The sequence below is a fragment of the Glycine soja genome, chromosome 15 (genome assembly GCF_004193775.1).
Source record: "Glycine soja cultivar W05 chromosome 15, ASM419377v2, whole genome shotgun sequence".
NCBI classification, from domain to species: domain Eukaryota; kingdom Viridiplantae; phylum Streptophyta; class Magnoliopsida; order Fabales; family Fabaceae; genus Glycine; species Glycine soja.
This window is the reverse complement of record NC_041016.1, coordinates 46,595,903-46,667,991: the sequence shown is the minus strand read 5'-3', so window position 1 is coordinate 46,667,991 and position 72,089 is coordinate 46,595,903. Positions and strand designations below refer to the sequence as shown.

At 35.0% G+C, this 72,089-nt stretch overlaps 2 protein-coding genes across 3 annotated transcripts; both read left to right on the top strand.

The window, feature by feature from the left end:
- Positions 1-18,175: 18,175 nt before the first annotated feature.
- On the top strand, positions 18,176-18,568 carry LOC114386218 (peptidyl-prolyl cis-trans isomerase 1-like). The gene has a single exon (XM_028346191.1). The coding sequence runs from the start codon at positions 18,176-18,178 to the stop codon at positions 18,566-18,568; it is 393 nt and encodes a 130-aa protein (XP_028201992.1).
- A 23,026-nt stretch (positions 18,569-41,594) lies between these two features.
- On the top strand, positions 41,595-43,760 carry LOC114387600 (F-box/FBD/LRR-repeat protein At3g14710-like). 2 transcript variants are annotated; one of them, XM_028347802.1, is made up of 4 exons: positions 41,595-41,915; positions 42,417-42,763; positions 43,148-43,291; positions 43,412-43,760. In XM_028347802.1, exons 1-4 carry the CDS (start codon positions 41,822-41,824, stop codon positions 43,685-43,687), a joined length of 861 nt encoding a protein of 286 aa, XP_028203603.1. In that variant the 5' UTR covers positions 41,595-41,821; the 3' UTR covers positions 43,688-43,760. The 2 variants fall into 2 exon arrangements, with proteins under 2 accessions (XP_028203603.1, XP_028203602.1); XM_028347801.1 differs by having other exon boundaries at positions 41,595-42,763.
- The last annotated feature ends 28,329 nt before the right edge of the window (positions 43,761-72,089 follow it).

Sequence of the window (72,089 nt, the reverse complement as noted above, 5' to 3'; positions counted from 1 at the left end):
TTTTCTGGTTTTCTAAACCTTGAAAACAAAACTGTGTTATTCATCTTTTTCATTCCCTTCTCCCTTTGCCAAAAAGAATTCGCCAAGGACTAACCGCCTGAATTCTTTTTGTGTCTCTCTTCTCCCTTTACCAAAAGAACGAAGGACTAACCGCCGGAATTCTTTTGTGTCTCCCTTCTCCCTTGTCAAAGAATTCAAAACGACACAGTCTGAGAATTCTTTTGATTCTTCCCTTTCCCATAAACAAAAGATTTCAAAGGACTAACCGCCTGAGAATTCTTTTGTTTCCCCATTCACAAAGTTTCAAAGTACTAACCGCCTGAGAACTTTGTCTTAACACATTGGAGGTACATCTTTTGTGGTACAAGTAGAGGGTACATCTACTTGGGTTGTTGTGTCTGAGAACAAGAGATGGTACATCTCTTGTGGATCAGTTCTAGTGGAGGGTACATCCACTTGGTTGTTCAAAGAGAATAAGGGAGGGCACATCCCTTGTGGACCTTTGCTTGTAAAGGACTTTACAAGGTTGAAAAGAAATCTCAAGGACCGCAGGTCGCTTGGGGACTGAATGTAGGCACGGGTTGTTGCCGAACCAGTATAAAACTCTTGTGTTTGTCTTTTTCTTCTCTACACTCTTTAATTTCCGCTGTTCACTTTAATTATCGCTTTTACTTTTGGTTAAGTTTCTATTTCTGGTCTTTACTTTCTTAACATTATAGTAAAAGCCTAATTGAATTTAGTAACATTAAGAAGGATAGATTTTTAATTTGTAAAGGTTCATTAATAATTAATTCAACCCCCCTTCTTAATTATTCCGAGGCCTCTTGATCCAACATTTACATGTCTCATGACACCTAAGCAAACTTAGTGGAGAATCTTGGAATTGATCTTGGATTAGTGGGCTGAACCATAACTAAAATTCACTAATCATAGTTAGTGAAATTTTGGCTCCACAAATTCAAGTGAAATTTGAATTTCAATTCAAATTTCCCTCCAATTTTGTGTGACACTTAGGCTATAAATAGAGGTCATGTGTGTGCATTTTTTGGAACTTTGATCATTTGAAAATTAAACTTCAGATTTCAGAGCTCTCTTAGAACACAAAATTTCGTGCTCTTCTCTTCCTCTCCCTTCATTCATCTCCTTCTTCCTCCAAGTTCTTATCCATGGCCTCCTATGGTGGTGAGCTTCTTTTAGACTCATCTTCTCCTTGAAGTGGCGTCTCCTCTCTCTCTTCCTTCTCCATTCCACTGCCATTCATCTTCCAAGAAGTAAAGGAATCCATAGATGAAGAAGATCCTAGGCCTACAAGCTCCAATGGATGTCATCGATAATCTTTTTTTTTGTACAATAAGTTTTAACCGATCATTAGTGCCGCAAGTGATCTTTAAAAAAAAGATTGAAGGTTAATTAACGAAAACCAAAATAAAACCAACTCATAACTATTTTCTTTTTATCAAATATCACTTGAGATTGTTTCAAGGTCCAACGCCTTAACGATTCTCTCCACTTTTCATCAAACATCACTTGAGGTCGTTTCAAGGTCCAACGCCTTAAACGAGTTTTGTTCATAATTAAAATCAACCTTTCAAAAAATATATAAAAATAATTTTACACATAAACTTTCAGACTTAAAACTGTGTAGGTCTGAATTCCTCATTGCACCTGAGGATACGTAGGAGCAAGGGCCACGCTCTTGTCGACCCCAGAAAAACAAAAAATATAAAAAGGGAAAATACATAAAAAAATATAAAAAAGGGAAATACACAATTTTGAACTCATGTTTTGCACACTCGATTAAATGTTGTCATCCCTTGTGACGAACGTGTGGGGTGCTAATACCTTTCCCACACGTAAATAACTTCCGAACCCTCATTTTCAAAATCTGTATACCTTCATCTTTTTGGTTTTTCTAACATTTTCCTCGAATAAACGTTGGTGGTGACTCCGCGGGTTTTCTTCATGAGAAGACACACTTTTGGCTTTTCGCCTCGCTCCCTCGTCGAAGGGTAGGTTGCGATAGTGACAATGATGGTGGTGATGATGATTGGTTAATTAACATATTTTAGGAAGTGATAATTGAGATCTTTATAAATTTATTTGTTGCTTGGTTAATTTTTTTAGAGATTTGATTATTGATTGAAGATTTGAATATTGTGAGGTTTTACAATGCCAAACATGTTTAATAGATATGACATTTGTATTGGTTGTTTTAGACTAGACATTTGTGGTTGATATTAGCTTAGACTAGTTTATCCATGCTCATAAAGAGTATCAAGTATATTAAATATTGGTAGATCCATAAGTTTCTTAAAGCAACATGAGTTTTGTTGAGTCAAAAACCCTAGGTCTTTTAATTTTGACAAACCTTCTGAACACAAATTATAAGTCTTTCGAGTTTATGCTTACTGATGAGTTTGCTTAAGTGTATTCAGAAAAGACAAGTTTTGTAAAGAACAACAATTGAAGTAAACTGAGGGTTGTCATGAGTCACTCAAAAAGGATGATAAGCTTGAATGTTCAAAATAATACTCAAATTTTCCTTGACTGTGTACTACAATTAAGAAGTCAATATGCTTACTAGATGAAGAGAAAAAATCAATTTTGTATGTTGCAGACATGAAGATCCACCCAATGAACATGACATGAAGAACAATTTTTCTACAAACACTCAAAATGAAATTTCGTCAACAAGATGAGTTCATTCTGGACATTGTATATGGAGTTCAAAAATGCAATTGAGCTATTCTTGATGGATATAGAAAGCTTGAATAACGATCTTCAACTTTCATAAACAAGTTGTGGTCTGGTACAACCTGTATCGTGGACAAAATTGAGCCTAAAGTTATAGACGTTGATTTGCCTAGATAACTTGATATGAATGTAGCAATTTGAATACTTTTGAGCTACACAAGTTCATTTAAGATGATCTCAGTGTCTATGGAAATCTAAAAGAAAGATCTATATCTTTAATGAAGAAGTCATGAGCTAATATGACTTTTATCTTTGAGGAAATTCATGATTAAGATAAAGATGTCATTTTGTCCTCACAATATAACACAACTACAGTGTTGTAAAGATTTCTTATATTATGTAGTGGTCTAAATGACATGAGACTAGTGCCCAAATGTCAAGGATAGAATTGTCTACAACTTTCATGAAGACATCAAAAGCCATTTTGGCCATTTAAAGGGTCAAAGAAATAATAAAAAATAAGTAGCAAACATAACATGCTACAACAAGCTCACACTAGAATGTTTGGAATACAAGTCTATCATGCTATAAGAAGAACATCCAGTGGCTTTCCATCTACATAAGAGAACTATCTCAAAACATAACATTATATGCAAGAAAGCTATGCAAGATCTACGAATGGCAATGAAGGATATAAAAAGGGCATAACATAGCAAGCGTTTTGATAGCAAGCTTAGAATGGATGTATAAACTATGCTTTCAAGTGAGAAGCTTTAGAAGATTTTGAAATAAGCCCATTTGTTAATGAAGTTAGTGTTTCCCTCTAAAGATCTCAACCTTACTAAGTTGCAAAGACATCAAGAAAGCCTTACATAGGATATTTATCAAAGGCTACAATGAACATAGAACATTAGAATGAAGTTGTACTAGAGTCAACATCAGAATGATGTTATTAAGGATTTTAAGAATATGAACCTTAGAATGATATTCTATAAATAGAACATAATCAAGACAAGATAGATTCTGAGATGACTACATCATAATGATGTATTGAAGTCAAGATCACGCAGTATCTATGCATTAGAATGAAGTTGCATCAAGGTCTACATCATAATAATGAAGATCTTTACTCTGAAGATTGAACTTTAGAATGAAGTTCCTAATGATTCATACTACACCTCAAAGACAACTTCATGTTTTCTATATGCTACCACACATACAAAGGCCACATCAAAATACTAAGGTTCACAACATCTCACTTTCCATATGTTGCGTACGCACTGAGGACACATTAGAAAGTGAATGCTAATAGCATTAAAAAGGCACAAATTGAAAGCTAAAAATGTCACTGAGAAGATTTTGGGTGCAACATCAGAAAGAAGAATGAAGAGACTTTATGAAGTATAAACCAAATGTAGATGCAAATGCCTTTGGTGTTTTGATGATGATCATGATGATATGATGCAATTGATGCAAATGGGCTTTTCAACATTAAATTCAAGACAATGCTTCAAGATTACAAGTCACAACATCAAGATGATCACTAGTAAATTAGGAAGGGAATTCCTAATTGAATTAGCAAAAGGTTTGGCCAAGTAATTTTAATTAAAAAGTGTTTTTCAAAGGTTTTACTCTCTGGTAATCGATTACCAGAGGATGTAATCGATTACCAGTGGCCAAATATATTTTATAACAGCTACTGAAATTTGAATTCAAAATTTTAGACTGTGTAATCGATTGCACAATTTTGGTAATCGATTACCAGCAGTTAATAAACGTTTTAATTCAAATTTTAAAAGCTGTAATCGATTACACAATTCCTGTAATCGATTACCAGACAGGATTTTCAGAAAAATAATTCTAAGAGTCACAACTTTTCAAAGGCTTTATTCTTGACCACCAATGGTCTATATATATGTGACTTAAACACGAATTTGCTCAGAGATTTTCAGAACAACAAGTGTTTATCCTCTCAAAGAGAAAAATCATTTTATCCTCTTAAGAATTCCTTGGCCAATTCAATTGCAATTCATTAAGGAATTATTTTAGTGCTCAATCTGTAAAATCCATCTCTTTCTAGAGAGATTTATTCTTCTTCTTCTCCTCATTTTCTAAGGGATTAAGAGACCGTGAGTCTCTTGTTGTAAAGGAACTCTAAACACAAGGGAAGGATTGTCCTTGTGTGTTTAGAACTTGTAAAAGGAATTTACAAGATAGTGGAACTCTCAAGCGGGTTGCTTGGGGACTGGACGTAGGCACAAGGGTGTGGCCGAACCAGTATAAATCTGAGTTTGCACTTTCTCTTCCCTTAATCTCCTTTATTTGTTATTGCTTTATATTCATATTCAAATTGTTTTATTTGAATCAATATTTAAGAAGATTGTCATTAAGGGAATTCATAACTTGAATAAAAAGTGAAATAGATTTTTAATTGGGGAAGTAGTTTGGAATATCTTAATTCAACCCCCCCTTCTTAAGATATCTGAGGCCACTTGTCTAACAAGTGGTATCAGAGCTTCATTCTTGTATAAAGTTTAGAAGCTTCAAGAAAAAGATGGCCTCAGCAAATTCCTTATTTCCAGAAGGGAATTCTATCAATAGACCTACAATCTTTAATGGAGAGGGTTACCACTACTGGAAAACCCGAATGCAAATTTTTATTGAGGCAATAGATCTAAATATCTGGGAAGCCATAGAAATAGGGCCTTATAAACCCACCACAGTAGAAAGAGTTTCAATAGATGGTAGTTCATCAAGTGAAAGCATAGCCATAGAAAAACCTAGAGATAGATGGTCTGAAGAGGATAGAAAACGAGTACAATACAACTTAAAAGCCAAAAACATAATAACATCTGCCCTGGGAATGGATGAATATTTCAGGGTTTCAAATTGTAAGAGTGCTAAGGAAATGTGGGACACTCTTCGATTAACACATGAAGGAACTACAGATGTTAAAAGATCTAGGATAAATGCACTAACTCATGAGTATGAATTATTTAGAATGAATGCAAATGAAAATATTCAAAGCATGCAAAAGAGATTTACACATATAGTAAATCATCTAGCAGCCTTAGGCAAAGAATTTCAAAATGAGGATCTCATAAACAAGGTGTTAAGATGTTTAAGTAGAGAATGGCAACCCAAAGTAACGGCCATTACTGAGTCAAGAGATTTGTCTAATATGTCTCTTGCCACTTTGTTTGGAAAGTTGCAGGAACACGAGATGGAACTATTGAGATTACATCAACATGAAGAAAATGACAAGAAAAAGAAAGGAATTGCTCTTAAAGCATCATCCTCAATTCAAGAAGAAAGTGATCAGGATAATGATCCAGATGATGATGATGATCTAAGTCTTTTTGTAAAAAGGTTCAACAAATTTCTTAAAGTAAGAGGAAATCAGAGGCGACCCAATTTTAAATCAAAGAGAAGGACAGAAACTTCACCCTCTACTTTAAAATGCTTTGAATGTAATCAACCTGGACATCTGAGGATTGATTGTCCCATCTTCAAGAAAAAGATGGAAAAATCTGAAAAGAAAAATCATAGTGAAAAGAAACTGAAGAAAGCATACATCACATGGGATGAAAATGATATGGAATCTTCTAAAGATTCTGAAAATGAAGAGATAAATCTCTGCCTTATGGCTAAAAGTTACGAAAGTGATGAAGAGGTAACATCTTCAAATAACCTATCTATTTCTTTTGATGAATTGCAAGATGCATTTGCTGATCTGCATAAAGAGTCAATTAAACTTGCAAAATTAGTTTCATCTTCAAAGAAAACAATTTCAAATTTAGAAAATGAAATTTCGAAATTAAACAAAGAATTAGATCTTCTTAGAAATGAAGTCTCAATTTCTAAAACAAATGAAAAGGTTAATATCTCCACTATTTCTGACAAGAAAATATCAGATTCTTGTAGTTGTTGTGATAAATATGTAAAAGAAATTAAAGAGTTGAAAAATTCACTTGCAAAATTTTCATATAGTAAAAATAATTTAGATGTTATATTAAGTAAACAAAGATATGTGTCTAATAAAAATGGACTAGGGTATAAATCTGATAAACAACAAAAGTTTCATAAAAACTTTTCCACTTCCACACAAAAATGTAATTCTAATTCTATCACTTGTTTTTACTGTGGAAGAAGAGGACATGGCATATCAACTTGCTACTTCAAGAAAAATTACAGTAACATTAAAATGATATGGGTCCCAAAAGGATCCTCAGTTTATACTAACATGCAAGGACCCAATAAAATTTGGGTACCTAAGTCAAAAACTTGATTATACAGGTATCTTTGAGAAAGAAGTGGTACATAGATAGCGGATGCTCAAAACATATGACTGGAGATGCATCAAATTTTACACATATCTCTCCAAAGAAAAGCGGGCATGTAACATATGGTGACAACAACAAAGGTAGAATCCTTGGAGTGGGTAAAATAGGTACAAATTCTTCAAACTCCATTGAAAATGTTCTACTTGTTGAAGGACTTAAGCATAGCCTGCTTAGTGTTAGTCAACTATGCGACAAAGGCTATCTAGTATCATTTGATTCTCAGAAATGTCTTATAGAACATAAGCATGACATTAATATAAAGCATGTAGGACATAGAGTCAATAATGTTTACATGATAGACTTAAGCATAAAACAAGAAAACAATCATTGCTTTCTTAGTAAAGATGATGATCCATGGTTATGGCATAAAAGAATTGCTCACATAAACATGGATCACTTAAATAAATTAATTTCAAAAGATTTAGTAATTGGTTTGCCTAAATTGAAATTTGAAAAAGATAAACTATACGATGCATGTCAAAAGGGCAAACAAACAAGAGTCTCATTCAAACCTAAAAATGTTGTTTGAACCACTCAACCCTTACAGTTATTGCATATGGATTTATTTGGTCCATCTAGAACCATGAGTTTTGGAGGAAATTACTATGCTCTAGTTATAGTTGATGATTTCTCTAGATATACTTGGACATTATTTATTACACATAAAAGTGATTCATTCCAAGCATTTAGAAAACTAGCTAAAGTCATACAAAACAAGAAAAATCTTAAGATTGCATCCATTAGAAGTGATCATGGGGGTCAATTTGAAAACAAATATTTTGAATTATTCTGTGATGAACATGGTATTGAACACAATTTTTCTGCACCTAGAACCCCTCAAAAAAATGGAGTTGTTGAGAGGAAAAATAGGTCATTGGAAGAAATTGCTAGAACTTTATTAAATGATACTTCTCTTCCAAAGTATTTTTGGGCTGAAGCGGTCAATACTGCATGTTACATCATGAATAGAGCCTTAATAAGACCTATTTTAAAGAAAACCCCATATGAGTTATTTAATGGTAGAAAACCTAATATTTCTCATCTACATGTTTTTGGTTGCAAATGCTTTGTGCTTAATAATGGTAAAGATAATCTAGGAAAATTTGATGCAAAATCTGATGAAGGTATTTTTCTTGGATATTCATTACAAAGCAAAGCATATAGGATATATAATAAAAGAACTATGAATATCAAGGAATCCATTCATGTTACCTTTGATGAATCTAATGCTATCTTGTCAAGAAAGAATATGCTATATGATATTGCAGATTCTTTAGAACATATGAATATTCATGAACAAGATTCCAAAGGAAATGATAAAGGAAACAATGAAGATCCTCCAGAAGAAGTCAAATCCAATGATGAACTTCCAAGAGAATGGAAAGCTTCAAGAGATCATCCTCTCGACAACGTTATTGGTGATATCTCAAAAGGGGTAACAACTAGACATTCTCTTAAAGATTTATGCAATAATATGGCTTTTGTATCTATGATTGAACCTAAAAATATAAAAGAAGCCATAGTAGATGATAACTGGATCATTGCCATGCAAGAAGAACTAAACCAATTTGAAAGAAACAATGTGTGGAAATTAGTAGAAAAACCTGAAAATTATCCTATCATAGGAACAAAATGGGTTTTTAGAAATAAATTAGATGAACATGGTATAATTATTAGAAATAAAGTCAGGTTAGTAGCAAAAGGGTATAATCAAGAAGAAGGAATAGACTATGAAGAAACATATGCTCCTGTTGCAAGATTAGAAGCCATTAGAATGCTTTTGGCATATGCATCCATAATGGATTTTAAACTTTATCAAATGGATGTTAAGAGTGCCTTTCTAAATGGCTTAATTCAAGAAGAGGTATATGTTGAACAACCCCCTGGTTTTGAAATTCCTGATAAACCAAACCATGTTTATAAATTACAAAAGGCTCTTTATGGTTTGAAACAAGCCCCTAGGGCGTGGTATGAACGCTTAAGCAATTTTCTTCTAGAAAAAGAATTCTCTAGAGGTAAAGTGGATACCACATTGTTCATAAAGAGAAAGCATAATGATATTTTGTTGGTTCAAATATATGTTGATGATATAATTTTTGGATCCACTAATGATTCATTGTGCAAGGAGTTTTCCCTTGATATGCAAAGTGAATTTGAAATGTCAATGATGGGAGAACTAAAGTACTTTCTGGGATTACAAATCAAGCAAACTCAAGAAGGTATATTCATCAATCAATCCAAGTACTGCAAGGAATTGATCAAAAGATTTGGGATGGATAGTGCAAAACACATGTCCACACCTATGAGCACTAGTTGTTACTTAGATAAAGATGAATCTGGTCAGTCTATAGACATAAAACAATATCGAGGTATGATCGGATCTCTTCTTTATTTATCTGCTAGTAGACCTGATATTATGTTTAGTGTATGCATGTGTGCTAGGTTTCAATCCAACCCCAAACAATCACATTTAAGTGCAGTAAAGAGAATCATGAGATATCTATTAGGAACAATCAATTTAGGATTATGGTATCCTAAGAATTCAACATGTAACTTAATAGGATATTCTGATTCTGATTTTGCCGGATCTAAAACTGATAGAAAAAGTACAAGTGGAACTTGTCAATTTATTGGATCGGCTCTTGTCTCATGGCATAGTAAGAAACAAAACAGTGTTGCTTTATCTACTGCTGAAGCGGAGTATATCTCTGCCGGTAGTTGTTGTGCACAGATTTTATGGATGAAGCAAGAATTACCTGACTATGGCATCATTCTTGATCGCATACCTATTAAGTGTGATAATACTAGTGCCATAAATCTATCCAAAAACCCAGTTCAACACTCTAGAACTAAACATATAGAGATTAGACACCACTTTCTTAGAGATCATGTCCTAAAGGGAGATTGTGTATTAGAGTTTGTTGATACTAAGAATCAACTTGCTGATATTTTCACCAAACCTCTCCCCAAGGAAGTGTTCTTCTCTATTAGAAGAGAATTAGGTCTCTTAGATGTAAGAGATTTAGAAAAATAGGGATTGATTGGTTGATTGATTGATTGATTGATTTAATCTTATTTATTGTGTGTAGATTATTTTGTTTGGTTGATCTTGTTTGAATTCTCGTTTTTATGATAGAATTTATGATTTCTTGTGTATATAATAATTGAATGATTGAATTTAGTGTATTAGTAGTGAAAATTAATCATATAGGATGTATTTTAGCATAAACATAGATATTCTCTTAAGAAACTAGCCTAGGATAGGCTCTGGTAATCGATTACCATCCAGTGTAATCGATTACACATGAACAGGCAGCCTGTAATCGATTACAACATCCTGTAATTGATTACCAGTAGGCTTATTGGTCCTGTAATCGATTACCAATACTTGTAATCGATTACAATACGTCATCTTCTATAAATACTCACGAAATCAGAGCTGCTGTGCAGCCAAAACCTCCTCCACGTTTTCCTCCATACATAAAACTTCAAATCTTCGATTCTCACTCAATTCTTCACCAAATCACGTCCCGTAAAGCCAAATCTTCCTCTTTTTCACTCCTCTTTCACTTCCACCGATCAAAATCCACAAAAACTTCATCAAATGGCAGAGCCATCGAAGAAGAGAAAGGGATTATCTTCCACCGCTGCTGCTGTTGCCCATCGCCGCCACGACCCATCCGGAGCACCCACAGCACCTATTCCTCCTTCTTTGTCATCTCCAAGATCATCAACATTGTTTTCATCCGATGATCAGCGTCTACGGTACCTTTCTCAGTTTTCTTCTAGAATAATCTTAGACCCTAAGTACCTAGACGTAGAATTCTTTAATGATGAAACGTTTGATTGCTATCAAGTGTTTCAAAATTCTGGTCTTGTTGATTTCATGTCATTAAAATTGTCATATTATCCTGAACTTGTAAAGGTCTTCTACTGCAATTTAAAAATTCAGGATGGTATTATTATGTCTGAGGTGCATGGTATTTCTATGGTCATTGATCAGTCACTATTCTTTTCTTTGACTCATTTACCCAGTCAAGGTGCACCTTTTGAGGGCACCATTGTTGATGACTGGAAATTCGATTATTCGAGTCATGATGCTCGTCGCATGGTCTGCAATGATCAAGCTGAAATGACCGGTAGATTGCTGGCCGGGTCATTAACATTTGATAATCGCATCATGCATTATATCATTGTTAGAATTTTGCTTCCTCGGTCTTCAAATTTAGCACAAGCCTCTGAGGAGGATTTGATTCTTATGTGGGCTTTTCTTACCGGTCGTCAGATCGACTGGGCCCATTTGGTTCGGTACTGAATGCATAAGGCATTACGGGCCAATGCACCTCTTCCTTATCCACATTTGATTACTCTGTTTTTGCGTCACTTTCAAATTCCGCTTGATGATGAACCCTTTGTTCAAGTCAAGCGTTCCTTTGCAATTGGTGCTGGTGCAGTGACCTCCTTTGGGTACCGTAAAGATCGGAATGGTCAATGGCTAAAGAAGGATGCACTCCCTCCTCAAGATGAACGTACTCCTTCACCTCCTCCTCAACGCGAAGATTCCGCACTCATGAATGAAGTCCTCTCCGAATTACGGGGTCTTCGTTGACCGCTTCGACTCGTTAGATTCACGCTTTGCCGGTATGGACATTCGCCTCACACAGCTTGAAGAGGATGTCGGATACATTCGTCAGAGTTTCGATCTTCCACCACCACCTCCCTCTTCTTAGATTTTAGTTTCTGATTATATGTCTTTTATAAGCCATGTATTTTGGCTATTTAGTCTCTTAGGGTTTAAATTATTATGTTAAGTACTTTGCTTATTTATCTTGTGGTATTTAAATTTCAGCCTTGTTTTTTTCTGCTTTGACATTATGTGGTTGTTGACATTTTGAGTTATTTGGATTTTGGTTTGATTATTTCTTGTTTGTGAGTTTGGATGGTTATGTTTTATACTCTGATATTTATATCTTTCTACTCCATTATTATATCTGTGTTGATTCCCGAGTTCTTTGGCTTTTTGATGTTGCCAAAGGGGGAGAAAAGGTTGTAGAAAAAGCTTAAGAAAAATCTTAACAAACTTAGAAATCAAGTGGTCATAAATTCCGAAATATAGGGGGAGTAAACGCACATTTTATCTATATACAATTGTTTGTTGCTTGCTTGAATCTTGATTTCAGGTATTGTATTGTCATCATCAAAAAGGGGGAGATTGTAGATGCAAATGCCTTTGGTGTTTTGATGATGATCATGATGATATGATGCAATTGATGCAAATGGGCTTTTCAACATTAAATTCAAGACAATGCTTCAAGATTACAAGTCACAACATCAAGATGATCACTAGTAAATTAGGAAGGGAATTCCTAATTGAATTAGCAAAAGGTTTGGCCAAGTAATTTTAATTAAAAAAGTGTTTTTCAAAGGTTTTTCTCTCTGGTAATCGATTACCAGAGGATGTAATCGATTACCAGTGGCCAAATATATTTTATAACAGCTACTGAAATTTGAATTCGAAATTTTAGACTGTGTAATCGATTACACAATTTTGGTAATCGATTACCAGCAGTTAATAAACGTTTTAATTCAATTTTTAAAAGTTGTAATCGATTACACAATTCCTGTAATCGATTACCAGACAGGATTTTCAGAAAAATAATTCTAAGAGTCACAACTTTTCAAAGGCTTTATTCTTGACCACCAATGGTCTATATATATGTGACTTAAACACGAATTTGCTCAGAGATTTTCAGAACAACAAGTGTTTATCCTCTCAAAGAGCAAAATCATTTTATCCTCTTAAGAATTCCTTGGCCAATTCAATTGCAATTCATTAAGGAATTATTTTAGTGCTCAATCTGTAAAATCCATCTCTTTCTAGAGAGATTTATTCTTCTTCTTCTCCTCATTTTCTAAGGGATTAAGAGACTGTGAGTCTCTTGTTGTAAAGGAACTCTAAACACAAGGGAAGGATTGTCCTTGTGTGTTTAGAACTTGTAAAAGGAATTTACAAGATAGTGGAACTCTCAAGAGGGTTGCTTGGGGACTGGACGTAGGCACAAGGGTGTGGCCGAACCAGTATAAATCTGAGTTTGCACTTTCTCTTCCCTTAATCTCCTTTATTTATTATTGCTTTATATTCATATTCAAATTGTTTTATTTGAATCAATATTTAAGAAGATTGTCATTAAGGGAATTCATAACTTGAATAAAAAGTGAAATAGATTTTTAATTGGGGAAGTAGTTTGGAATATCTTAATTCAACCCCCCCTTCTTAAGATATCTGAGGCCACTTGTCTAACACCAAAGATAGAAAACTAACATGACAACAACAACAACCTTCACAAGTTACCTATGCTAAAGTATGCTACTTTAGAATGATATGCGTTGTGACGAAGTGTTTGGATTAATGGATTTGAAATATCTACAATGTCATATCATGTTATCTTCATTAGAAGGAACCTACATCAGAATATGTCCTTTCTCAACAACATCAAAATATAATCCTGATATACCATTAGAAAGTTGCTCAAAATTTGACAATTAGAATGAAAACAATATAATGGATTGATAGAAAAGGAGTTGAGAACTGTAAAGTTAAAAGTAATCTGTCTACTTAGAAAAGAAGTCACCCAACTGTCATAATGACTAGTTTGACATGTGGGGCTTAAAAAAGGACCAATGATTGCTACAAAACATGAGAGAGAAGGTTGAAGACAACCTACACTATGCAGAAGCTAGATTCATCTTCTCTCCCCACTCTAGATGTGTTATAAGCTTATAATGGTTGTAACAAGAGTGCATACAACTTAAAGTTTTAGAGAAGATTCATTCCAATGAGTGTTGTAAAGTTGTAAAACCCCCTCAAACACATTCTTCTAATTTATAATCTATATGTATCCCAAATTAACCATACAAACTAAGTTTGGTTGTGAGAGAAGTGATAGGGAGAACCCATGGAATATGGGTAGCTTAGAGATAGTCTTTAAGATGATAGCCTAAAATGGCTAAAGTGAAATAATACTTGGGTAGCTTGAAGAAGTGCGAGAAATACTTCTATTGTCTCTCCCATAACCAAGTGTGTGTCGTTGTTGAGTGAGTTTTGATTCCAAAGAGTAATGAGAATCATTTTGTGGGTTAAGCCCACCTGAAAAGGTGAAGAATACTTTGATTGTCTCTCCCATAGTTTTGTGGTTGACACAAGTTATCTCCAAGCCAGGACCAAGTGTGGTGTTGTGGTGAGGGAGACGTTGTGAAGTCCAAAAAGTGGTTGATAGTTGTAAAAATCAAGCATGTGTTTGGTTTTGTTAATGGAAATCTCATTAGTTTGGGTGAGGAATGAATGTAGCCAAAGGTTGAGGTGAACCAATATAAGAATCCCAATGTTAAATCCCATTTTCTCTTCCTCTGTACATTATGTTATATGTTGTTATATATATTGTATTTGCATCAGAACATTCTGAGCATCATAATGCATACATAAGAAGATTTTCATAACAAGCCTAATAGTTTTGTAAAATGACATATTTGAACTAAATCATATTTGTGATAACAAGATTTGCCTTAAACCAGTTCAATCATATGTATCAAGGTATTAAAGCTTTCATAAAACATAAAAATGGTTTTGTGCATGAAAAGCTTGAAGCATCATTCTGAATAATAGATTTCTAAGCACAACATTCTGAGTGCTACATCTACATAACAAACCGAGTTTTTCATAGTAACAATATTTTGATAAATGCTTTTATTTAAGTAATGAACTTATGTACATAAACAAATGTGCATTGATATTAGCTTCTCATAATCATATCAAATATTTCATAATGAGTGTTGGGACTAACCACGTAGAGAGCTTAGTTATCTAAGGACTTGAACCTCTATGTGCAGAGTTTATGAACACCAAGGTAATCTTGAGCAAAAGTCCAGAAAGGACAAAGTTTCAGGAAAAGTTGGTAAAGTTACAATTCAACTCACCTTCATGTGACATTCTGATCACTTCAAGTTCAACATAAATTAATCAATTAAAAATTTATGTAATCAATTATAGTATGTTAGAACAAGCACTAGAACTAACTTCTATTGAAATTTGGATAAGAACATTGGGATAATTGATTACAGAATTCTCGTAATAAATTACAATGCCTATTTCAAGAGAATGAAGACTCTATGTTTTGAGATAATCAATTACCATTTTTCATAATCGATTACATTACATTTGAAAAACTTAAGGAATTCTTTGGAAATAGAAATAATTGATTACGATATATTATAATTGATTATGACTACTTCTAAGGAGCTTTTTTGTTTGGTCTCTATTGATCGAGATAATCGATTACCATATGTCGTAATTGATTACTGTGATTCTATAAATGCATGACAAAGTGTATTTGATCAAAATAATCAATTACAAGGTTTCTGTAATCAATTATAGCAGTTTTATTAGTTAAAATCTATATCAACCCTCACGTGTTATATCTCTCTAGTGAAATAATTCTAAACATATTCTAAGAGTCAACAAAAGAGGTTCTTGTGCATTCCTTTCAAGAGATCAACATAGCACAGATCTTGGAATCTCCATCATTGGTTGATATCTTTGTTATATTTTAATTTAAAATTTTGAAGTGTTACCTAAATTGATTTAAGGACAAAAAACAAAACAAACATAGTTTGCACATACTAAATTGAAAATTTTTATTGGTGAGGAAAAGAAACAAAAAATGTTAAATTGCAAGAACTAAAAAGATATTTAAGCCTAATGATGCGTAAAATATGAATGGAAAAGCACAAGTGTACGCTCACGCAATAGTATTGAGTACTAAAGTCTAGATATCAAACCCAAAGGACTAATCGTGTTCCCAAAATAATATATTTTGTAACTAAGTAATTGAAGAAAGAACTTGAAATTAAGATATGATTAATGAGCAATTATCTAATACAAAATTGAATCTAAACAATAAAGATAATGTGAAAGATCGAATGAGATGAATAGCCAAGGATTATTAGTTCACACAACCAATTCCCCTAATCCTAATTCTAACAAGATTCTTACGATTCCCAGTCAATTATTAGCCATTGAGAGTGGTCTAATGATACATACTCTTTGCCTTAAATAATACTCAATTGATGGTTGGCATATTAAATAATTCAAAGGATTAAGATTGATGACCAGGGTGATTAATCAATTTCTTGATTAACCTACCAAATATTATCCAACCAGTTTGACAATATAGTTTGGTATAAAACACTTTATTCCTAATCCTACCAAATACATACAAATAATCACTACTATGCAATCAATTATGTATTAGAATGATTGTTTCCAAATAGAAATTCAAAGTAAGGAATAGAATCAATTAACTGAATAACATCAACAATCTCATTAATAAAATCAAGAAAGAAGTTCAAGGTAGGTTACATCATAATACCCGAACTAGGGAGACTTGAGACTCATAGCCATGAATACACTAGATATCCTAAGAAGAAGCACAAACATACCAAGAGATTTGATATCCGAGCGAGGAATCTTCCTAATCGTAATCTTCGTGCTTTTGGGTCTAAGGACTCTTACATAGTTCTCTTGCTCTTTCAAAACTCAAAATTTTTTGCTAGAGTAAAAACTACTCAACCTACAGTCTAAAAGAGACTATTTATAACAAAAGATTTAAGTGACAACCAACGTGAATTAATCACGACCTTAATGAATTGATTAGGGTTGTGATGGTTTTTCGAATGCAAATCTATGTTTAGTCGTGATCAATCTATCAAGGCCTTGATGAATGTTCATGACCTTAATGAAGTGATCTGAGCCTTGATGAATTGATCACAACCTTGATGAAATGATTAGAGCATTGACAAATTTCTGACGTTGAGCCCTAATGCAATTAACATAGCCTTGATTATGCTAAAGTTGATCACAACCTTGATGATTAATCAAGGTCGTGATGAATGGTCACAGTCCAACTTTATCATATTTTCACTGGTTTTTTTAGTTTTTTTTTCTTCAAATACTCCTTAATAGCCTGTCTAACAAAACTAAGCATATATCATGAGTTATGCCCACAAATTGTATCATAAATGCACACAATAGACCTAGAACTATACATAAAAGACAATCAAAATCTAGTGTATCACCTACAAAATAGTATATTACAAGAACCAATGGACTTGGTTCTTGACATATGATTTGAGGTTTTTAATTTATTTTTTGCTTTAATTATTTTTGTTATGAGATTTGTTGTTGATTTGAGATCTATTGCTTTTTTTTTTGCTTTAATTAATTTGTTTTGAGGCTCAAAACTTCACTCTTTTTTGTTTTTAATTTCATATCTATATTTTTTTATCATCCAAGCAAAAGCAATATATTAAAACAGCCACAAGGGACATAAAACACATCTTAACCTAAGAGACTAAGCACCTCTCCTCTTAAACGACCCAATAGATCCACTAAGGGCCTTCTCTTATTCTTTACACTTCTACACAAAAACAAATAGATATAATTGATAGCTCTTACTAGATCCCTTCAACATTGCATCTATTACGAGCAAAGGCTTTTGTCTTGTATTCGAGAACAAGGTAACCTCTTTGTATCTACGCTATTCTAAGTAAAAGATAAAAAACTTAGTGATAATTTTCCATGCTTGCTGTTATTTCATATATCATGGTACTTATAATTGCATCTACATAGGATATTGGTACTAAAGGCCTCAATAGAGGAGACTAGATAATAATAGAATGGAAATATCCTAATAATAAAATTGTGGAAATATCCTAAGTGGTTGTAACGACTTACCGATAGGATAAGAGCAAAGAATATGTTGTTTATGAATCAAGCATAGTCACGAAGGTAAGCTGGTATCTGTACCCTTTTGAGCCTACTCTCCCTTTGGGTTGTATTTCTATCACTACCCACTGTTGGAAAACCAACCTTGTCCTTAAGGTTGGGCAACGAAAACAAAACTAAAACAAGAGTGGGTTTAGAAAAAAACATGATGGAAGTTGCTTTGTTGGTGGGGTTGTTTGGGCCTTGACAATGTTGGAAAGCAAAGGGCAAAAATGGTGTCGTGTGGGAATGCAAAACCCAATCCCTCTTTTTCTTTCTCAATAGTGTTATTTTTTTTATTTTCTTCTTTGCAGCAACTATGCCTAACCCTAAGGTCTTCTTCTACATGACCATTGGTGGGCAGCTTGTTGGTCGCATCATGATGGAGCTCTATGCCAACATGACTCCTCGCACTGCCGGGAACTTCTACGCGCTCTGCACCGACGAAAAAGGCGTAAGGCAGAGTTGTAAGCCCCTTCATTACAAGGGCTCATCCTTCCACCGCGTGATCTTGAGCTTCATGTGTCAGGGTGGCCACTTCACCTCCGAAAAAGGAAGTGGCAGCAAGTTGATCTATGGTGCCAAGTTCGCTGTGAAGAAACACACTGGTCCCAATATCTGCTCTATGGAAAACGCCAGTCCCATAACCAATAGATCACAGTTCTTTATTTGCGCAGAGAAGACAAAATGGCTTGATGAAATTGGGAGGTGATGGATGATATTGAATGTTGGCACAAAGGTTTTCAAAAGGAGAATGGCTTTGGTGAAGGAGGGGAAAACTTGGAAGATAGGAGCAGGATCACACAAGCCATGGTGGTGGAGGAGGCGGTGGTTTGTGCATCACCATTCATGTCGCTAACCTTGTTGATGGCTCTGCTGCACCAACGAAGGTGGGAGTAAACAATGATGTTTAGTGCTTGGAGACGGAGGATGTTGGAAGGGGCGATATCGAAGGCGATGAGCGTTGAGGTAGTTGCGGAGCGCGATTTGGCGAAAGATGAAGGCATGTACTGTGGTGGGAGTGTGGGCAATTGGCTCTTCTGATTGGCTCTTCTGCACTCTTGTGAAGAAGTGTGCTGGCAGGGAGGCTTAGTGACTGTTGATGTTGTCTTGACTATTGCATTTGTCAGGTCGTGTTTACATGTAGTAGTGTTAACTTGTGAACGAAATGGTGGATATGGTGGTGGGGTGGTGGTGGCAAATACGATGACTGTGGAAGGGAGACATTTATACTCTCAAGAGGCAAGTAGGACATTTTATGGTTTCGGTAGTCGTCGTGAAAGTGGAAGATGAAGGTTAAAGAGTTTCCACGATACCACATAAGGTACCTAATTCAACTCAAATTAATTTAACACATAATATAGTGTCCAAACATAAATAACCTCGTGAGAGGAAAGTTATAACATGCAACTTTCAACTAATGATAATGAGGAATTATAAATAAATTTCTTAAAAATTAATTTCTTTTATGTTACTTTAAGAGTCACTTACTATAACTAATTTTAAATGTTTTGTTTTAAATTTTAAAAATTTAAATAGTAAAATCAAATTTTAAATGTTTTTATCAATTCTAAAATTTTATAAGAAAAATCTTATTTTAAATAATAAAAAATCAATTCTTTAATTTTATAACTTTCTTTATAAAATTTATATAATAAAATCATTATTTTTAAGTTGGTCTTTATACTGAATATTTAAATGATGTTGAAAAATTATTTTTATATTTTTCTAAAATTTATATAATAAATATTTCTTTTCTTTTAGGCTATTAATCGATGTCCACAAATTAACAAGATCTTAAAACATCTTGCGAATAACTTGATTTACATATGGCGAACAAAATCATGCTTGTTTAGAAAAATTAAGAAAAATAAAAGATAAAGGCGTAATAGCATACGTCAGTACGACGTCAATTTTATAGTTTTTATTTGTTCTTTCGTCAATTTTTTAGTATAAAACAATTATGTCTTCTCTCTTGACCGGTCAACACTGACTTCCTATGACCAAAACCGATCGGTCATTTCCAAATTTTCCCTATTCCGAAGGTGGAGGCAAGTTTCTATGATACTGGCAAAGAGACTTTTATATAAAAAAATATTAATAAAACAACATAATTTTTATTATTCTCCTTTTCTCACTTTATATTATACAATGATCAATTTATCTTCTCTTTTCATCTTTGCCTGACGCTTAGTTCGGTAAAAACAATGTTATGAGAATGAAAATGAAAAAAGTTGAAAGGAAATAAAGAGTAAAATTACATGTGTTTGTTACATGTGAAAGTGGATAACAGATTCAAATTTTGTGTGACACCTAAAAGTATGAACATTGAAATTAATATTTTTAAGATATTGATGGAAGAATTAAAAATATATTTATTGTGAAGATAGTAGAAATACATAAAAAAAAATCATGAATCATAAAATTTTGTACTTCTTAAAAAAATTATTTTAATTTCTTAATCAATATTCTAATAACATATGTTATTGTTTGAAATATTTTTTTAAGAATATTTTATGAAAAGAAACCAGTACATTAAAAGTAAGAGAGAGAGGGAGACACCATCTGACTTTTTGCATTCTGCATAATGCCATAGTCGATGATGCATTTCTATATATAATCGGAAATGCTCCTCCTCCTTTTTTTAAGACACTTTCCCACTTATTAATAATAATAATAATAATAATAATAATAATAATAATAATAATAGTAATATATTTTTATTTAATTTTTTTTTCTCTTTTTAGTCATTTAGTTATTATAATTCAAATATTTTTTCACTTTTTTCATTTTAATCAAACAACCTTATTTTTTATCTGCTATCTATTTTTTTATTTCTTTTTATTCTTCAGACTCTCATTCATTTTCATTTTATTTTGTCGAACATATTATAAGTATAGTTATCCCTTAAGTGTTTGAATTGTGTTTGGTAGAGTAGAAAGAAAAAAAATAAAAGAGAATGAAAAAAATAAGATTATTTGATTTAAATGAAAAAGTGTATAAAAGAGAAAAATATCATTGAGTCAAACATATATTTATGTCTTAAAAGACAAATCAAGGTCCTTAATTATTTTAATTAGATATAAACAAATAAAAAGGTTAAGAGTTGTGTGTTAAAACCTCATTTAATACTTTGTGTCTGAGATCTTCTTTGTAGAAACATTCTTTAAAGATTTATCGAATCCTATGAAGAATAAAAGAAATCAACATCAGAAATTCCTCAATCACCATAAAAAAGAAAAAGCTTTGCTATGCAGGACCTATTCTAACACAAAGAAGTGACTTCCTGTCGTAGTTTGCTAACATGCGAATGTTGAAGAAAGGGGTTTCTACATGAGAAAATGACGTGCATTTAATGCTCTCAATGACCATTTTCATTAGACGAAGATCAAGTGAGATATCTACTCGTTGTGAGATAACGGATACTTGAAAATGTTGTCTATATAAACTAGAAGCTTTGAAGATTGAATACAAGAATCTTGCAAAAAAAAATTCATTATTCTTTTTGCAAAAAACCTTCAGTAAATCATTGTAAAGTTAGAAAAAACTCTCAAAATACCTTAAATATATTGAGATAAAAAGACTAAGCATTGTGTTCATTTTTCCATATGGTTCCTTTTTCTCCAATTTTTAACAAATATATTCAAGGGAAATGAAATACCGGAAAGCGCACCGGGTCATCAAGTATTTAAAATTAAAACGGAATGGTCTGAGTATCGAACTCAGGAAACTTGCTTATTAGACAGAGTTTTATTCAGATGTAAGGCATTGTTGGAATAAACACTGATAATTGATGGTTAAAAACAAAAATAAACTAATTCTATGGTAAAAACAATAAATGTAAGTAAGTAAAAGTTGACAACAATAGGTAAAAAGCGTTGGGTCTTTCTAGCAAACAAGTTGATGCATATGAGGATATTTCTCTAATTAATCATGTTCTCGTGTTCTATGTTGTAGCCTAAAGTACTAAATCTCGATCCCTCGTAAGTTTAGACTAATTTAACCTAAGCTTCACCGCAGATCCCTCTTGTAAGACTAGGCTTAACTTAAACAGCATTATCATCACAGCATATTTAGAAAACCAAAACCCCACAATCCATCTCTGGTAATGTAGTTATTTAGTCCTGCTTCTATCAAGTTCTAAGGCAATAGTACATTTCCCAATGCTAAAGTCACCTAACAGTACACACAAATGGGTGATCAGGCTAAGAGCATGCAATAATTAAGCATTGAAAGAAGCATTGAACACAAAAAACATAGTTAATTAGATATTAAAGATAATGATGCAATCCTCCCTAGGAAGGGACCAATCACTAGAACCATGAGCAAGAGGCTCCAAGAAGATTGGGCTAGAGCTGCTGAAGAAGGCCCTAGGGTTCTCATGAACCTTAGGGTAGATTTCTGAGCCCATGGGCCAAGGTTGGGTCCAATTATCTTTGTACATATTAGACTAGGATGTCATTATATTTGGTCCTTGTATATAGGGCTCTATATTGTAGTTAGGGTACCCTAGAAATATAGGATTTTTCAGCCCTTGTATTTTTGGGCACCTAGACTAGTTTTTGTATTAGGGGTAGTTTTGTAATTTCACATGCACTAAGTGGATATTTGATGTGTGTGGCTGGAAATAAATTTAATTGAATTGGTAGAAGCCCAATCCAATTAAATTTTAGAGGGGGAGGTGAGCATTTGCTTACTACACCCCATTGCCACATCATATAGTCACACTTTGTGCATGTCCTTCATGCTTTTCATGCCTCATGACACCTAAGCACACTTAGTGGAGAATCTTGGAATTGATCTTGGATTAGTGGGCTGAACCATAACTAAAATTCACTAATCATAATTAGTGAAATTTTGGCTCCAAAGTTTGGCTCCACAAATTCAATTTCAAATTCAAGTGAAATTTGAATTTCCCTCCAATTTTGTGTGACACTTAGGCTATAAATAGAGGTCATGTGTGTGTATTTTTTTTGAACTTTGATCATTTGAATATTAACTTCAGATTTCAGAGCTCCTTTTGAGCACAAAATTTCGTGCTCTTCTCTCCCTCTCCCTTCATTCATCTCCTTCTTCCTCCAAGCTCTTATCCATGGCCTCCTATGGTGGTGAGCTTCTTCTAGACTCATCTTCTCCTTGAAGTGGCGTCTCCTCTCTCTCTTCCTTCTCCATTCCGCTGCCATTTATCTTCCAAGAAGCAAAGGAATCCATTGATGAAGAAGATCCTAGGCCTACAAGCTCCAATGGAGCTTACATCATGTGGTATCAAGAGCATCTTCATCTAGGTGATGTTCTTTTGCTTCCTCTATCTTTTTGTTCGGTGAATTCTCTTTAATTCCTTGTTCTTCATCTTATTCTCCATGTATATCCTCCATTGTCTTGTGGTTTGGTGCTGTTTAGAGTAGATTCAAAAAAAAATAAACCGATTAAATCTTAGATCTACACTTGTTCTTGCATTTCTATGGTTCAAATTTTGTAGATCTACTCTTGAATCTTGTTTTTGTGTTGATTTTAGGTTCTATCATTTTTCATTCATAATATTCTTGTGCTGAACCTTAGATCTAAATTTTCTTCCAAAATATTGATTAAAAAAAAAAACACAAAAATCTAAGTGTAAATCACTTAATCCATGTTGTCTTAGAGTCATGTTTAGTCATAGTAATTGTCACATTATGTTCTAAGTTTGTGTTGAATTTTATTTTGTTGATTGAATTCTAGATACATTTGTTCATGTATTCTTGTCATTCTTAGCCTATCTTTTGAATTTTGAGTCTAATTCATGCATGTTATTTAGTTCATAACATGTTCTAAATCAATTCCTAGAAGTAGTCTTGTTCTTGAACTCTTTTTTGTTTTCTAAGATTCCTACATGATGCCTATGATGAAGTTGAGTTGTGGTGCTGAGTTGTGGCTGGATTTGTGAATCAAATAAGTCTTAAGCTCTCTTGAATTGTGTTATTCAAGATAATTGAGCTTAAGCAAACACAAATTGTAACTATCCAAGCCTTAAGCAACATAAACACTACTCTTGATTTCTAGGTTGAAATCGCTGGTGCAGGCAGCTTGAACATACAAAAGTGTATAAATTACTGGGAATTGGTCACTACGTTTTTTGAGCTGAAACTTTTACTGAATTTTTTAGACATCTGGACCAAAATTATAAAAAAAGAACCAAGCGATTTGCATTAAAGGAAAAATAAAGAAAAATCTCACAAGTTGGCAGAAAAATCAGTGTCCAGGAAAAAAAAAAAAAGGTGAAAGGAAAGTGTGCTTGTTGTTTTGGCTCAAAATTTGTTCTATAATTGGTGCCTATTTTATACCAATCCTAGTTCTGAAATTTCAATTGAAAATTATTGTGAAAACAAGTGCCAAAACTAGAGGTTTCTTGAGTCGTTTTTGTTTTTTTTTTTTTAGTTTTTCTACTCTACTCTAGAGCCATTCTAGGTTTCTCTTTGAGTCCTAGCTTGCTTTTTTGTGCTTTCCATTGCTTTAATTGTTGAATAATCCTTGGAAATTTGTCTTGTTAAAACTCTATTGGTTTAGCTTTCATTTCATTTTTTTTTGTCTTTGGTTATTGTTTGTCTCTTTGTTTCCTTGCTTGTGAGTTGCCATATAGGGAATTGGAAAGGAGGATTGGTGCCATATCTTGAAGAATTTGAGTCAAGAAGCAAGGGGCCAACCACCTTAAGAGCTATTGGACTAAGAAGCACTCCAAATTGAGTGAAACACTAAAGAGAGAATAGCCACCACAATTGAGGACTTTTTTCTTTGTAATTTTGTAATTGGCAATTTGCTTTGCTTTCAAATTTTGTAACAAAAAGGCCTTCCATTGGAAGTAAGTTGGGAGCCTCCGCTAGGTCACCCTACTTCCATTTGTGTGTAATAATTTTAGGCAATTTTCCCTTAGGATAGTGAGTGTTTTGTTGGGAACCTTAAATGAGGTCATCCAAACACTCTTAGGATCCGCCTAGTTTGCATTTCTTGCACTTTAATTTCTTGCTTACTTTCATAGCTTATTTCCTTTACCCTCCATTGTCAAACCGCCTAGATAGCTTTCCTTTTACCAATTAGTTTTTACCTTATCTTTCACACCTTTTTTAGTGTTTATTTTGGCTAGTTTCAACCATAGTTTCTTTTACCTTTTGTTTTCAAACCCCCAACAAGAAAGAACCATAACTTAGGAACCAACATGAGTCTTCATTCTTCATCTAGTGTTAATGGTGAGGGTTCTACTCCTAAGGACCCCTTGTATAAGATATTAGATGAGTTGAGATCCCTTAAGTTGTGGAAAGAAAAACAAGAGAGAAAAGAAAAAGGTAAAAAAAGAGTGGACAAAATAAGTCAAGATGAAAGAGAGAAAATAAGAGAGGAAGAAAGAAGAAAAATAATGAAAGAAATGAAAAGAGAAAAACATGCCTCCTATAGTAGTCATGACTCTTGCAAAAGTTTAAGTGAAGAACTTAGCGACTATTATAGAGGGCGTCATAGTTCACATACTAAACATCACTCCCAAAGAAGAGAAAAGGATAGAAGGCCTCAAGAGGTTAACATTAGCCTCCCATATTTCCACGGAAAAGATAATGTTGAGGCCTACTTAGATTGGGAAATGAAGGTTGAACAACTCTTTGCTTGCCATCATATTAGCGAAGAGAGAAAAGTTCCATTGGCTACCCTTAGCTTTCAAGGGTATGCCCTCTATTGGTGGACTTCCCTTGTTAAAGAACGAAGGATTCATGAGGATCCTCCAGTAGAGTATTGGAATGATCTTAAGAGTGCCCTTAGGAAGAGGCACATTCCCTCCTACTATGAAAGGGAGCTTATGGACAAGCTCCAAAGGCTTAGACAAGGGAGTATGAGTGTTGAAGAATATAGACAACAAATGGAACTACTCCTTTTAAGAGCTGGACTTAGGGAGGAGGAAAGAACAAGCATAGCTAGGTTCCTTAGTGGGCTCAATATGGAAGTGAGGGACAAGGTTGAACTCCTTCCATATAGGGACCTAGATGAGCTAGTCCAACTTTGTATAAGAGTGGAGCAACAACTTAAAAGAAAGCCTTCTTAAAAATCTTATGGCTCTCACTCTTATCCAAGGAAGGACCAAGCCCATGGAATTTTAGGGGCTGCACCTTCAAAACCCAAGGAAGATAAGGGTAAGACCATAGAGAAATACACCCCTAAGACTAGTTCTCAAGAAAGGACTAGCAACATTAAATGCTTCAAATGTCTTGGGAGAGGTCACATTGCCTCTCAATGCCCCACAAAGAAAACCATGATCATGAGGGGTCAAGACATTTATAGTAGTCAAGAGGAGATTACTTCTTGCCCTTCCTCTAGTGGAAGTGAAGATGAAGTAAGGGGTGAAGAGTCTAGTGAGGAAGTCTACCCTCATGAAGAAGGTGACCTCTTAATGGTTAGAAGGCTCCTTGGAGGTCAATCTTGTGATTTATCTCAATCCCAAAGAGAGAACATCTTTCATACAAGATGCAAAATTTTAGATAAAACTTGTTCTCTCATTGTGGATAGTGGATCTTGTTGCAATTGTTGTAGCACAAGATTAGTTTCCAAGTTGAACCTCACTATCATTCCCCACCCAAAACCTTATAAACTTCAATGGCTCAATGAGCAAGGGGAAATGATAGTTAACCAACAAGTGAAGGTACCTTTCTCCATTGGGACATATAAGGATGAAGTTAATTGTGATATAGTTCCCATGGAGGCAGGACATATTCTTTTAGGAAGGCCGTGGCAATTTGATAGGAAGATCATTTATAATGGCCTAACTAATGAGATTAGCCTCACCCATCTTGGCACTAAATTTGTGTTGCATCCTCAAACACCTTCACAGGTGGCCAAAGATCAACTAACTATGAAAGATAAGAGGGATGAGGAAGAAAAATTAGAAAAACAAAAGAAAAAGAAGGATAGTAAGGTCTTGTCTTCAAAGGCCAGGGGGAAGGAAAAAGAGGGAAAGGATTCCTCCAAGAAGATTGTTAAGAAGGAAAATCATTTTGCAACAAAAGGTGATATTGAAAGAGCACTCCTTCTTAAACAATATTTCTACCTTCTCCTATCAAGGGAAACATCCCTTAGCACTGCCACAATTCCTACATTTGAGACCTTACCCCCAAAGGTCCAAGAACTCTTACATGAATTTGGTGATATATTTCCCAAAGAGATACCCCCTGGGCTACCTCCTTTAAGGGGAATAGAACACCAAATAGATTTAGTCCCAGGAGCAAGCCTTCCTAATAGGCCAGCCTATAGGACTAACCCTCAGGAGACTAAGGAGATAGAGTCTCAGGTTAAAGAATTGTTGGAGAAGGGCTGGGTCCAAGAGAGCCTAAGCCCATGTGCTGTGCCAGTGTTGTTGGTGCCCAAAAAGGATGGTACGTGGAGAATGTGTACAGATTGAGGGCCATCAACAACATCACTGTAAAGTATAGGCACCCCATTCCTAGACTTGATGATCTGCTTGATGAGTTGCATGGTGCCAATATCTTTTCAAAAATTGATCTTAAAAGTGGTTATCACCAAATCAGGATGAAAAAGGGTGATGAGTGGAAAACTGCTTTCAAGACCAAGTTTGGTTTGTATGAATGGCTAGTGATGCCTTTTGGGCTCACTAATGCACCAAGCACCTTTATGAGGCTTATGCATCATGTCTTAAGGGATTTCATAGGTAGATTTGTAGTTGTTTATTTTGATGATATTTTAGTGTATAGTAGGAGCCTAGATGATCACTTAGGACATCTCAGACAAGTTCTTTCAGTCCTTAGGAAAAACACCCTCTATGCAAATATAGAGAAGTGTACCTTTTGTGTAGATAATATAGTTTTCTTAGGTTTTGTAGTTGGTAGAAATGGGGTCCAAGTGGACCCTGAGAAAATCAAGGCCATCCAAGAATGGCCCACCCCAAAAAGTGTGGGAGATATTAGGAGCTTCCATGGGTTAGCAAGCTTCTATAGAAGGTTCGTTCCTAATTTCTCTACAATTGCATCACCTCTCAATGAGCTGGTGAAGAAGAATGTGGCATTTACCTGGGGTGAAAAACAAGAGCAAGCCTTTGCTTTGCTCAAAGAAAAGCTTACTAAGGCACCTGTTCTAGCTCTTCCTGACTTTTCTAAAACTTTTGAGCTAGAATGTGATGCCTCTGGAGTGGGAGTTGGAGCTGTATTGTTACAAGGTGGGCACCCTATTGCTTATTTTAGTGAAAAACTTCATAGTGCCACCCTCAACTACCCCACCTATGATAAAGAGCTTTATGCCTTAATAAGAGCCCTCCAAACTTGGGAACATTACCTTGTTTCCAAGGAATTTGTCATTCATAGTGATCATCAATCACTTAAGTACATTAGAGGGCAAAGCAAGTTAAACAAGAGGCATGCAAAATGGGTAGAGTACCTAGAGCAATTTCCATATGTTATCAAATACAAAAAGGGAAAAACAAATGTGGTAGCTGATGCCCTCTCTAGGAGACACACATTGTTTTGCTCCCTAGGAGCTCAAATTTTAGGATTTGATAATATTAGGGACTTGTATGCTTTAGATGAACATTTCTCTCCCATTTATGAGAGTTGTGGGAAAAAGGCCCAAGATGGATTCTATTTGGCTGAGGGGTATTTGTTCAAAGAGGGAAAGCTTTGCATACCCCAAGGATCCATTAGGAAATTACTTGTGAAAGAGAGCCATGAGGGTGGGCTCATGGGCCACTTTGGGATAGATAAGACCCTTGTCTTCCTCAAAGAAAAGTTTTATTGGCCCCATATGAAGAAAGATGTCCATAAGCATTGCACTAGGTGTGTGGCTTGTTTACAAGCCAAGTCTAGGGTGATGCCTCATGGGCTATACACACCCTTACCCATCCCATCTGCACCTTGGGTAGACATTAGTATGGACTTTGTCCTTGGGCTTCCTAGAACCCAAAGAGGTGTAGACTCTATCTTTGTGGTGGTGGATAGGTTTAGCAAGATGGCACACTTTATACCATGCCACAAGGTGGATGATGCTTCCCACATCTCAAAACTCTTTTTCAAGGAAGTTGTGAGACTCCATGGTTTGCCTAGGACCATTGTGTCAGATAGAGATGCTAAGTTCCTTAGCCACTTCTGGAAAACCTTATGGGCTAAGTTAGGAACTAAACTTCTTTTCTCTACCACTTGTCATCCACAAACTGATGGGCAAACAGAGGTAGTGAATAGGTCTTTATCCACCCTTTTAAGGGCTCTTCTGAAAGGCAACCATAAGTCTTGGGATGAGTATCTTCCTCATGTAGAATTTGCCTACAACAGGGGGGTTCATAGAACCACCAAGCAGTCCCCTTTTGAGGTTGTCTATGGGTTCAATCCCCTAACACCGTTAGACCTCATTCCCCTCCCACCGGACACTTCTTTTATACATAAAGAAGGGGAATCTAGGTCAGAATTTGTAAAGAAGATGCATGAGAGGGTTAAGAACCAAATAGAGAACCAAACAAAGGTGTATTCAACTAAAGGCAATAGAGGAAGAAAAGAGCTAGTTCTTAATGAGGGTGACTGGGTTTGGCTCCATCTTAGGAAGGATAGATTCCCTACTAAAAGGAAATCCAAGCTTAGCCCTAGAGGGGATGGACCTTTTCAGGTTTTGGAGAGGATCAATAACAATGCCTATAGGTTGGACCTCCCAGAAGAGTATGGAGTCAGCACCACTTTTAACATTTCTGATTTAACTCCTTTTGCAGGTGGAGCTGATATTGAGGAGGAGGAACTAACAGATTTGAGGTCAAATCCTCTTCAAGGGGAAGGGGATGATGCAATCCTCCCTAGGAAGGGACCAATCACTAGAACCATGAGCAAGAGGCTCCAAGAAGATTGGGCTAGAGCTGCTGAAGAAGGCCCTAGGGTTCTCATGAACCTTAGGGTAGATTTCTGAGCCCATGGGCCAAGGTTGGGTCCAATTATCTTTGTACATATTAGACTAGGATGTCATTATATTTGGTCCTTGTATATAGGGCTCCATATTGTAGTTAGGGTACCCTAGAAATATAGGATTTTTCAGCCTTTGTATTTTTGGGCACCTAGACTAGTTTTTGTATTAGGGGTAGTTTTGTAATTTCACATGCACTAAGTGGATATTTGATGTGTGTGGCTGGAAATAAATTTAATTGAATTGGTAGAAGCCCAATCCAATTAAATTTTAGAGGGGGAGGTGAGCATTTGCTTACTACACCCCATTGCCACATCATATAGTCACACTTTGTGCATGTCCTTCATGCTTTTCATGCCTCATGACACCTAAGCACACTTAGTGGAGAATCTTGGAATTGATCTTGGATTAGTGGGCTAAACCATAACTAAAATTCACTAATCATAATTAGTGAAATTTTGGCTCCAAAGTTTGGCTCCACAAATTCAATTTCAAATTCAAGTGAAATTTGAATTTCCCTCCAATTTTGTGTGACACTTAGGCTATAAATAGAGATCATGTGTGTGTATTTTTTTTTGAACTTTGATCATTTGAATATTAACTTCAGATTTCAGAGCTCCTTTTGAGCACAAAATTTCGTGCTCTTCTCTCCCTCTCCCTTCATTCATCTCCTTCTTCCTCCAAGCTCTTATCCATGGCCTCCTATGGTGGTGAGCTTCTTCTAGACTCATCTTCTCCTTGAAGTGGCGTCTCCTCTCTCTCTTCCTTCTCCATTCCGCTGCCATTTATCTTCCAAGAAGCAAAGGAATCCATTGATGAAGAAGATCCTAGGCCTACAAGCTCCAATGGAGCTTACATCAGATAATTACATCAACTATTCCTTAGAAATCTCCAACTAGGGTGTTTAACCAACCATACAAGGAACCCTAATACAAATGAGACAGAAAGTACAAAGCAATTGTTGCTTACACAAGAAGGGGGATCCCTCCTCCTCTTCTTGGCACCCCACAATCACTCAAACACTCTCTAATCTCTCTAAAAATGTAGAACCCTAGGCTTCTCTGCACAGCTACTCCTCTTTGCTGCCTCCAGAGTCTCTCTCGAAGTCTGTGCAGCTCTGGTCTCCAAAAATCATTCCCTAATTATGACAATTTAGGCTTTAAATAGGCTCTAAAATCGCGTCGTCGCGCTTAGTGCGAGTAAGTGGATTTGGGCTAAGCGCCAATGTTGTGCTGAGCTTGGCAAGAGACAAACGTCTCGCTTAGCGAGCTGATCTCGCGCTTAGCGTGCGGCCTTGATTCTTAAGCTCTTCCAGATTCCCTTGTCACGCTAAGCACGCTGAAGCGGCGCTTAGCCCAGGATGTGCGCTAAGCCCAACAACTACTTTGGCACTTCAAGAATTTAGCCTCTTTTGACCTGAAATTGTGCAAATTTTATCATTAAATCACATGGGATATACTCTAAAGACAACTATTCAAACAAAACAAGATTTATATACAAATTCCTATCAAATAACTATAAATTAGGGAACTATACAAGTTTTAGAAAAAATTTTCTACACAAAAGTTAGTTGTATAAAAAGACTAACACATTGATTTGTATATCCGTCTGTAAGATGATTTCAGATTCAATCTTTGAGAAAACCTCAGCCACAAATCTATTCTAATTTGTATAAAGCTAACAATGGCTTGGTAGGATAAAGAATACTAGGTGACAATCAAGCTTAAGGTAGAACTTGATTTGTAGAGCTAGAAGTGGTCATGATGCAATACTTGTAACTAGTATGAAGTTTGAAAAACTTGGTGTTTTGCTAAGAACTGGACGTAGTCTCCATGGTAGAGACGAATCAATATAAATTTTTGTGTCAGATACTTTCTTGCTTTTCTGCTGCTTATAATTAACCCAAGGTCTGAATTGGTTGCAGGCTTTTGAAAACATCTTTTGCTTTACATTTTTGTTTTGCATCATGTGAGTGTGTTTTTCAAAAAGTTTTGTTATATGACTTACAAAGTTCTCTTTTCAGACAAAAAACTTTGTTCAAAAAAAGGTTTAAAAATGTACAATTCAACCCCCCATTCTTGTGATTTTTGTCTTTACAATTTGGTATTAGGGCTTAGCCTCTAAGGGTTGAGCACCTAATAGTGTCTAGAGGAAAAAGTTCCCGATGGCAAATAGCAACAACAACGGTTAATTCATTGTCGATGGAGCATCTCTCACAAGACCATCAAGTTTCATAGGAGAGGACTATCCATACTAGAAAGATAGGATGAAGATGTACATCAAGTCCAATCACTATAGGCTCTGGCTGATCATCACAAATGGAGACATACCCATTTCCAGACCTGAAGCAAAATAGACACACAAATATCTAGCTACAATGAGCTAAACACAAAAGCTCGTTATACTCTAACATGTGCTCTCTCTAGAAATGAGTATAAAAAGATATGTAGACCAAAGAAAACCAAAGGGATATAGGACTCTCTAAGTACTAATTATGAAGGAACATAAGATGCCCAACTCAGAAAAGTTGTCACTCTAACGTATCACTATGAATGCTTTTGCATGAAGGATGGAGAATTTTTGGATGACATGTTTAGGATACTACAAGTTATTCTGGATGGACTTGAAGCTCTAGGACACACCTTTACTAAAGCTCATATCAATTTGAAGATCCTAGACAACTTTCCAAAGATGTAAGAACCAAAAACAACAACCATCCAAGAAGCTAGAAACTTTAAAACCCTAGCTTAGGATGAACTATTAGGTATTCTAAGAGTTCATAAAGTCCATCTTCAGAACATGGATCATTTGAAAAAAAGGAACTTTATTGCCCTCAAAACTAGAGAAACTAGCTCCAAATGTGAAGAAAGAAAGAGCTCATCTAAGGCTCTGAAGGTGTAGATGGCTGAGTTTGATGACTTAGATAATAATTCTAAAGGATTCATAAGCAATGAAGTACCCTTTATGTCAAGAAAATTCAAATAAATAATCAAGAAGAAAGGAAAGCTCCAACACTCTTCTAGACGTAAAGATACAAGATTTAAAAAGAAACACAAGGAGGAGAGCAACGAGATCATCTGCTTCAAGTGTAAGAGAAAGAAAAAGAAAAAGACATACTTGAGAAAAGAAAAAGAAATGTCCAACGGTTACTAGGGATAACTCAGAGAGTGAGAAGAGAAGTAATTCAAATGATGATCAAGCTAATATATTTTTGATGGCAGATATAGACAAAAAAATTGAGGAAAAAACCTACTTTGAATTTGACTCTTCTTTTTGTTCTTCATCAGAAGATGAAGAAGATGTGCCCTATGATGTTCTTCTTGAGAATAGTCATATGATTTCTCTTCAATGCAAAAAGTATAAAGAAAATACAAAATATCCGTTTGTGAAAATAAAGAACTGAAGAAATCAAATGAAGATCAAAAAAGAAAATCTAGACTCTAGAAGAGAGTCTAAGTCATGGCAGTAAGACTAATGAATCCTTTATAGTTGAAAAGCTAAGAGAGGAAATCGCTTGTATTACAAAAGGCTTTGGGAAGACAAATAATGATTATATTGTATCCTTTAATAAAGACTGGTGTATAGTCAAGACAGAAGATGACAAGTTCTTCTTTACTAGCAGACGACACAACAATTTGTAAGAAATTGGCTTAATAGGTCTAAGTAAATAAAATGTAACGTGTCTACTTTCTAGAGAAATTGAAAGATGGTTTTTGCATAAAAAACTCAGGCTTGTCAATCTAAGACACATTTCAAAACTATCCAAAAGGGATTTAGTAAATAAACTTCCTACGATTTTTTGGAAAACTTATTTTCTCTTAAAAGCATGTCAACAAGGGAAATAGATCAAAACCTCTTTTCAATCTAAAGATGATGTTTCCACTACTAGACCATTACAACAATTAGACATGGATCTATTTGGACCAACGAGAAAGTTAAGTCTAGGAGGGAAGAAATATGGCTTTGTTATAGTCAATGACTATTCTAGATGCACATGGGTATACTTCCTTGTTCATAAACTTGAGTCTTTTAAGGTTTTTGAAATATTTTGTAAAAGGTTTTTGTATCACTTCTATGAGAAGTGATCATGGGACTAAGTTTGAAAATATTGAGTTCGGATCATTCTATGAAAAGAATGGTATTTTTAACAGCTTCTCTTCATCGAGAACTCCTTAAAAAGGAAAAATAGAATATTGATTAGACCTTTGATAAAAAAGACTCCTTATGAACTATGGAGAGAACAAGATCCAACATCTCATACTTCTATCCATTTGGATGTGAGTGTTTTATCCTAAACACTAAAGATGACCTGGCTAAGTTTAATTCAAAAGTGGATAATTCTCAGGATATTTTGATAGATCTAAAACCTATAATGTTTTCAACTCAAGGACTTTAGTCATAGAATAATCTGTTCATGTTAAATTCAATGATGAACTAACATATGATAGGAAGCTATCAGATCTTGAGGATGATTTTGTAGATATGCAGATTAGTCCGTTTGATGTATCTAAAGAAAATAAACTCAAACAGTATATTGAAATTCTTCCATTGACTAAACAATCCCCAAATCAACCATCTTAGATGAAGGACTAGAAATTCGTTCTTTGTCATCCATAAGATCAAATGATTGGAGATCAAACTGAAGGAGTTAAAACTAGATCATCATTCCAAGATATTGCATCTTATGCATTTGTGTCTGAAGTTGAACCTAAAACAATAGATGAAGTTTTGACAGACAATGACTGGATCATTGCAATGGAAGAAGAACTTCATCAGTTCACTAGAAATTATGTCAAAACACTTGTTCCCAAGTAAAAAAAAAAAGTGTCCTTGGAACAAGATGGGTCTTTAGAAACAAGTTGGATGAACAAGATAAAGTAGTACGAAACAAAGCTACGTTAGTGGCTTAAGGCTATAACCAGCAAGAAGGTATAAATTTCATTGAAACCTTGCTTGCAAGACTTGAAGCCATAAGAATCATGCTTGCCTTTGTTGCTCATAAAAAACATTAAGGTTTTTCAAATGGATGTTAAAAGTGTCTTTTTAAATGGTTTTATTAAAGAGGAAGTATATGTCAAATAACCTCCTGGTTTTGAGGATCAAACTCTTCCAGACCATGTTTTCAAACTTAAAAAGGTTTTGTATGGTCTGAAATAGGCACCATGTACTTGGTATGATAAGATGGACTTTTTCCTTTTAGAAAATGGTTTTATGAGAGGCAAGGTAGACACAACTCTTTTTAGAAGAGAAGTTGGCAAGGATTTCATTAGAGTTCAAATATACATTGATGATATTATCAAGCTACTAATGAATCTTTGTGCAAAGATTTCTTTGATCTGATGAAGAGTAAGTTTAAAATGATGAAGAGTGAGCATAATGGGAGAACTTAAGTTCTTTTTGGGGCTTCAAATCAAACAGGATAACAAAGGTATATTCATTAATAAAAAAAATACACTAAAGAGCTTATAAGAAAGTTTAAGATGGAAGGTGCTAAACCAATGAAAACTCCCATGCATGCTTCCAATCCTCTAAGTAAAGACAAAAAAGTAAACCATTAGATCAAACGATCTACAAAGGTATGATTGGATCACTTCTGTATCTAAGTGCTAGAATACCTAATATTATGTATACTGTATTTTTGTGTGTAGATTTCAGTATGATCCTCGGGAGTCACATCTCAAATTTGTTAAAAGAATCTTGCAATATCTAGTAGGCACTACTAACCAATTTTTGTTCTATAAGAAAAACTAGGATTTCATGTTAGTAGGATACTGTTATGCAGATTATGCATGAGACAAAGTTGAACTAAAAAGTACAAGTGGTGGATGTCATTATCTTAGACCTTGTATAATATCGTAGGCAAGTAAGAAGCATAATTCCATTGCAATATTTACAGGTGATGTTGAGTATGTGTTTACTGAATGCTATTGTTCACAACTGTTATCAATAAAATATTAACTACAAGATTACTCTAAGTCTGTCTAAAGAATATATTGAAAACAATATACTAGTATATTGTGACAATACTAGTGCAATCAGTCTGTCTAAAAATCCCATATAGCATTCAAAGGCTAACCATATTGAGATAAGATATTATTTCATTTGTGATTATGTGCAAAACGGGATCTTTAATGTAAAATTTGTAGACACAGATCATCAATGGGTTGATATCTTTACTAAACCTTTGTCTAAAGAACGTTTTATCTATATAAGGGAACATTTACATATGGTTAGCTTATCAGAGTAATGATGAATATCATATTGCTTTAGATGATGTCATCATTATAGCTTTTCATTAATCTATTTGGACTAATGTGTGTTCAAGTGTACAAACAGAAGGGGAAACGTGTTTACAAAGATAAAACCTTTCAATTTTATTTTGAAAAAGGTGTGCCACCATATTTTTCGCCATGATTGAAAAACAATTTTAAAAAAAATTAAATGTGTTTTCAACCATTACTGCATGTTTCTCTCTCTCTCTCTCTCTCTCTCTCTCTCTCTCTTTCTCATTTCAAAAACCTATAAAAAGCTAGGGCGGACAACTAGAGAGACTCTTTTGAAAAACTTGAACTCTCTGAAACTTCTTGTGCTTTTTGCTTACATCTAAGAACTTGTTTCTTCAAAAAAATATCTCCTTTTCTCTTTAAAAGTTTGAATCTTTGTGAACAATGACTCCCAAGAAAAGTGAAAATGTTAGGGTTTATGCTATAAAAAATGTTGAAGACACAAAGAAGGCTTTTCTAGATGATTGGTTCATCCTTGGGAAATGAGTGAACTTTCAAAGTCTGATAGAAAAAGGTTTCATTGTCAAAGTCCTGTTTAATTGTGTTAGCTGGACACCTTTCTTGGAGAAATTCAATTCATGGCACTATGGGTCCTATGCCTTATTTTAGGGCACAACAAGGCAAGACAATGTCAGCATTTGGGGAATCGTAAATGGAAGGGAGGTGGTCATCTCACCTAAAACTCTTGTTGCTGCGATTGGATGTCTAGAAGAATGTCTAGTCTTTGATAAAGATTGGGAGAAGGAGATAACCTGTGAAACAGTGGACTTTATGCTCTATGGAAAACAGTGTCCAAAATCATCTGATAAGAAGGGTTTGGTCAGCTTTCTGAGGACCGCTAACCTCACATATGTGCAGGCTCATCAACAACTTTCTGCTCAACATAGTCATGCCCAAACTAGCATCAAGAGATTATGTAACTGACAAAGATAGTTTTTGCATGTATAAAGTGATGGTGGGTGAAAGTTGAATCTCCCTGAAGTCATATTCTTCTACTGGCTTCAAGCTTTGAAGGTTAGATTTAATACCAAAGATAAGATGAACCTCATTCCTAATGGAATATTGTTCACTCAGATCATGAGGAATAATGGGGTAGATGTGTTTGTGTTAGAACCATCTGCAGGTCCCACACAACTTAATGGATTGACCTTTGTCAAAATGGGAATGGCTGATAACTTCCCTGAATATGCTAAAAAATATAACAAAAGAAAGATAAAAAAATAAGAAGCATGGTCTGTGGCAGAGTAGATGAAAGAGGCTTAGAAGTAGCCAATTGATCTAGAGTCTGAAGTAGCCTCTTAGCAGACTTAGGGGGAGCAAGCTTAAGTCAAGCCAAAACCCTCTAAACCTAGCTAACCCAAACTACTTACAAAAGAAAAGACCCACCTCCATCATCTAATCCCAAATCCTCAGACCAATCCAAGAAATCTAACAAATAACCACCATTTAACCCCAAACCTTCAGACCTTCAAACAACCCAAAAAATGAAGGAACCAGACTCTAAGTCTGAATGTGAATCTATGCCCCCACAAAAAACACCAACCATAGAAATCAAACACCCTCGTTCCATAACTTGCACCTATTTCATCACCCAAACCATTCTCACCATCCAACACCCAAGAATCTGAAGTAGAGATTCTTAACACCCCAACCCTTCAACCTTGACCCTCCTTGGCCCCCTTCCATCACAAACTTCACAATCATCACCCAAACCAACCTCTCCCCCCTTAAGCAAGAAAGAAGTCGCCGCCATGGCTAAGGCAACCAAACAATATTTGGCTAAGTCTAGAAGAAATGCCAAGATAGATAAACATCTTGAAAGGAAGGATGCCATACAAGAAGAAGCTGGCATCATTACATCTACAGAAGTTGCGTTAATGGAAAAACATAAAAAGAAGCTAGCTGAAGATGCAACTTTAAAAGTCTTGGCTGGAAAGGTTTCTGAAGAAATTCTAGAAGACATTATTCTAAAACTCTAAAGACTTTGTTTGCTAAGGAGGTGTAAAGGAAAGAAATTGAAGAGGCTACCATGTTTGTTTTTTATGGTGAGTCAGTGCCTAAAGAAGTTATCCTAAAATTTATACAGGCATAAGCTGAATTGGAAGCTAAACAAGCTAAGATGGAAGAGCTTGAGAGGATTCAATCTGCTATTGAGCATGTAGTTGAGGTATTCTCTGTAGATGTTGTTGCAAGACAAGTAGAAGTTGAACAGGTTCTAATTGTTGAATACTTGGACCTGTGAAAAAAGAATCTCTTGAATAAGCTATGGTATAATCTGTCATTGAAGCTTCTCTCCATGAGTCCAAAGACAACATAATTGAGACAAACCTTGGTGTTGAACCTTTTAGATCAAGGCCAGTGTCTAATGTTGATGAAAGACAAATTGATGTCGTCTTGTCTGAAGTAATGGGTGAAGACAACATCAGATGCTTTGAAGCTATATATGGACCACCGTCATCTCATACTATTGCAAATGTATAAGTTGGTTTCAAACAAAGGAAAGTGTTGCAAGCCATTAAAGCACCTATCATATTGACAACTTTTTTTCCAATCTTGATCGATGTCTGACAAGGAAAGATCTGCAACAAGTTACTGAGTGGCTACTTCTTTCAAGATCATTGCCTCCACCACCACCTCCAAAGAATAATCTTATTGAACTAGATGCGAGTGTCATATTTTATCCTGACTTCAAAAGACAGAGTTTTGGAATGACAAACTTGCAACAGAGTCTAGAGAGACAAGGTTGACATTGGGGCTCATGCGCTTGATCCAAAGATGCAAAAGTTGGAGTTGGAAAAGCATAATCTTCTTAATCCTAGAAAGGAAGGTTTCCCAATGATTGACCTTTTCTCCTATCAATATTGGGACAACTTACCTGAAAAAGAGAAGCATGCTCATGGATTTTATGGTGAAAACGAACAAGTCTTCAATCCTAATAGTCTGATCTTCGTGCATATGCCCACAGATAGAAAGGTTTATCCTTCTGGAGCCAGCATCTGGAGAAGTAGAGAGGCTGCATTTGCTGACATGCCCTTCTTTATTCCCTTGAATTTACAACAGATGGTGGGCCTTCTATGTACCTTTAATATTATTCTTCCATGGGATCATTCTAAGTCTGGCATGAACTTCTAGACATAAAACATTTTGTTGGAGGAACCTGAAGCGAGTTTGAACTTTTCAAACTGGGAACAATTAGACTATGACCTAGAGTTGAGAATGATGTTATCTGCCTACAAAGAGGAGATCAGATCAAGCCAAGCTTCTTTTCACAAAATCCAAAGGCTCAATACTCACATGCCTTTCATGTTATGGTCATAATTCTCTTGCCTGGCCACTTTAGAAACTCACTTTTAGATAGTTGTTGATAACCTTGTCTTATATCAAAAGATCTAATGCTACAAGGGCAAAGAATTATTTATTGAAGATGAAGAAGATGCTTACTCTACTCAACTTGATCGTTTGTTCAAACATAAGCTTGAAGCTCTCAAACACAAGTCTGAACTCACAACCCTGGATGGATATGCCATAATGAGGTTCTACAGATTGTAGGCATGTTGCTCTAGATTGGAACCTGAGGAGAAACCACCTGTTGATGCTTATCATCATAAAGTTGGGCATTTTTATCAAACTCTAAACCACTCGTGCTTCACTCAAGAAACTCCTTTCAACATGATCTGCACATGACAAAGGGATTTCTATGCTAAGTCTGATCGCACCTTATCATTTATGGTGTTATTTCCTTTCTCTAGATTCTTCTTCACACATCATGTGGATCCTATCATTGAAGAAGTTGAGTTTGACACTGCATTTGGATTCCTGGCTATTCAAGTGTATGATCCTTCACCTTCATGAGCCTATGTTTAACTACTTGAAAAGGAACTTGTCAGAACCAGAGAGGCACTTGCTCAAGCCTTGAATGAATGTGCCCATGTTGAGAAGGAGGCTTGCAAATGGTCTTTGATCAATGATTTCTTCTACAAGAAATCCACTGGGTGGAAACCTCCTCATTCTCCAACACCCCTAGTTAGTCTTGTTAATTTTTCCTTTGACTCTAAGACTCTAGTGATGAGTTTCTTAGGAAGTTTGATGAAGAAGCTGCCAAACAAAAAGGGGACAAAAAGTAAAAAAGTTGAAGCTTGGCATCATTTGAGGAGGAATGCAAAGTCGGATGAAAGCATCAATTAAGGGGGAGCTCATACAGTTAATTATGTCCTAAACATCTTATTCTATACTCAAAACACATCTTCTCAATGTGAAAATCTTTATATGAATAAAATGAGATATTTTATGATACTTGTACAGACTTTGCCTCAAAGTCTTATTATGCTTTATGTTTTATTTATCTTATGTATCCTTGCATCTAATAAGACTAACTAATGTTTTTAATGATATATCTTATAAGTCTGCTCTTATTTTTTACATTTGTGTTTGTTTGACATCATCAAAAGGGTGAGATTGTTGAGTCAAAAATACATTTACGTCTTAAAGATGAATCAGGACCCTTAATTATTTTGATTAGATATAAACAAATACAAAGGTTAAAAGTTACGTGTTACGCGTATCTAATGTTTTTATCAGAACATGCATTAAAAAATTTGTGCTTGATGTTTCAAATGATAGGCAAATGGAATCATGATATGATACAATATGTGAGATGAGATTTAAGACATCTTTTAATACCCTGTGTCTAAGATCTTTGTCGAAATATTCTTCTAGGATCTGTCGAATCCTATGCAGAATAAATGAGGTCAAGATATGAAATTCCTCAATCGCCATCAAAAGAAGAGCTCAACAATGCAGGACTTGCTCTAACACAAAGAATTGACTACTTGCTATAGTTTTCTAACACGCAAGTGTTGAAGAAAGGACTTTCCGCATGAAGAAATGACGTGCATTTAATGCTAGCATTAGATGAAGATCAAGTGAAGATATCTATCCATTGTGAGACAACGGATGTTGAGTGCATTTTTTACAAAGATTTGTTATCTATTTTATAAAGTTATCTTTTTAGATGAAAATCTTTGTTGATTTCCGAAAAACTTTAAAAATTTATAATTCAACCTCCCTTACTGTGAAAATATATTTTTCCTTTCTTTTGTTAATTTTTGTCAGATCATATATCCACTTTTATTTTTGGACAGGACATCATATCACTTGTTATACATATATTTGCCCCTCTCTCTATAAGTGGTAGTTAACATTTAAGTATCCATGCATGGCCTTGCAAAAAAAGAAAAAAAAATATCCATCCATGATTTTTCCTTCTTTTTTTCCTTTTACAAGTAAAAAGTTGAACAGTCCAATTAGCGCAATTTTCTAATTGAAAGCTTCAGTTTTCTAATTTTTTTTAATAAACATAATCTCCCGGTTAACATTTAAGTATCCATGCATGATTATTCATTTTAAAAGTAAAATGTTGAACAGTCCAATTAGCGCAATTTTTTATATCAAATGAAAGTTGCAAACTTTTAATTTTCTTTTTTGCATCAGCATAATTTCCCAGTTAAATATCACCTCATTCGCCATTCTGTTTCATACACATTCTAAGCATAACCCAGAATGAGCAAATTTACTCAATAGTACTATCTCCTCTGTCTCTCTACTGATATTAATTGCACATATACTTCACGTTAATTCAATCTTATGTTGCATTACTAAACGGTGTATCTTTGAAGTAATTTTTACATAAATCTGTTTTATTTCCTTCATAATTATTCATCTTTAGACAATTTGTGAAACTTGACACCTTCAGGAATCGTGCGCACACTTGCTTCAAAGTCATGAATTCAATCATTGCAACAAAAAGGTTACCTCCTGAGCAAACTGTGGTTGAAGGGGAAGGCATAATTAGCAAGTTGCATGAAAGCATTCTTGGTAAGATTCTGTCTTTCCTTCCAACTACAGATGCAGTTCACACTAGTGTGTTATCAAAAGGGTGGATTCATGTTTGGAAATCCATCACAGGCCTACAGTTTAATGATGCTTTGCACCCTTTGGGGAAAAAGATGCAAAAAGAACACTTTGTGTGTTTTGTGAAAAAGGTGATTCTTCACCTAGCCAATTCAAGCATCCAAAGTTTCTCTCTTTGTTTAACATGTTATCATTATGATTCAACCCTGGTAAGTGCATGGATTTCCTCTATCTTGCAAAGGGGTGTCCAGAATCTTCATATTCAGTATGCCGATGAAATCCTATTTCCTTCTTGTTCCCTCTTTAGTTGCAATTCTCTAGTGCAATTGGTGCTTCAAATGAAATGTACTGTTAGTGTTCCAATCTTTTCTTCTCTCCCAAATCTTGAAAACCTTAGCATTTCTGGGATAAGGTTAGTGAGTGAATCCTCCAATTATTCAGAAGATCTAATTCTTAACTTTCCAGTTCTCAAAGTGCTTGAAGCTAGAGGATGTGAGTGGTTAACTAAGCAGAACATTGGTATCAAAGCACCTCTACTGGAAAGGTTTTCCATAGCAATATGGAACTCTCTATCAAATAAATCACATAAATCTGCCATCAAGATTTTTGCTCCCAATCTAGCAGATTTCTCTTATGGGGGTGATCTTGAGCAAGAAATCATTCTACTGAATTCAGCATCAATTCACAGTGCATCTGTTGTGATTGTTGCTGATGAAGACAAAATGACCAATGTTGGAAAACTTGGGTTTCAAGTACACAAGCTTCTTGCACAAATCCGTGAAGTGAAGCAATTGAAATTATTGTTTTACAAGGTATGCTATTTAATGCCATGTGGATGGGAATTTTGCAGAGTGATGGACAAATCTTTGAGAGAGAAGATATAAAATTATTCACTAAATTGCTCTTGCAGGATTTAACTGATGAGAAAGATTTTTTTAGGAATTATTAGTTTTGAGGAAAAAAAAATCGATACTTAGTTTTGAGAAATCTTTAAGGAACTGAAGTAGTGACGCAAATATATTTAAAAAATTAATGTAGTAACCAAATTATTTCAAAAGGTGACGCATACAATTTTGAATAACAAGATGAGGAGTTTTTGTTACAATTTTATATAAAATACAAACTATTTTGTAGAATGTTAAAACAATATTGAAAACTTTGACTCCCAGAATTTGAAGTTTTTCTTTGTTATACAGGTTTTGATGCATGCCAGAGATATTTTCACCCATCTACCAGCTTTTAGTAGGTTGAGTTATCTGCAACTAAATGAGGTCACTGGTGAAGCTCTGCTCAACATTCTGAACAATTGCCCAATTCTTAGTAGTCTTGTTTTACAAAATGTAAGTTTTCAACTGTTACTTAATTTGGGTTCACAGAAATATAAGTGCTTGTTTATATTTTTTTGACATACAACAAATGGTGGATGCATGGCTGATTTTACACACTAAAAAATGTTTCAGGGAGTATCAGAATCAAATAAAGATCATGTCTTGACTTCTGCATCAGTGCCTCAGTGCTTCCTGTCTAGCCTCAAAGTTTTTCAGTTTAAGGAATTTAATGTGCGCGAGCATGAGCTTCTTTTGGCAAAATTTGTGTTGGCAAATGCAGCAGTCTTGGAGCAAATGATCATATGTACTGCTTTCTGGTTGCGGTATTCAGAAATCGACGTGGAGAAAGTCAAGGACCAGATACTATCTTTTCCAAAGTGTTCCAACTTAGTCATGATACAATTCTAATGCATTAGTCAAAGAGATATATTTGTAAATTAAAGAAGATATATTGTGTGGAACAGATACATTAATATTTTAATTCATGGGTTTTATATACAGGGACGGACCGAGAACTAAATGAGAGGGGGGGACCAAATTTAAAACTTAAACTTTATCTAAGAGATAAATAAACCATCGAATAAGACTTTATACAAAATATTTGTAATTATGTATTCCGAAACATTAATTAAATTAATAATTTATCTCATATATATATATATATATATATATATATATATATATATATATGTATATATACATCATGAGAATTATTTATAATTGAATCTATAATTGTGATAATCACTACTACCTAGAAAACAAATCTCTACAGACATTTGATGCAATATAATATCTAATTTGCCTTTTCACATCGTATGTTTAGACTAATGCATTCAAGGCCAGAAATACATTGAAACTTTACAAACAATGTCCAAAAGACATGCAAGATAAGAAAAACAAATATAATATACTGAAAATTACGATAATAAAAGCGAATATTTTTTGGTGTCTTTCAAAACTCAAATTGTCTATTTCTTATGTTAGTGTTTATAATAAGTTTGTCTTATTAGCAAAGATTAATAAATAACTTTTAATTCTCAAATCATTATATATAGAAAACTAATAAAGTTATTTGGTTGCAAATGTATTTATTTTTAGCCTTTAAAATAACTGAATTATAAAAAGAAAATATTATTAAAAATAACAAAATATACTAACATATTGTATAAAAAAAAATGCAATTAATTTCTACATTAAAGAGCATAAAAAAAGATTCACTATATCAACAGGTTTTAAAAGATTTAATTTAATCTTAAATTGTTAAAACATCCAATTTAATTTTCAAATTTTTTAAAGTGTCTCAATTAGATTCTTTTCGTCAAATTATATGATTAGGTAATAAATTTTGACAGCTTAATTTGCAAACAATGGTGACAATTCACATATCTTTTTCTTCTTTTCCTTTCCTTTCGTTATCTTCTTCCCTTCTCTTCCTCCCCAACACAACTCCACCTTCATGCTGGCCGTCAATGTCTCCATCCTCTCCGCCTTCGGCAGCATCTGCTCACACTCCGATTGCATCCCTCACTGCTTTGACCAAATTGGAGACGCGGCCAGCCTCGAAAAAATGCGCATATCTGGGGAGGGAAAATCAAGATGGTGATGATCTGTCGGGTGCTGTAAGGTTGTTGGAAGAAGTCGAGGATGGTGGCTTTGCCCAATGGGATGCCATGGTAGATGACGGTGAAGTTGGACTCGTCGTACCTGATCTCGACCTTGTTGGGGTTGGTGGCAGCGAAGAGGAGGCGAATGGAGAGAGAGAGAGGGAAGCAGTAGAGAGGGGATTGGAAGTGATGCCCATGTACTGCACCCCCACTTGCTCCAGATCGAACTGTGGCTTCTTCGGCATCATCGCTAAGGAACGATAATAGAAGGAATAGGCAGCAACAACACCCTTTGATGAAACAGATCTGGAGAGGAAGAGAAAGGAAAAGGAAAAAAGAAAATATAATGTTATTTTTCAGTCGTCAATATTTTTAAATGAAACCGCTTCAAATGTCCATCCTAGCACCATCTGTTATGGAAGAACCACATTGATATGTTTCTTTTGAACTGAAGGAATAAATTGGAGCTTTGAAAAATTCTGGTATCAAATTAATTTTTATGAAAATAAATTGATAATTAAGTCTAAAAAAAATAAAATATTTATCTAAAGAGATGAAAAAAATCATTATATTCAAAATTAAATAATAACACTTAAAACTAAGTCATGCCTAAAATCAAACCACAATCGATAAAATAATTACATTAATTTTATAATATATCACTTGTTTTTAAAAAATTAATTCCAAAATATTGCGGGTCAATTCCCCCAAGCTGTAATGCCCTGAAATTTCGATAACTGTAAATAGATATTTGATGTATTTCTTGTATTATTTAATTACTTGATTAAGTTTGATTAGTGAAGTGTTGTGTGAATTATCCTTGTGCAACTCCTTGGTGTGAATATTAGGTTATATGGACTTTGACTGATCTATGTGGAACTATGTGATTTCGAGATTGATTCAAAACCTATTTTGGTAAAACTATAATCTCGGATTTGTTAACCATTAGATCACCTTCAAAGTTGAACTATACACTTGCAACCCACGTCTTCATGTTTTGATTGTTGCGATTTACAAAATAACATCTGAAGTGTGAGATATGATATTTGCACACAAGCAATAAATTATGTTGGAGCATAATTCACCCAGAACTCGCCCAAGCGAGTTTGAGGTGGGCTAGCTCGCCGAGGCGAGCAAAATTTTCCTCGAACAAGTCTTGCAGGCTACAAATATGTCCAATAGCGTAAAACATACATTTTTCTCCCATTTACTCCCCTAAACCCTCACCCAACACCCCCAACCTCCTCCTTCACCACTATCGACCACCGATGACTGCCACGAACCTCCGTTGCTTGCCATCAGACCACTGCACGGAGAAGAACAATTTAATTGGAGCAGAATCTTCAAAACTCAACTCGAGAATTTGGAAGAGAATGAAGCCTCCAATCCTCCTTTGGCAATTTCTTCGAGGTAACTATGATTTCTAAGCCTTCTCCTAGTTAGTTTGAGTCTATCTTTGCATCTTTTGTGACTTAGGTACTGTTATTGGATGTTTTTACACTTCCTTTGAAAAACCCTTGAAATTGAGACGTTGTACAAGTTACCTTTTATAAAATAGACTTCATTTTTGTAACCTTCGCTGAACCCTGGCCATAGTTGCATGATCAGAATTTCAAAATGGCATCTCTTTGATGTGGATCTCAAAATACCCATTTATCCCTTTTTAATTTGAATGGGTATTTGACCCCAAATGTTGATATTAACATCGTCTTTGAAATCTATACTAAATTGTCTTCGATTTGGTATATAAAGCTTTGTGTTTGGATGAACAGACGTGAATCTAAGAAATATTTGAACAACGTAGCAAGGAACTAACAGAGAGATATAGATAGGTGAAGGGAGTTTATTGTTTGTTTATAGCTTTTGATATCGTAGTTGGGGTCAAGGAACCCAATTATGGGGATGTATGTTTGTCCCTGTGCATGTTGGTTTTGAAGAAAAACTGTGTTTTTAACTAATAGGATATGATATATCTGTTATTGATGTCCATGCTGGTTTTCAAGAAAACTGTATTTTTAACTAATTGAATGTGATATATCTATTATTGATGTGCATGTTGGTTTTTAAGAAAAATCATGTTTTTAACTAATGGGATGTGATATATTTATTATTGATGATTAAAATTGTGAATGATGTTGTTGTTGTAATGATTGGAATTTTTGGGAAAAGTTTTAATTACAGAGGAGACTCTGCCCAAAATTTTATATTTGTTCTTCTATTTACTTCTTTATTAAATTTTAAATGGGCATAAGAGTTTTTTTTAATACCATAGTTCTCCTCTTTAATTTAGATTTTTACTTAAAATATTAGTCTCGTGATATTATGGATGGTGGTTGTATGAGGTTTGTGTTGTCTGAAGACCTGGGGAATATGAATCTCAGGCATGAATTTATATGTATGTATGTGGAATGAGATTTCTTGTGATGTTGATGATGATATTGAGATGAGATGATGTTGATGTTAATGATGACATTGAGATGAGGTGATGTTGATGTTGATGATGTCATTTTGATCATGTATGATGTGTATGTACATGGAGTGCAGTGACCATGTTGGATATCCCTGGAGGGGAAATAGAGTGTTTAAAGAGTTTTAAGCATTCCTGGAGAGAGAAGGGAATGATTTAGAATCTTTAACTATCCATGGTCAGTGCATTGTGATGCTCATGTTTCATACTTCATATTGCATGAAAATAGTATAAACTTTTGCAGTAAGTACTCGTAGTTTTTCATGAGGAAATATACTTGTACTTGGAGGCATGTCACTCGGTTTGGAACTTCCTTGAGACTCAGGTTCATCACCATGGAGGTGACATCGACACTCGTTGCCTAGTTTTCCTAAGTGAGAGTGTCATGTGGACACACTTAAACTATTTCCTGATGAATGATATCACATTAAATTTTAGACTTGAGTTAGGTGCATGCATCATTTTGAGCATAATTGATTTGAATTGAGGAAAAGTTGATGACTAGTTTGTTAAGTGTATGCTGAACTGACACACACACACACACACACACACACACGCGCGCACGCACGCACGCACGCATGCACACACACATGTATCTATTCAAAAAAGAGAGAAAAAATGAAATAAAAAATAAAAAAAGAAAGACAAAAGGGAAAGAAAAAGAAAACGAAAAAAATAAAAAATAAAGGAAAAGAAAAAGAAAAAAAAGGAAAGGAAAGAATAGAAAAAGAAAACCAAAAAAAGAAAGAATAGAAAAAGACAAAGAAAGAAAGAAAACAAATAAAAAAAGGGAAAGAAAGAAAATAAGAAAAAAAACAAAAAAAAAGGAAAGAAAGAATAAAACTAAAGTAGAAAAATAATAACAAAAAGGGAAAGAATTATAAAGGATGGAAAGAGAAAGAACACTATAAAAGGAGAAGGTACAAACACAATTAAACACACATAATTAGAGAGAAGAAAAAATTACACAAAAACATGTAAAGAATACGCGGAAAATAAGAAGAATAGATAGGAATCCTGAAGAGGCAAAAGAAGTTCAATGAATCGCATCGTTTGATACTACATTCAAGAAAGGGGGGAGGGACCTCCAATATCTTTTTATTCCTTTATCTCATCTCTTTCTTTCTTTTTCTTTTTCTTTTCCTTTACTTCACTCTTTCTTCTCTCCCTTCTTCTTTTTCTATTGGTCTCTTGCTTGATTTGTTTCAACTCATCGATAAACCCTTGGCTGCTAGTGAGACTCTTAGAATTTTTTTGTTTTTGTAAATATTTGTTGTCCATCTTTTTTTTCTATAATAAAAAACAAAAAAAGAAATAAAAAAAAAAACAAAATAAAAAAAAAACAGAAAATAAAAGCAAAATAAAAATTGCTACTAACACCACCTTTTTCACATATATAGTTTTTACTTTCATTTTGGGCCTGACCCATTTCTTTTGAAAAACAATAATTGTACACAAAATAAATACCACTAATCACACCTCCATTTACATGCACACCTCACTCCTTTTAGGCATAGCCCAAATGAAGTAAAAACTTCTATTTACACCTCTTTTTTTTCGGTTTGGCTCTATTATTCTTTTTTTATTTATCATTGTCTCGTTAGTTCGTAGTGTATTATAAATATTTTGTCACTTATTTATTTCCCCCATGTTTTAACCCTGCACCTTTAGTTACTAAAGTCTATTCCCCGCTTCTATTCCCATTTGATTTATTTTTGTGTGTCTCGTTACTTAACGCTACGTTAATCATTTTGAAATTCTACATTAGTACTCTTTAGTACACACTTATATTTCGTGCACTTCATGTTAGGTCTCCGACTTGCTTGGTGGTATTTTAATAAACATGTGGGAAATTTAACAAATGTCATGTTGGGTCTCTGACTTTCTTGACTCTGCAAAGTTTACTGCAAACTTGAAATTTTTTTCACATTTCGTACACTCCACGTTGGGTCTCTGACTTGCTTGTTAGTGTTTCAATAACGTGTGAGTAATGTAACATCCCAATTTTTTCGTAAATAAATTTAAAAAGCTTTTTAGTAATAAATAAATAAATATAGAGCAAATAATAGGCTGAGTACCCTAGGTATAAATAGTTATGTTAAGTCAACTGCCTCCTTTTGGCCTCATTTTCGTTTTTCCCCTTCTCTCAAAACCCTTTCTTTTTCCCGCAGCCCACCAAACCAGTCTCAGAAAAATGACGATCTCGAACCCGTTCACCGTTGGATCGTCGTGAAATTTGAGTATCATGTTCGCAACACAATTCCGAGCATTCTCACCGTTGGGAATTTCGATATCATGTCTGAACTGAGAGAAAAACCCTTCGCATTGTAGCCTTTTTCTTTCCCGCAGAAACCCAGAGCTGTCTTGGTAAAACTACGATCCCGGTTTCGTTAACCGTTGGATTATTGTGAAATTTGGATATGTTGTTCGAAATTCAATTCCGCACGCTTCCACCGTTGGGATTTACGAGATAATATTTGTGGAGGGAGAAAAAGGAATCGTATGAAGACAGTACAAGTGGAAGTTTCAATCTCTTCTCCGTCTCTCTGACGTTTGGGAATTCTATCGGAGCAGTCGGATGAATAATTGAAAGAATTTCCGGGAACCGCTAGAGATGTTGCTATCGCTGGCTGAAGACACGTGAGCCCGCTTAGAGGTAAGGGATGAGTTATTCACAGTTGGGGATTAGTGAGAACATGGGTAGGGATCCTTAGAGGATTAAATTGGGATTTTATTTTGGGATGTTTGTTAAATTGCAATTTTTCCTTTATGATTATAAATAAAATATTGATGTCCTGATGAAAATTGCTTGATAAATTGTGCTCTTGATATTTGTATATTTGGACCTATGATTTGGATATAATTGTGTAATATTATTTGAGGGGTTTTAGTCCTCATGTTGTGATAGTCTTTTATATAAATTGTTATATTGAGGATATGAAATGATAATTCAAATTGTGAGTATGTGATGAATTGTAGAATAACATGTTGCTTTGAGATTATAATATTGTTATTGAGATTGAGTATAAGTGTAAAGTTGAACATGTGTTAATTTGTGAGATACGTGTAAACATGTGATGGTGGATTGTGACACTATGAGATGTGAAATTGTGAATGAGTTCTAGTTGTGGATAAGTGTGTAGTTAACACTTGATGTGAAATTACTTGTGTTGTAAGCCATGAATTGTACAATACCCGACCAGCGTTATCTTGAGAAAAGCGTTGATGCGCAGTGTTAAAGAGAAAATGTAGGTTTCCTATTTAGGAACCAGTGTTAAATCGTAGCGCAATTGTGTTGAACGTGTTTAAAACACGAGTGTAAGGTCGTGAGTATTGTATAATTCATGAGCAGTGTTTGCATGTAAAAAAAATTATTTTAGGGGTTGGACCTGAATCAGGAGGGAGAGGCCCTGACGGACTCTTCGGAGTGTAGGCCTTGGGGGTCACCGGGTTTGAGTGCTCCTTTAAGCCTATGCTGATCTCATATGGTTGGAGCATTCTCGCAAAACATCGTGACCCTGACTGGTCTCCCTATGATCTTACTTAGTGAGAGTGACCTGACAAACCCATTGTGTGGTGTGTCTTGTTATGTACTCCTAAGCGCCCCAGGGTGGTTTTTCACTGACATGGTACCACATTGCATATAGAATTGAGTCTTAGCATAACTATTGCATATGCTTGCTAATTGATGTGTTATTATATCTTGATCGAAGTGTGGGATTCTTGTGTAATGTGATTGATAATTGAAAAGTTAATTTTGAATGACGAAGTGGTGAAGTTACGTGAGCTATGTTTAAGCAAGTGGTATCTCATTTATATAATATGTATATTTAATTGTCTTGTTTCTCTATTAGTTAGGAATGTGATAACTCACTCCCTGTGTGTTGTTGTGTTTGGATCCTGTGATGATCTTGAACTTGTGTTCGGGGGAGCAGATGAATAGGTGGATGACTATGAAGAACCTCATGCTAGAGGACACGGGAACACCACGCTCTGATAGGATGTGACATTAGGATATAGGTTCTATATTAATTGTATGAGACTTATATGACTTTCTTTGAGTCGAGATGACTTTATTATTTATTTGGACAAGTTTGAATATGATGTAGAAGAAAGTGAACGTGAGCCTTTTACCCATTTGAAAAGCTTGTATTTAAAAATGTTTTAAAAATACTTTTAATTAATATTTGAATTTTTTATTCCTTTATTAATATATATGTGAGGGGTAGAGGGTGTCACAAGTAAAATTTTGTGAAAGCCATGTTGGGTCTTTGACTCGCTTGACTTCATAAAGTTTATCGCAAAGCCAAAATCTTTTTCACATTCTACGCACTCCATGTTGGGTCTCTGACTTGCAAGTGGTGTTTCAATAACATGTGCGTAAATTTTGTGAATGCCAAGTTGGATCTCTGACTTGCTTGACTTCGTAAAGTTTACCGCAAACCCAAAATATTTTTTTTCACATTACGTGCACTCCATGCTAGCCCTCAAACTTGCTTGGTGGTGTTTCAATAACGTCTGAGTAAATTATCGTGAAAGCCATATTGGGTCTTTGACTTGCTTGACTTCACAAAGTTTACCGCAAACCAGAAATCTTTTTCACATTTTGTGCACTCCATGCTGGGTCTTCGACTTGCTTGGTGGTGTTTTAATAACGTGTGAGTAAATTTTGTGAATGTCATGTTGGGTCTCCGACTTGCTTTGTGACATCCTGGAAATTTCTACTTGGAATTTTGTAAACGATGCATTTTGAATGATTATATATATATAAGTATTATTCAGTGTATATATATATATATACTTCTGGTAGAGGTAGGTATATTGGGGGAAAGATACGCGGGTTAGGCTAATTAAGGAAGAGAAATCCATAACTGGATAGTTATAGGTTAATTCTCGAAATCCATAATGTGGATATTGGGTGTTTGGGAGATATGATGGGTAGTTTTACTAGGTTTATGCCTTATGATAGTTATTTGTGAAGAAATTTGTTCAAAGAATGCTAAACTTGTCATGTTGGGTGTGAGTCAAGCTTACCCATTCTGTTTTAGGGTTTTATGATGATGTTTGTGATGTTTGTGTGCTGAAATTGCTGATGGAAAATTGATAGAGATGAAGGGTAGAGTTAACCTAGGGTTAAAAAGTGAGAATGTAGTGATATGAGTGGAAAAGTGTGATGCTTTAAGGATTTGAAAAGCTAAAGCTGGATTTAGTGGTAATTGGAGGTTAAAGTGAGTTAATCCTAGTTTGAAATGTCATTTAGGACTTGTGGGAAAGCTTGGGCTTTGCAAAGGAGGAAAATGAGTGACCAAAGTGAAGGCAAGAGCCATTTCTAGGGCAAATTGGGTGTTGAGGAGTCAAATTTTGATTCGGTGGAGTTTTCATCGTAAAACCAGTTTGAGCGAGTTAAGATTAATGTTATAGACTTGTGTGAGATGAGAGTTTGCTCCAAAATTACCTCATTCTCATTTTCACTTCTCAAACCTTGAAAATCCACTAAATTGAGGGGTTTTAGATACCTAGATTTTGAATTGCTTTGGTCTGAAGCTTGTCTTTGGTTTAGGTATGATTTATACTTGATTTAGGACTTGTAGGATCTAATTTGGGCAAAATTGGATGAAGGCAAGAGTGATTTCGAAAATCTGCACTATTATGCAGAATTTTGCTGTTGAAAGGTGCAGCAGAATTTTGTGCTTGTGCAGAAAATGCTTATGCATGGCTGATTGTGGAAAGGGTTGTAAATATTTGGTTCTGGACGTTTTCTAGAAGATCCCAACGGTCAAAATGTAGACTTATGTACTAGGGACCTCCAATAAAAGTTTCGAGTCGATCCAACGGTGAACGAATTGGAACAAAGAGAATGTTACTGGGGTATTTGAGTAAGGAAAGTCGTGGTATTGGTTGTGTTTTGGGCAGAGTTTTCTGCCTCTGCCCTGTTTTCTTGGTTTTGGATAGTTTATGATGTTTGTATGTTGAATTGCTTGGATGTTGTGGAAGCTTGGAGAGATTGATGGGGACCTAGTGTTGAGAGGAACGAGGATAAGGGCTACGTGGGAGTACGTGAGCTCAGTTGAAGGTGGGCAACTGGGGATGGTGGGTTTATGTGTGATTTGTGGATGTGGAGAGTCGACTTGCACCATCACCCGATCGCCACCTAGTACCACATATGAGGGGTACCCCATAATCCTACAAGCTTGAAGTGAGAAAGTGTGGAAGAGTCAGTCTTCCTACTTTTATTCGTTAACCACAGAGTGGTACCTAGAGATATGTCGCGGGGGTCAGGAGACCTTGGGGACGTCAGGTGGGGTGCTATTGCCCAAAACCAAGCTTGACCAATCCCGACCCAACCCGGGCATAGTCAGTCAGTGAGAACCTGTGATGTACCTAAACAGGCGAGCTCCTGGCAGTCAACCGATAAAAGAACAAAGACCACAAAGCAAGGAGGCTTGTGTGGTGGCTGGCCAGCTATGGATCTTGAGTGATAATTGGAATATGGCCTCTGGTAATCGATTACAAAGGGTGTGTACTCGATTACAAGGCTTAAAAATGGGGTCAGGAAGTTGAGATGGCCTCTAGTAATCGATTACCAAGGGGTGTAATCGATTACCAGGCTTAGAAATAGAGACAGTATGTTGAGGAGGTCTTTGGTAATCGATTACCAATACTGTGTAATCGATTACACAGAGTAACAGGTCACTGGTAATCGATTACCAGTTATGTGTAATCGATTACACAGTGCATATTACAGGTTTCCATGTTCTGAAGCTGTGTAACTCGAGTTTGGCCTCTGGTAATCGATTACCAATGCTGTGTAATCGATTACCAGAGATGAAAAGCCTTGAGGCACACCTTTTAATTACATGTAGTGGTTATGGGACGCATTGTGTTGCTACTGTAGTTAGATCTCTCGTGAAAGAGTCTACCCCCTTTCTTTTATTTCTTGTAGATCGCGATGGCAGCGCAATTAATCCATGACCGAGTGGAGATGGAGTGCCTAGAGGGAGTTTGGGAGACCCTCGAAGGCAATGCAAGGTGCCGATTACGGGGCACGATTCGATTTACGGCTACTTCATTGGTACATCCAGAGGAACCAGCACGCACGTTTCAACGCACTGTCGAGTGGATATTACCTACACCTACTCTTTATCGACTAGTGGAGCCAATCCAAGTGATAGAGGTGACGTCATCTGAAGAAGACCCTGAGGAGGACCCAGAGGAGCTACCTCCTGAGCTTGCTGTGGATGCTCTTGACTTTCCAGAGGGTGATGAGGACCCACTCCCTGAGGTGGATTCTCCCGAGGACATCATGTCGGCATCTGAGGCAAACTCTACGGAGGAGAGCGGTCCTGGAGGGATAGCGACTAGCGGAGGTTCTTCATCATAGTAGACGGCTCCTTAGACTAGGTTTATATACTTTTTGGGGGTGGGTGTATCTAGTACAGACTGTTAGGTTTACTCTTTTTGTTTTTGTATGGGTAGACCTATTGTATAGGAATTTGATGATTGTATACATGTGGCTGAAGCCACCACAGTGGATACCTTTGCTCTGGATGTCACTATGTATTTTGCAAAACTCCCATATTTTGGACAGCTTTAGATGATGAATGTACTTATGTTTAATCTTGTTATTTGAAACGAAAGTGTTAACACACTTTATTTGCAAGAGAGTTCACTGACCGTATTTTATTTTATTATTTTACACGTGACAACCTAAAATGATGGCTGGTACACTTTTATTTTTGAAAGAGCAAAATAGTTTAGAGGTTATGAGTGATCAGAAAGAAATGACTCTGAATAGAGTTGTGAACTGGCCATTCAGGACTCTATGGTGATGATTTTCTTTTTGAACTTAATTACTGTGAAAAAGAGAAAGAAACGAAAAAAAAAGAAAAAAAATTCCCATGGTTTTTGTTATTTAAATCATTACTATTAAACCAGTCATTATTTAGGGACGTCACAATTGGTGGTATCAGAGCAAAAGTTGGATTCTAGTGAACCTGTTTATGGTCTTGCTGTGTGAATGTTGTGTATCTCTGAAATTTTGGAGTAGGTTCCGGGGAGTGACGTTAAGTCACACATTGTGAGTATTTCCACTTTCTTGTCTTAAGCAGGAATGTGCAATTAATTCAGTAGAATTGTTGTGAGTATATGTATGTATAGAGAGAAGGATATTGTTGTAACTGTCATAGCCTGTGTGGTACACTCTCTCAATAGAATTTCTTGGGTACTAATAGCTTCCCTACAGGTTAGGTATGGCGGGACGTGGTAGGGATCAGAACCGTGATGTCCTAGATCGTATCACAACTGTGCTGGAAACTCTAGTGCAGGAACATGATGTGGAGCCGGCGGAGTATCGAGGACTCATGGCTGGTACACTTTTATTTTTGAAAGAGCAAAATAGTTTAGAGGTTATGAGTGATCAGAAAGAAATGACTCCGAATAGAGTTGTGAACTGGCCATTCAGGACTCTATGGTGATGATTTTCCTTATGAACTTAATTACTGTGAAAAAGAGAAAGAAACGAAAAAGAAAAAGAAAAAAAAATTCCCCATGGTTTTTTTATTTAAATCATTACTATTAAACCAGTCATTATTTAGGGACGCTACATGCTTGACTTCACAAAGTTTATCGCAAACCCAAAATATTTTTTTTTCACATTTTGTGCACTTCATTCTGGGTTTTCGACTTGCTTGGTGGTGTTTCAATAACGTGTGGGTAAAATTTCATGGAAGTCATGTTGGGTCTCCAACTTGCTTAACTTTACAAAGTATACTTCAGATTCTCCCTTTTCACCAGAAACAAATAATCACTCAATTCTCGTTTTTCTCCACAAAAATTACACATTAATCAAGATCGCTTCAAGGTCCAATGCCTTAAGCGATTCTCTCTGTTGTTTTCTTAAAATTCAACGTCGTTTCAAAGTCCAACGCCTTAATGACTCTTTGTCATGCAGTTAAAACAAATCCTTCAAAAAAAGAAAAATCAACCCAACACACAAACTGTTTTCTATCCAAAGAACTACGTAAATCTGATTTCCTTATTGCACCCGAGGATATGTAGGAGCGAGAGCAAACCCTTTATCGACCTAAAAAACTAAAATAAATAATAAAACTCCCTTTTTTCCTAAAAAAATAAAAATTTGATTTCTTTTTCTAAATAAACAAAAAATATAACAATCATAACTCATGTTCTCAAGGGAGAATAAATAATTAAAAAGTCACTTTATTTTTAGCACACTCGATTAAAGGTTGTCGTCTTAATGACAGATGTGTGGGGTGTTAACACCTTATCCTTTTTTCTCAAATTGTAGACTATTCCTTATTCTTTTTGGTTTTTTCAACGTTTTCCTTAAATAAATGTTGGTGGCAACTCCCCCTGTTTTTCTTTTTGGAAGACCTCTCTTTTTATCTTTTTTTTATCTTCGTCTCGTCGTGACCCACATTGCGAAAATAACAACAAATTTTGAGTCGATAACCACGACCCAATATGAAATCAGTGCTTGCCAAAATTCACGAGATTAAGAACACAAAAAGTGACAAAAAAAACTAGGACACAACCATCCATATGGGGACTACTATTGGCCCTTATCATAATTACTCTTGGCCCCTACTTGAAGAGGAAAAGACCCTTCTACCCCCATTTCAAATTTCTCACCCCTCTCTCTTCTCTCTTCCCCAACCCTTCTCCTCCTAACACCTCTCTCTTCTTCCCTTCCCCAACCTTCCTCCTTCACTTCCCAACCCATCTCTTCTCCTTCTCTGCCCCCAACTTATTCTGAGATACCTTTTTTTTTCACAAGTTTGTGGTCAACAGAATTGTGATATATTGTAGACGTAAATACAACAAAATATTGATTCCATTTATATTTTTTTGGGCGAAAATAGGTAATGGAATCATGATTCCATTACTTTTTTTTTTGGGTTTGTGAAACCACAACAGAATTGTGATTCTGTTGTGTTGTTTTCCAGAGCCACAATTAAATCATGTGCATTCTAATGACACACACAACGGAATTCTGATTCCTTTGTATGATTTCTAGAGAAGTGATCTCATCAGCAGGGGAAGCCAGAGCTAAAGCCACATATTGGTAGGATCATTGGACCTTCCTTCATTTGGAGGAAGTCCAGTTGATTTGTCCTTTCTTGAGTTGTATAGGAACCAATGTGTTGGGTATGTCTAGATACGTCAGGAGGGGCCAGAGCTGGAGCTTATAAGCCACGATGGTTAGGCGCTACCGCCCCCTACTCATCCCCAGGTGAAGGCTTATGTGAATCGGTCATGGTTAACAGCCCTTGCTATAACACAATATCATGCTGGGACAATAACTTGGTGAATGTGTTTTTGGAGAGATGGCACCAAGAGACATCTTTCTTCCACTTGCCCATTGAAGAGATAACCATTACACTAGATGACGTGTCTTGTTTGTTGCACTTGCTTGTGGTAGGCAGACCCAAAGATCATGTCCCATCACTCTTTGACAGAGAGGCAGTGAAGATCCTATTGATGAGTCATATGGACATTCTAACAAAGACTAAGGCTTCTGTGGTAGCAAACGCAAGTGCTAGGATGAGGTTGAAGTGGCTAGAACACCTTTACCACCACTATGTTGAGTCAAACTCTTATGTTTAGGATGTGACGACTTATCTCTTGTACTTGATCGATGGCACGATATTTGCTGACAAGTACTCCACTCATGTCCATGTCACCTACCTCTAATACCTCAGCAACCTAGACGTTTGCCATGAGTAGACATCGGGAGTAGCAGCGTTGACGTACCTGTATGGCCATCTCTCATGTGCAAGCCAGTATAGCAGCAAGCAGTGTGGAGGTTATATGAAATTACTTTTGGTAAGTAAATTATTTTAGTATTTTTATTATTTATTATTATTATAATAAATATTTTTATTGATATTTTTTATAGTCATGGGTATTTGCGCATCTACTCACTGTTGGTTACTCAGAGGCAGAGGATTATGTTGTGAACAATTTGGTAGCCACCAGTTAGAAGTCGTTCAGAGGTTTCAAGGATGCCCTTCCAGTCAAGGGGAGAGTGGATGACCTACAGATGGATGATGTTATGTGGTGTCCATATGTGGACTACAAGACAATAAGGCTTTTCGCATAACAGTCCATTTTCTCTGGCTTCATTAGATGCGAGACTGATGTGAGATTATATCGTTCGGAGAGGGTACTGAGGTAGTTTGGCCATGTCCAGACGATTCCATGCTAGCTATGTCTCTGTCCTATGTATCAGCTTTATGATCGGGTGTGGGCAGAGTAACAACAACATATCATTCATCTTGGTGATGTTGTGCCACTTGGGGGTCCTTGGGCTTGCACCTATGACTATTTGCCTTGGTTTTATATGGTTTCCCATCCCTATGTCATTTCGCCGGAGAAGGCACAACCACCACGTGGTCCTGTACGCTTACTCCCCGTAAAAGTACAACCACTAGCAGGCTATGTACTAGGTGGAGACTACTCTTATAAGGTAATGCAAATTGGATTTTGTTGATTTTTTTTTTTGCACTGTCACTGAAAAAATAGTTACTAATTGTAATATAATTGTTATTGCACAATTGATTCTGAATAGAGTCAGAAGCTATGCAAAGCTTGTTGGACCTCAGAGTTATGTTAGAAGGCACGAGTCATCATCAGCTCATATGGCTAGCTTTGGAATTATTGCAGGAGGGCTTAGTAGTTGGGTGCAACTTAGACACAAAGAGACCCAGGAAGAGGAATGGCAAGGGTGGCAAAGACCATCGAGTTTTTGTTGTATTGTTGTATTATTAGTATATTTTGATGTATTATGCACAACTATTGTTGTTTTGATCTTTTTTTTAGTTTACATTGTGGTTGAATTACTTTTTATTTTTTGCATTCAACAACTATTTAAACAACACACGCCTAGTAACAAGAATTGTTTCTTTAGTTGATTAATAAAACAAACATCAACATGAACAACTAAAGAAACATTGATAATACAAAATTTTCTTTTAAAAAAATCCAACGTATGATTTTTATAAAGTAAAAACAAACATGACTACATAGATTTATCACGCATCAAAACAATGATCTCATCAGCAGATATGTGTTTTTTGGTTTGCACGGTAGGACAAGAACTTCATCAGGAGATCAGCCAAAAGTTGTATTCAACTCAATTAGATCTTTGCTACTAAATTCCAAAAAGATGAAAAACATTTTTCCCACATCATCATTACTTTTAAGCTCCATACACTCATATTCAATACAATCATCACCTACATAAATAGGTTGGTGGTAAAAAAAAGGTCAGGTAAAATTATGCTACCTTTGATAGTGTTTGTAATTATTTTCCTTAAAGCATCAAGCGATGTATCCTCACTTATTCTGATGACTTTTAGAACCACTTAGATATTCAAATAATGCCCCTTCATATGATGAAATCATTTCACCATCGCAATACACAACAAGTACACTCTCCATGTTTTTAGCAATATGGTGAATATCATGGTAAGAAAAAACGATTGGAACTCTATGAATAGTGGTAACTAGGCTTGGAACTCTAACAAATCCTTTTGGAGCATTGGGAATGAAAACAAGAATTCTAACTGGAGTTTTGGGGGTCCTAGAAATAAAGATTCTAATTGGGGCAAGAAAAGTAATTGGAATTATGGATCTAGTGATGCTAATCAAAGCACCATTTGGAGAAGAAATAGTAGCTGGAACATAGCAAATGCCTCAAGCGATGAAGGTTCCAATGAAAATTCCATTGGAGTAGGTGGTGGGAACTCTCGGTGGTTACCAAAGTAGAGGTGGCTCAAATAGATATAGCTTTAGTGGTAGAGATTATTAGGGTAAAGGAAAATGCTATGACTTTGGTCCGACAATATAGACGATTTAGACTATGTCTATATTTAATTTGGTTGGTATGTGTGTCAGAAAAAAAAAATAATGTTTTGTCAATACATCTTGGAAAAAGTAGTGTTCAGTCAATAAATGTAATGTCACAATGTTCAATCAATGAAAAATACAAACTATAATTCTTTTTCCTTTTTTATTCAATTTTTTTAAAACACAGTGCAATAGAATCTCGATTCTGTTGTTTAAGTTTTTTTTATGATAACAAAATCATGATTCTATTATGATAAGGGGGTCGCCAACAAAAATAACAACGAAACATTGATTCCATTGTGATAACAACATATTCTTGATTCCATTGTGATAAGAAGGATGCCAAAAAAAAAACGGAATCGTGATTCCATTGTATATTTTATTGTATGATATACAACAGAAACATGATTCCGTCGTATATTTTATTGTATAATATACAACAGAATCGTGATTCTGTTGTTATAAGGGGAGCGAATTTGATTATGTAACATAATCATAATTCCGTTGCCTATCTTATTCAATGAAATATGATTCCATGGAAAGGGTATTCTTGGAATAAGAAAACTGTCAACTCATATTGTTAGGGGTAAAGAGCAATTCCAATGGGTCCAATTGAAACCCCATCCATATTTGTCTCTCACTGGTGCGGCCCATTCCAAGTATCCACCGAGCAATCCATATAACAAAAGCTTTCTCAATTTCAAAACAGATGAGGATATAAACCTAACAAGGTAACACATAATTTTAAAGCAATGGTAATTTTTTTTATTAAAATTTTATAATAGAATACAAACTACTAGTTAGGGGTCAAATATAAACATAATAACATATGAAGTTAGTGAAAAGTAGGTATAGTGTGAGTCACCATTCGTTTTATAATTGGAAAATTAATTCTGTTATCTTCCAATGAAAAAAATGCTTTAATTTAATTTCTCTCTTAGACTTTTCAAAATCATTTTCATCTAATTATATTGACTTTCGTTCCATTAAACCAAGAAAATTTATATGATAACCCCACAAAATTTGGAGGTTTTGGTACTGTTGGTATTTAAACCAATTGAGTATAAATTACATATTCATATCATTATCTTGATTTTTAGTACTAAATTTATTGCGCATTTTAATTTAGTCCTTGTTTAATTAAAATATTTTTAAATGAATTTTGTAACATACCAAAACATCACAAAATCAAACCTCAACAAACAAAATAACTGAATGAAAAAAAAAAAGACGAAAGAAAGATTACTGACTTTATCTGTCTCCATGTCCTCCTTCATTTGGTAAACGAAGATAGCATTCAACAATTTCGATCACCGACTCAACAACACAAAAAATGAAACAAGCGTACACACACATCCTTTGCCTCACTTTTCCTATCTTCGCTTTATTCGCAACTCGTCATTTGAAGTCGCAATTTACAAACTCTCCCACACTTGTGAGACTTTTATTTTGGTAATCATTAATCTTAATAAATATGAGGTTAGTTATTATCAGGAAGCTAAACAATTGTTAACAGGGTCTTCGGAAGGAAAAATTAAAACAATTTTGGTCTAATAAGATTTGGGGAGTTTTACTCTTTGGCTTAATTGGCTCCAAGCCGCCAACGTCACACTACCTTTGTGGTTATTCTTGTTCTTCAATTTGTTTCTCTCAATCGATCTTATGTTTTGTTTGAGAAGATTCAAGATACGGATTTTTTATTTTATTTTAATTTAGCATTTAGAATATTAGAATTGCTTCGATACAATCACAACATAATATTGACATTTGGGTTTCGACATATTCACAACGGTGCATTGAAGTTTTGGGAGAGAGAAAAAAGACATTTGGTATATTTGTTGAGGTTTGATTTTGTGATGTTTTGGTATGTTTATTGAGGAAGGAGGTCTGATTACGTGAAATTAGAATGTAGGACAAATGCTATCTTTCCATGGTATATTTTCTAAACAATTTGCCATCTTCAATGCAAGTTTACGAGTTAGATGTCTATATCTACTTGGTTTTAATTTTTTGGTGAAATGATGGTACACTTGAATGCTGGCTTCTATGGTGGATGAGCTTTCAAGTCAATTGTCTTGAAATCTTGAATAGTTTAACTCCTTTGTCTTGCATCCAAATTTGCAAACTTTGACTTTAAAAATTTGAACGAGTTTTGTCGTACAGGTTTTGTTCTCACCCATTTACCTGGAGCTTTTGGGAGGTTGACTTATCTGCAACAAAATGAGGTTAGTGGTGAAGCTGCTGAAGCTGAACATTCTTCATAATTCCCCAATTCTTAATACTCTAGTTTAGGTAGTTTTGCAAAATGTAAGTTTGAAATTGCTTTTGATTCACAGATACTCAAAGTGCTTGTTTATTTGTTAAATAATACTAGTACAAATAATGATTGATTTTACACACACTAAAAATGTTTCAGGGAGTATCTGAATTAAATAATGATGTCTTGACTTCTGCATCAGTCCCTCAGTGTTTTCTATTAAGTTACAAGTTTTTCAGTATATGGAATTTAATGTGCATGAACATGAGCTTTTTTGGGCAAAAATCGTGATGGCAAATGCTGTAGTCTTGGGACACCGCGATATAATTAATAATAATAATTCTGTTAACAAACTTTTGATAAAATCTTTTGAGGACTTATCTGAAATTTTAGATAGCCTAATAAAAACACAAAATTTGTTGTTTAACAAAATATAAACTTTAGAAAATAAAGTTAACGACATTTTGAATATTCTTAAATCTAAAGAATAACAAATTTGTTTTTCCACAAATGAATTTGATAAAATTACAACGCAGCTTTCTAAACTTGATTTAGGAAAAACAAGTCAAACCTCAACCAAATTTGTTTTAGCAATACCTAGAAAATGAGGACAATACCTCTTACAGGAACCTCACAAACAGTTTCAGGACACAATCCTGTTACTGAATCCATAAACCAACATCCTGGAATCTTGGATAGATTCTTTAGAAGGACAAACTCCTGAACCAGACAATTGGAACAAATAGTAGATATAGAATCCAATATTAATATTAGATCAAATTCTAGGATAGACTCTCTTAATCCTAGACAATTATACAATCTAAACTGGTTTGCTTCTGATAGAACTAGCTTATACAGATATAGAAGGATTGATGATTTTCATCTCCCTGACAGGAGACATGAGATTATCAAATTAATCTCAGAACAAACCGGACGACAACTCCTTAACACAAATAGAAGATATGTACACCTAGGGTTAATTGCCATAGGCGTCAAGTCTCTAACAAGATCTTTCGTAGGAGTAAAAGCTTTTGTAGTCCTTTTTGATCAAAGGTTCAGAGATAACAATTCTCAGGCCATAATAGGGATGATAGAAATAGATCTAAACCAAACAGTCTCCCTAATTTATATTTCCCCTAATTACACTATGAATCTTAGTGATTTCATACAAAACATAAACCTAGAAGTCCAGACAATAGGTTTTGGAAGAAACTTTGAGGGACATAATTTATACTTGGATATTAACTTCATTGGTAGAATAAGTGATCAAATATCCCCTAGATACAGGATAAACACTAATCCATTAGTGACAACCTTATCATCTGATGGAATCCAATTTTTGCCACCCAAAATATTTGATTCCTCCAGAAACCAAAACAATCAATGGCAAACACATATTGAGGCTGGATCCTCTAGGAGTGCAATAACCACTCCCGGATCAACTATAATAACAAACAAAAGAAATAGTCTTTCAGTAAGATTTATTGATTATGAAGACATACAAAATCCCCCAGAAGAGGAAATGGAACCCTCTAGAATGTCTATGATGAATCTATGACATTGTTCATATTTCGAATCATATATTCCTTATGAGGAACATAAACAAATTGAAACTTCTTTTTTAGAAAAAACTTTCCTTTCCCAAAAACTCCTTAAAGCAGTTGAAAATGGGAAGAAGAGAAGAAGTGTCAAGGACAAAGTTTTGTAAATAATGGAACGGATTCCAATGACATTGATGAAGAAAATAAATATGTTTTTAGACAAAGATTATTCTCAATGATAGATAAAGAAAATTATGACACAGAGAATATTGAAGATTTACTTGAAAAAATCAATTTACATGAATTTTATGAAAAAGAAATAAATTTCAAAAAGACTTTAGAAATAAATTTTGGGATTGATGAAATAGAATCACTAGTTTCATTTCCTGAAACTCATAAAGGTCTCATGGCTGATGCTTCTAGCTCAAATTTTACCCCTTAATTTGATTATATCACGGAAGACTACACAACATGAGATTTCCCCCCACCCCCCCCCCCCCCACCCCCCTTGAAAAAGTTATCAGCCCAGTAAATTTAACTCTAGGAGATAATATAAAATCAAAAGGGAAAAGGCTGCCTATTGAACCAACATTCAATATGCCATCTCTTTTACTAAACATAGGGAGTATTGACACCCAATTTCTTCTGAACTACATAGAACAGTGGACTTTTGCGATTATAAGAGACTATAGAGTAAACCATGAAGCCATGTTTCCAATAGTCAAGACATGATAGCAAGAGCTGAAACATATCTAGGAGATATAGCTGGAGCCTGTTGGGAATCTTTCAAACAAACCTTCCCAGAACAAATCAAAACAAATCTAGTAGACCCTGGTTCAAATATCTACAATTTTTGTAGCTTAATACAAAGAATTTTTACGGCCCAATTTGTAAATGATGAAAATACCATCAGACAAAAAATTTATCTAGGCAATCTAGAAAGACTCTCTATAAGTTATTTTGGTAAAATAAAAGAATTTACCCAAGATTACCTAATGCATGCCTCTATAGCAAGAGGATTTACAGATAAATCTTTGGGAGAAAAATTATTTTTAAAACTCCCGGGTAAGTTAGGACAAAAAATTAGAGACATTTGGAACGATGACCAAATTGACCCAGTCATGAATAATTTAACTGTCAAAATTCAACACATAATGAAAGTAATGGAAGATACATGCACCAACATAGCCATTAACAAACAAATAAAAATGGTTGATTCAGAGATCTGTAAACAGATTTACACTCCTCAACAATACCATAAAGAAATTAGGAGAAAAAGACCTTAGTATAGACCTCCTAATAAGCAACCCTCCAAGAAAAAGAATCCAACTCATAGGTATTCAATTAGAGCCTCTAATTCTAGAAAACCTACTCTTAACAAAGAAAAACATGTTAGAAAACTCAAAGATAACAAAACATATACAAAGCAACTAAAATGTTATGCTTGTCATCAACCAGGACATTACTCTAGAGATTGTCTAAACAAAACCAATTTGTTTACAAGAGAAGCATAATTGATTAAAAGTTGTAGGATGAATCTCATTCCTATAGATGAGACAGTCTCTATTGATTCAAAAATATATTCAATAGTTAGTTGGTCTGACTATACTTCTGGAGAAGAAGAACTTAACAAAGATTATAAAATCTTAAATGAATTCACTAGAAATGAATACACCAATCTATACCCAGTGGATGACAAATATAATCATTATGGAGAAATCCTTGATGATTTGGCATACAGCCTAATGTTCAAAACAAAATTAAATGACTGTGAAGATGAAATACAATTCCACATAGGATCGGATCATAAGGAATGTCATTTCTGTAAAAGATATCCCCACAAAACGTTAAGAGCTCACTGTAGTTTATGCTACAAAAACTTTTTGTAAAACTTGCGTACAAACGATTTTGAAAACAGAATTTCCCGATTTTAAGAAAGAAAACAATTTTGGAAATAAAATTATGAACAATAGGATTTTCACTTTGGAAATTAGATTAAACCAAATAGAAAAAACTGTAGATTTTCTTTACGAAAATTTTAAAAAAAGCAGAAACCCAAACTTTTCTGAAGAACATACAAGTGGGCTTATGGCACTACAAAACAAAGATTGCATCCCCATAATTTGCAATAAAAAGAAAAATAAAAGCCTGCATAAATTTTCAAAAAATAAACAATTTGGACCAAACTGAAGTAATTTTGCAAGCTTTGGTGGATATTGGTTGTTCTTTTACTTCCATATGCAAAAGTGTTGTACCCCAACATAATTGTTTTAGAAGTAATATAATAACTAAAACCAGAACGATGTCTAGAGACATAATAACTAATGATACATAAACCATAAATTTTACTATCCAATTATCTACAAAGTGTGATATTTTTGGCAATAAAATCTTTATAAATAGAGTAGATGTTGTAGACTTGCAACCAACCAAAGAAAAAATGATTTTAGGACTTGATTTTATCATATACGATAACATATCAGTCAGTATTACCAAAGATTACTTATTAATTTCTACAAATTCACAAATGTCACTGATAATAGACGAACTCACATCAAAGTTACGAACAAAGCATGGTGATACCCCCACTAATGTTAGTGATCAATGTCCTTGTGACACACCTGGAAGCTATAAAATAAAAGAATCACAAAATTATGGTAGGATGGACACTTTAGAAACTTCCCATGATTCTTACCATGAAAATATTTTAGAAAGCATAAAAACAGAAACTGAGCTACAATATGAATTATCCATAGCAGAATCTGATTATAATTCCGTCAAAATTAACAAAATTATAACCTTCAATAATATACAACAGATTATAGACAGATTGAACAAAATAAGCATAATAGGAGAAGACCCTACAAAATATTTGGAAAAAGATCCTGTTATATGTAAATTAGAGATTATAAACCCACATCTGATAATTAAAACTAAAGATATTTAGTATGGGAACTTCGAACAAGAAGAATGTAAAAACCACATAAAAATCCTCTTGAATCTGAAAGTTATAGTACCCAACACTAGTCCCCATAGAAGCCTTGCTTTTATTGTTAATAAACATTTAGAACAAAAAAGAGGAAAAACTAGAATGGACTATAGTTACAAAAGGATTAATGACAACACTCACATAGATGGATACATTATTCCTTCTAAATATGTGTTGATAAACAGGATATAGAAAGCTAAATGGTTTTCTAAATTTGATCTAAAATCTGGATTTCACCAAGTTAAGATGCATCCCGATTCTATAAAATGGATTGCCTTTTCTTGTTCAGAATGATTATTCGAATGGAAAGTAATGTTTTTCGGATTGAAAATTGCACCACAAATTTTCCAAAGAAAAATGGATAATATTTTTAGAAATTACAAAGAACTTACTTATACATATATAGATGATGTACTCGTCTTTTCAAAAACTAAAGAAGAATATTATCTACATCTCAAACAAGTTCTTCATTTATTTGAAAATTTTGGCTTAATTATTTCAAAGTCAAAAATGGAGATTTGCATGACTCATATTTCTTTCCTAAAAACAGAAATAGAAAATGGAAAAGTAAGGTTTCAACCTCATATCTCCCAAAAAATTCTTGGTTTCCCAGATAAAATGGAAGACATAAAAACCCTGAGAGCTTTTCTAGGCCTTCTCAATTATGCAAGAAATTTTATTAAAGATCTAGGAAAATACACAACTCCTTTTTACAACAAAACATCTTTGACGGGACAAAGGAAATTCAATATGGAGGATATAAAATTAGTCCAGAAAATAAAAGAAATAGTTAATAATTTGTCATATCTACCACTAGATTCCGACTATTTAGTCATAGAACATCCTAAAGAAAAAGAAAGATAAATATGAAAAAAATTCATGATGAAGAAATCTGTAGGTATGCTTCAGGAAAATACCACATAAAACCACAAGTATACTCAACTTCTACAGATTACGAAGTAAATGCCGTAATAAATGCTTTAGAAGGATTTAAACTCTTCTTGATTAATAAAAGTGAAATTACCATAAGAATCGATTGCGAAGCAATAGTGGCTTATGGTAGCCAACAAATAAATACTGATAAAAAGTCTCACAAAAGATGGCTCGTGTTCTAAGAGTATGTTTATCATAACGGAATAAAAATAAATTTTGAACACATAAAAAGAGTTAAGAATGTTGTTGCTGATATTCTTTCTCGTTTTGCAGAGATACAACAAGATGAGACCCTGTAAGGTATCTTACCAAAATATAAAACAAAAAATGAAGTTTGGTAATCAACAATTATCTGTACTTACAAACAAGTTTCACTACCCCAGTAGGGAAGTTGTTAATGACAAATTTAATTGTGTAACACCCTGAAATGTTATTAATTATAAATCGATGTTTGATTGTGTTTAGCTTGTTGTTTGAATATACATTTGACTTGAATGATTTGAAATATGACTTGAATTAGTCATGTATGAATTTCTTGATGTGGATGTTGAGTTATGTGGAGTTTTGTTGAGCAAAGTTGAAATTATGAGATTTTAGATTTTTGCCTAAACCTAGTTCTGTAAAATCATGATCCCGAATTCGTTAACCGTTGGATCATCTTTAAATTTTGTCTAGAGCTTTCTAATACATGTTTCCACAGTCTAACCGTTGGGATTTTGAAAATAAAAACTATTGGTCTCTTGCTAAGCACGAATGGAGCACTAAGCACAATTCCAACCGAGAGGAAGTTGCGCTGAGTGCCCAAAGGTGCGTTACGCCCAATTACAACCGAGAGGAAGTTGCGCTAAGCGCCCAAGGGTGCGCTAAGCCTTTCCTAGTGCAAAGGGGGCTGCGCTAAGCCTAAATTCTTGCACTAAGAGCAAGAAGTGGACTTTGGCTTAGCGCGACAGTCTCGCTAAGCAAAATTTGCAGGTTATAAATATGTCCTCAGCGTGAAAAACACGATTTTTCACTCTCCTCTTCTCCAAAAATGCCACCCAAACCCTAAAACCTCATTTTCACCACCCAAGACCACCGGTTTCCATCGTAAGCCGCCGTTGCTTGCCGTTGGACCCCCACACCAAGAGGAGCACTTTAATCGGAGCGGAATCCTCAGAATCCTCCTCAAAGCTTCGGTGGAGAAAATGCCTCAATCCTCTATTTCAAAGTTTCTCTAAGGTAATCTTGACTTCTAAACCTTCTCCTAGCTAGTTTGTGTTCCTCTTAGTGTCTCTTATGTGTTGGGTATTGTAATAGGGTGTTTTTACACTTCCTTTGAAAAACCCTAGAGAATGAGACATTGTAAAAGTTATCTTTTTATAACACTGAGCTTATTTTTGTGCCATTCACTGAACCCCGGTCACATTGGCGTGATCGGAATTTCAAAATGATGTTTCCATTTGTAGAATCTGAAACACCCCTCATCCCTATATGTTTTGACTGAGGCTGAATGTTGCCTTTGACCTTGTTTTTGAAATCCATACTAAATTCCTTTCATTTTGGCATAATAGAGACTTACATTGGACCGACAAGCGTGAATGAGAGAGAGACCTCTAAGTGACACAAAGAAGAATCGACGGGGAGCTCACGATAGGTGAGGGGAGTTTATTATAAATTTACCATTTCTACACCATGGTTAGGGTCAGGGAACCTAGCTATGAGAATATATGCTTGTCCCTGTTGCATGCTGATTTTTTTTCTTCTAGAAAACCATGTTTTCAATGAATGGGATGCAATATATATATACAGTTGATGAATAAAATTATTGTCCTTATTTGACTTGTGTTGTTTGAAGACCTGGGAGTGTGAATCTCAGGCATGAAAGATATATGTACATGCGGGATGTGACTTACTATTGATGTTGCTATTGATGACTTTAAATTGATATGTGATGATGTTGATATGCAATGAGGTTGTTGTTGTTGATAACGTCATTAAGACGAGATGATGTTCATGTTGAGAATGATATTGAAATTAAATGTTGATGATGTTGGAAATGCATTGAGATGATGCATGTTGTGTATGTTCGTGGAGGGGGGGGTGCATTGACCTTGGCGGATGTTCTTGGTGGGAGAAAATATAGTGATTAAAGAGTTTATACATCTCTTAGGGGATGTTTAGGATCTTTAATTCATCCATGGTCTTTGTACTTGATGGTGCTCACGTTCATACGTTGTATGTTGTGTATGTTCATGGGGGTGCATTGACCTTGTCAGATGTCCCTGGTGGGGGAAATAGAGTGGTTAAAGAGTTTAAGCATCTTTGAGGGGATGGCTTAGGATCTTTAACTCATCCATGGTCATTATACTTGATGGTGTCCATGTTTCATGCCCCATATGACACGGGAAATAGTATAAACTATGGCAGTATGTACTTTGTGCTAGGAGGTGCATCACCTGGTAGGGAACTCCCTTGTGGCCCAGGCTGATCATCGAGGGTGGGGGGGGGGGGGGAGTTATGGTGCACGACTCGGTGGCCTCAACAATTACTGCATAGTTTCCCTAAGTGAGGTGTTGTGTGGACATGCTTAGGCTATTTCCTTGGTTGATGGTACGTACCACATTGCATCTGAGAGTTGAGGTCAGGTGCATGCATCATTCTGAGTAATATTGATTGGATCCATGGATGGATGATGAATAATTGTTGAATGTGGATGATGAATAATTGTTGAATGTGGGTGTTGAATAATGAATGTTGTGTAAGCTCATGATGTTTGCCTATGTTTTCTTGCTAATTGTGATTATTTGGATTTAGCATTGGTTCTTTTTATAATGAACTCACCCTTGCAATTTTGTATCAGGCAGTTGATACCTGTGATGATCGCGAACCTTGTTCACGGGAGCAGAATGACAACAGTAGGGTGCAGGAAGTGAGATTCTATTGAGGAGCCACCGAGCCGACATGATGACGCTAAGATTATTTTGGGAGAGAGTTGTATTTTGTTAATCAACTCCTCCATAGTTGGTTCTATGATACTTTTGTTGAATTAAAGATGTAAATAACATATTTGAATTATATGTATGAACAAGTTTAATTTCCATTATGTGAATGATGTGTACTGAGTTACTATACTAATATATATGTATCCACTTAAGTAATGTGTGTCGTTTCGTGAATGTATGTCGAGACAAAAATTACTCATTTTTTATATATAAGCAAATTAATGGAGTTTTCATTTAAAATTTGAAATAATCGCGATTTAGAATGGTGATATCGTAGTGACGAGACGGATCGTTACAAATTGCCTTATTGATTATATTTGGAATATTCCAAAACATACAAACAATAAAGAGCAATTTGTTTGTTCAGGGAAAAATGGCATAATTTGTGCCTTATACAACTTCTGCATAGCAGATAACCAAAGAGTCTCTCTCCTTACAAAAGCCTCTCCTTCTGGGAAAGGTTATACAACTTTTGTCCTGTTATCAGGGCCCCATGAAGGTGTTTATACCAATTTTAAAGACCTTTGCCTTGCAAAAGAGGGTATTTAAAGCCCAATTTACAAAAGATTATATTTAAGGGAAGAAGCAGAAAAAGCCCTCGAACTAAATACCACATACATCAATAAAATAAAAAGGCCCTTGAACTAGAAAACACGAATATAGTCATAAATGCTGACCAAACCAAGACCATCCACAAAACCTATAAAGACTCAGTCAGCCTAAATATCCCCGCATCAATAAATAGCTTGAACCTAGACAATTTCGAGAAAATACAGAACTTATTGTTTAAGGTACACAACAACCAAACCCAAATTCTGGGTCTCTACATAGGCGTACATACTTATTTCAATCAAAAATTTGTATGCACCAACAAAACCCCATTTTGCAAAGACAAAACCAATTGTCCTTGCAAAATAAAATTCTTTATCGGAAAAGCCAGATTAGACCTGGACCAGTTTAAGTCCTTTGGATACGAGGACTTAGCAATCTCCACAAAGAGTCTACAGGATTATGGATGTTTGGTATCAATCTTGATTCCTCCATCGGATAGATTTGAAGGATTTAACCCCTCAATTAATGAAGCTATAAACCTAATACAACCAGAAATGATGGATTACATTGCCATCAAAATAACAACCTGCCCGAACAATTTTTCTGCTCAAAATTA

What these genes read in the sequence shown, in the direction of transcription:
- LOC114386218 (XM_028346191.1), top strand. Translation starts at nt 18,176, where the DNA reads ATGCCTAACCCTAAGGTCTTCTTCTACATGACCATTGGTGGGCAGCTT.
- LOC114387600 (XM_028347801.1), top strand. Translation starts at nt 41,822, where the DNA reads ATGAATTCAATCATTGCAACAAAAAGGTTACCTCCTGAGCAAACTGTG. An exon ending in TGAAATTATTGTTTTACAAG is followed by an intron (nt 42,764 to 43,147) that starts GTATGCTATTTA and finishes TTTGTTATACAG; the next exon opens with GTTTTGATGCATGCCAGAGA. An exon ending in GTAGTCTTGTTTTACAAAAT is followed by an intron (nt 43,292 to 43,411) that starts GTAAGTTTTCAA and finishes AAAATGTTTCAG; the next exon opens with GGAGTATCAGAATCAAATAA.